General features: G+C 39.5%; 1 protein-coding gene across 1 annotated transcript; it reads left to right on the top strand.

Moving 5' to 3' along the window:
- Positions 1-19,059: 19,059 nt before the first annotated feature.
- On the top strand, positions 19,060-48,006 carry rybpb (RING1 and YY1 binding protein b). The gene is made up of 5 exons (XM_062996717.1): positions 19,060-19,150; positions 19,782-19,907; positions 43,184-43,456; positions 43,551-43,646; positions 46,195-48,006. Exons 1-5 carry the CDS (start codon positions 19,125-19,127, stop codon positions 46,442-46,444), a joined length of 771 nt encoding a protein of 256 aa, XP_062852787.1. The 5' UTR covers positions 19,060-19,124; the 3' UTR covers positions 46,445-48,006.
- Positions 48,007-72,089: the final 24,083 nt, after the last annotated feature.

Genomic DNA, 72,089 nt, shown 5'->3' with positions numbered 1-72,089 from the left:
AATCCTTAGGGCAAGCTGCCAGATGTGTTTTATCTGCAGGGTGAAAGGTCAAGTAGAGCAAATCACACAAAGTCATTACCAATAACAAAACAACTCTCTACAAGTCTCTTCAGCACTGCTGATACAAAGCTGACAGTTTATTTTGGCTTCACTGATGCACGGCCGTACTAAATCGATCATTTCTGATGTGCTGTTTTATTACAGCTTGTTCAGACAGATTAACAGACACGTAGAGACTGAGTTTGTAAAAAAGCGATGAATAAAAATATGGCAGATAGTTCTGCAGTTTGGGATTTATGCTTTACAATAAAAGAGATATCTGATGATAAATTATCTTGTAAAAACAGAATGACTGTTTGAGCCAGAAAAATAACTTACTGTTATTGTTGCAGTGCTTTAAAATCTTTATATACACGCTTGTAACAAAAGAAAAACAGATTTTGGTATAATAAAGCCCCTGTAAATTAGAAAAGAATGAAAATGGGAGCTACGTATATCACATGACCATTAGCTTAAGTTATTCTTTGATTTTAGTTCTACTGTCAGATAAAAAACAATATACAGTGGTACCTTGTAACTCAACGTCCCCTAAACTCAACATTTCCCTTAAACTCAACTTGTGTGCGGCTGCCGCCTTGTTCAGCGCTTAGCATGAGCGGTGAGATAAAACGTCATCAAAGTGTGCATATGAGACGAATCTGCATTTGTGTGGAATAACCATCAAATGCAATCTAAAAGCGTCCACATGTATCTGTGTTTAGCTGGATTGTTCTCCTCTTTCACTTTTAAACTTGTGTTACAGCTCGGGGTTCTGAGAAATTGTAAAAATCAGCATTTCAGAGAGATTCTAAAAGTCTTATTGTTAAAAAAGCTTAATGTAACTTAATTTATTAAAAGAACGACATAGAAACACTGAACCTCTCCTAATTATTACTGCTTTTAATTCTCTCCACTAATTAAGAAGCGTAAGAAAACAATAAAGAGGTAAAGGTAAAGAGCAGGTTTTATTGTATTTTTTAATTGTATTCAGTGTTTTTATATTATATTTGTGTTATTTTCAGTGTATACGTGTCATAAACAACCCCGTTATTTTACATTAGCCTAAAATATATGCAGTTCCACAAGAACATGGAACGCATTAAAAGGTTTCCCATACATCCTTATGGGAAAAATACCTTAAAACTCAATGCCTTTTAAACTCAACGCCACTCCCAGAACCAATTGACGTTGAATTTCAAGGTACCACTGTACTTTCTTTGGTACCACCTTTAATATTTTTTCCTTGACTGATAGTGTTTTTAAAAAAAATGAGTTGATCATACAGGCAGTAGATTATTTAATATTAAGTTTTACAAATTGCTTCACATTTCTGTGACATTTCACAACCATAAGGTGCGTACAATTATCCATTTCCATTTATTATTCTATGGCCTTTCAAATGCATGTCTACACTTTTGTAGGCATTATAATATTAAATGCTCATTCATTCATTCCAAAAACACTGGACACAAGTCCAGGGTGGAAATACACCTTTGATTCATTGCAGGGCAATTTACGAGGGATCTTCAAAAAGTTTCTGCACTTTTATATTTTCACTGGAAACATTGAGGGTGGGAGGAGTAGTAATTGGTTGTGTCTGAAAGACAGAGAGAGAGCTTATAGTCCGGATTTAGCACCATCTGATTTACACCTTTTTGGACCGCTCAAAGAAGCTTTAAGGGGAAGAAGATTTCCATGTGATGATGATGTAAAAGCAGTGGTGCATCAGTGGCTACACGCGCAACCAAAAACATTTTTTGCTGATGGCATTAAAAAGTTGGTATGGTTCTGGTAAAAATGCATCAGAAGGTGACTATGTAGAAAAGTGATGTCATTTGTTTTTGGAATTCTAAATAAATAGAGAAAACGTGCGGAAACTTTTTGAAGAATTCTCGCATATTAGTCTGTCCACCTACTGGCATGTGTAATTAGGTGGGGTCAAAATCTATCCTGTAAAATCTGGCACTGGGTGGGAATATATCCCTGATGGCACCATTCCAATGCAGAACAATTGTACGTTAATCCATCTCCTGTTATGTTTTAGGGTTATTATTGCCAACTGATGATGATTTATACATTCATTTATCAGCAACTAATCACAGTGGGCCAGAACCCATACCAAAAAACATTGGACACAGGATACTACAACAATGCAAGATGTAGAGTAGTCAGTCCACCTGCTGGCCTGCTTTAATGTTTAATGTTTAATTGTCATTTATTTATACATCAGTATATCACTAAACTCTGCTATTCTGGGTCATGTGATCCAAAGCCTATACCAGAACGAATGGGCACTTGGGTGGTATTTATACCAGTTTATCACAGTGCCTTTAAGATGAACCTGTTTACCTACTGAAAAACATTTAAGGGGTAAATATTGTCTCATTTTATGTGTTCATTTATTTATTCATTTTTATGTAATCAAATCAAGCTCATGTTGCTTATCCTGGTAACAGTAAGTACAAGGATACAAAAACAATCCATCTACAGGCAGGTGGAGGAAGAAAAAGGAAGCACTCCAAGTAAACTCACATAGACACAGTGATAAATATGCCAGACAGCACACATATACCAAAGGCCTTGGTGAAACCCATGTCCCCAGAACTCTATAGCTCTGTGACACCAAAACACCCTAAAGAGGATTTAAATAAATTTGTATGTCAAATTAGTGCAAGAGGACAACAGTCAGGTCAACAGATGTTTCTTTTCTTATATTGCTACTGAGCTGGGTACTTTTTTCTTTTTTAATGTATTTCTGGTCAGTGATTAAATTGTTTTGTTTTTGAAAACCTGGTATTGTGGTAATTTAATTAAAAACACGCAGGTTAAGTCTTTTGTGTCATTTAACTTAATTAAGTGGAAAAGCAGTACTCAAGTACAAACTATCACTTTAGGTAATTTAACAATCAGTGTTGATAGTGTTCTTGTTTCTGGCCACAGATTGCTAATTTCTATAGAGATGTGTGACAAATTATAAAAAAGTCTCTGGAACAGTATTTTAAAAGATATTTCTTCAATTATTGTTTTGATAATGTGTCTTTTATGTACCCTGGCATAGGTTCTCCAATTCTGGAGAAGATGGACCTGGGGAGATGGTGCTGGGGAGTTGGAACACCATTCACTCATCGATTTTTCCATTCTCATGAACATTGGTCCACATTAGTGTTTAATTGGGTTGGGATCTATTGTTAGGATCAGTAACCTCTAATACACAGCATATGAGGAAATGACCATGCTAATCAAGATGGAAATGTTCTCTCATAGTGATCAGGTGATCAGAAAGTATAGCCTTGTAATACTTGGCAGTGACTGTTCACTCTGTTTCAAAACAGAATCCATACAATGTGATGGATGAAGGATCTCTTGAAGGATCTTCACTCATTAAATTAGTTATCTGTTAAAATAGTTAGCTATTTAAAATAGTTACATATGTAAGTAAATGCAGACTCCATGGTTTTTTTCCAGCTATTGCAGGATTCTAAGTCTTCCAGGTTATCTAATCAGGTAAAAAGCAAGTGAATTGAAAATACTTTATAATCCTAAAGATTGGGGTATGGGGGTGGGGGGGTCAACAAGAACAGTATTTTGACATACAGTATTTTGACATACAGTATATATTGTATATACATATATATACTGCCATAACATTAACCTCCTTGTTTCTACACACACTGTCCATTTTATCAGCTCCACTTACCATATAAAAGCACTTTGTAGCTCTACAATTACTGAATGTAGTCCATCTGCTTCTCTACATATCTTTTTAGCCTGCTTTCACCCTGATCTTCAATGGTCAGGACCCCCACAGAACCACCACAGAGCAGGTATTATTTAGGTGGTGGATCATTCTCAGCACTGCAGTGACACTGACATGGTGGTGGTGTGTTAGTGTGTGTTGTGCTGGTTTGAGTGGATCAGACACAGCAGCGCTGCTGGAGTTTTAAAATGCTGTGTCCACTCACTGTCCACTCTATTACACACTCCTACCACTTGGTCCACCTTGTAGATGTAAAGTCAGAGACTATCTCTCATCTATTGCTGCTGTTTGAGTTGGTCATCTTCTAGACCTTCATCAGTGGTCACAGGACGCTGCCCATGGGGCGCTGTTGGCTGGATATTTTTAAGGTTGGTGGACTATTCTCAGTCCAGCAGTGACAGTGATGTGTTTAAAAACTTCAGCAACGCTGTTGTGTCTTATCCACTCATACCAGCACAACACACACTAACACACCACCACCACGTCAGTGTCACTGCAGTGCTGAGAATGATCCACCACCCAAATAATACCTACTCTGTAGTGATCCTGGGAGAGTCCTGAACATTGAAGAACAGGGTGCAAGGGGGCTAAAAAAGTATATAGAGAAACAGATGGACTACAATCAGTAATTGTAGAACTACAAAGTGCTTCTATATTGTAAGTGGAGCTGATAAAATGTACAGTGAATGTAGAAACAAGGAGGTGGTTTTAATGTTATGGCTGATCAGTATATATATTTTGTTTTATTGTAATTTTCTTCACACATAACTCCATAACCACAGTAACTGGTGCAATCCAATGCACTTCACTTGACTGCTTTTAATGTTTGTTCTTCATACCACAGTGAAGGGTTTTTTTTTTCATTATTGCTTTTGGTTTCCTTGTATTGGGTGTGGACCAACTTTTCTGTAAAGTTCTTATATTTAAATGTTTATGTTAAATAGAAAATCATTACCCCTATATATATATATATATATACAGTGGGTGAAATAAGTATTTGATCCCCTGCTGATTTCGTAAGTTTACCCCCTTACAAAGACTCGAGCAGTCTATAATTTTTATGGAAGGTTTATTTTAACAGAGAGAGACAGAATAAAAAACATTAAATTAAAGTTATAAATTAATTTGTATTTAATTAAGGGAAATAAGTATTTGATCCCCTACCAACCAGCAAGAATTCTGACCCCCACAGACCGGTTATGTGTCCTGTCCCTGTATTAAAGACTCCTGTCACAGAATCAGTTTCTTCCGTTCAAATCTCTCGGCCACCATGGGCAAGACCAAAGAGCTATCAAAGGACGCCAGGGACAAAATTGTAGACCTGCACAAGGCTGGAATGGGATACAAGACCATCAGCAAGAAGCTTGGTGAGAAAGAGACCACTGTTGGTGCGATAATTCGGAAATGGAAGAAATACAAGATCACAATCACCCTCACTCTGGAGCTCCATGCAAGATCTCACCTGGTGGGGTAAGAATGATTCTGAGAAAGGTGAGGTCAGTCCAGAATTACACGGGAGGAGCTTGTCAATGATCTCAAGGGAGCTGGGAGCACAGTCACCAAGAAAACCATTAGTAACACACTTCGCCGTAATGGATTGAGATCCTGCAGTGCCCGCAAAGTCCCTTTGCTCAAGAAGGCTCATGTACAGGCCCGTCTGAAGTTTGCCAATGAACACCTGAATGATTCAGAGAAAGCTTGGGAGAATGTGATATGGTCAGATGAGACCAAAATTGAGCTCTTTGGCATCAACTCCACTCGCTGTGTTTGGAGGCAAAGAAATGCCCAGTGGGGATGGTGTTCTTGGGGTCATATCCAGCATTTCTCTGCTCCCAGCTCCCTTGAGATCATTGACAAGCTCCTCCCATGTAATTCTGGACTGACCTCACCTTTCTCAGAATCATTCTTACCCCACCAGGTGAGATCTTGCATGGAGCTCCAGAGCGAGGGCGATTGACTGTGATCTTGTATTTCTTCCATTTTCGAATTATCGCACCAACAGTGGTCTCTTTCTCACCAAGCTTCTTGCTGATGGTCTTGTAGCCCATTCCAGCCTTGTGCAGGTCTACAATCTTGTCCCTGACGTCCTTTGATAGCTCTTTGGTCTTGCCCATGGTGGTCGAGAGATTTGAACGGAAGAAACTGATTCTGTAACAGGAGTCTTTTATACAGGGACAGGACTAATTTGTGTGCCTCATGGGCACATAACCGGTCTGTGGGGGTCAGAATTCTTGCTGGTTGGTATGGGATCAAATACTTATTTCCCTTAATTAAATACAAATGAATTTATAACCTTTATTTAATGTTAATTTCTGGATTTTTTGTTGATATTCTGTCTCTCTCTGTTAAAATAAACCTTCCATAAAAATTATAGACTGTTCAAGTCTTTGTAAGGGGGTAAACTTACAAAATTAGCAGGGGATCAAATACTTATTTCCCCCACTGTATATATATATATATATATATATATATATATATATACAGTGTATCACAAAAGTGAGTACACCCCTCACATTTCTGCAAATATTTTATTATATCTTTTCATGGGACAACACTATAGACATGAAACTTGGATATAACTTAGAGTAGTCAGTGTACAGCTTGTATAGCAGTGTAGATTTACTGTCTTCTGAAAATAACTCAACACACAGCCATTAATGTCTAAATAGCTGGCAACATAAGTGAGTACACCCCACAGTGAACATGTCCAAATTGTGCCCAAATGTGTCGTTGTCCCTCCCTGGTGTCATGTGTCAAGGTCCCAGGTGTAAATGGGGAGCAGGGCTGTTAAATTTGGTGTTTTGGGTACAATTCTCTCATACTGGCCACTGGATATTCAACATGGCACCTCATGGCAAAGAACTCTCTGAGGATGTGAGAAATAGAATTGTTGCTCTCCACAAAGATGGCCTGGGCTATAAGAAGATTGCTAACACCCTGAAACTGAGCTACAGCATGGTGGCCAAGGTCATACAGCGGTTTTCCAGGACAGGTTCCACTCGGAACAGGCTTCGCCAGGGTCGACCAAAGAAGTTGAGTCCACGTGTTCGGCGTCATATCCAGAGGTTGGCTTTAAAAAATAGACACATGAGTGCTGCCAGCATTGCTGCAGAGGTTGAAGACGTGGGAGGTCAGCCTGTCAGTGCTCAGACCATACACCGCACACTGCATCAATTCGGTCTGCATGGTCATCATCCCAGAAGGAAGCTGACACACAAGAAAGCCCGCAAACAGTTTGCTGAAAACAAGCAGTCCAAGAACATGGATTACTGGAATGCCCTGTGGTCTGACGAGACCAAGATAAACTTGTTTGGCTCAGATGGTGTCCAGCATGTGTGGCGGCGCCCTGGTGAGAAGTACCAAGACAACTGTATCTTGCCTACAGTCAAGCATGGTGGTGGTAGCATCATGGTCTTGGGCTGCATGAGTGTTGCTGGCACTGGGGAGCTGCAGTTCATTGAGGGAAACATGAATTCCAACATGTACTGTGACATTCTGAAACAGAACATGATCCCCTCCCTTCGAAAACTGGGCCTCATGGCAGTTTTCCAACAGGATAACGACCCCAAACACAACCTCCAAGATGACAACTGCCTTGCTGAGGAAGCTGAAGGTAAAGGTGATGGACTAAACCCAATTGAGCACCTGTGGCGCATCCTCAAGTGGAAGGTGGAGGAGTTTAAGGTGTCTAACATCCACTAGCTCCGTGATGTCATCACGGAGGAGTGGAAGAGGATTCCAGTAGCAACCTGTGCAGCTCTGGTGAATTCCATGCCCAGGAGGGTTAAGGCAGTGCTGGATAATAATGGTGGTCACACAAAATATTGACACTTTGGGCACAATTTGGACATGTTCACTGTGGGGTGTACTCACTTATGTTGCCAGCCATTTAGACATTAATGGCTGTGTGTTGAGTTATTTTCAGAAGACAGTAAATCTACACTGCTATACAAGTTGTACACTGACTACTCTAAGTTATATCCAAGTTTTAGTTCTATAGTGTTGTCCCATGAAAAGATATAATAAAATATTTGCAGAAATGTGAGGGGTGTACTCACTTTCGTGATACACTGTATATATATATATATATACGTATATATATATATATATATATATATATATAGTTTTATTGTATTTTTCTTCACACATAACTCCATAACCCACAGTAACTGGTGCAATCCAATGCATTTCACTTGACTGCTTTTAATGTTTGTTCTTCATACCACAGTGAAGGGTTTTTGTTTTCATTATTGCTTTTGGTTTCCTTGTATTGAGTGTGGACCAACTTTTCTGTAAAGTTTTTATATTTAAATGTTTATGTTAAATAGAAAACCATTACCCCTATCCTCTACAGATCAATAAATGATGTTAACCCCTAATATTTTGATATCCATAAATAACTGGCAGTTTTAAAGCCACTCTGGGTGGAAGAACTGGCATTTCTTGCTTAGGTAGCAGTTTACAACTCTAGCCAACCTTGTGTGTTTGTTGTCTTATGCATACAGAAGGAAGTGATTTGAACTGCCTATTAAGTGTGTTGATTTTCATAATGATATTGCATGGTGCAGTAGTTACAGGTTGCTGGAGTCACTTTTCTCAGAGAATGAACATGTAAGCTCTTTTAAATTGTAGCTGTTTAAAATATTAAATTAGATTAAACTGGATTGAAGAAAGAACATATTTATCTTTAGGAAAGATGCCAAAACCAGCAGATTCTTCATAAAGAAGAATCAAAGGCAGTGTCTTTGTTTTAATGTGGGAAGAAATCTCGATCTTGATTTATCTTTTGTACACTCTCGTTTTCTGATTGCTGGAATCATTTGAGTCACTGCTTCTAATTTTCCCCACGCACATACAGTGTATCACAAAAGTGAGTACACCCCTCACATTTCTGCAGATATTTAAGTATATCTTTTCATGGGACAACACTGACAAAATGACACTTTGACACAATGAAAAGTAGTCTGTGTGCAGCTTATATAACAGTGTAAATTGATTCTTCTCTCAAAAAAACTCAATATACAGCCATTAATGTCTAAACCACCGGCAACAAAAGTGAGTACACCCCTTAGTGAAAGTTCCTGAAGTGTCAATATTTTGTGTGGCCACCATTATTTTCCAGAACTGCCTTAACTCTCCTGGGAATGGAGTTTACCAGAGCTTCACAGGTTGCCACTGGAATGCTTTTCCACTCCTCCATGACGACATCACGGAGCTGGCGGATATTCGAGACTTTGCGCTCCTCCACCTTCCGCTTGAGGATGCCCCAAAGATGTTCTATTGGGTTTAGGTCTGGAGACATGCTTGGCCAGCCCATCACCTTTACCCTCAGCCTCTTCAATAAAGCAGTGGTCGTCTTAGAGGTGTGTTTGGGGTCATTATCATGCTGGAACACTGCCCTGCGACCCAGTTTCCGGAGGGAAGGGATCATGCTCTGCTTCAGTATTTCACAGTACATATTGGAGTTCATGTGTCCCTCAATGAAATGTAACTCCCCAACACCTGCTGCACTCATGCAGCCCCAGACCATGGCATTCCCACCACCATGCTTGACTGTAGGCATGACACACTTATCTTTGTACTCCTCACCTGATTGCCACCACACATGCTTGAGACAATCTGAACCAAACAAATTAATCTTGGTCTCATCAGACCATAGGACATGGTTCCAGTAATCCATGTCCTTTGTTGACATGTCTTCAGCAAACTGTTTGCGGGCTTTCTTGTGTAGAGACTTCAGAAGAGGCTTCCTTCTGGGGTGACAGCCATGCAGACCAATTTGATGTAGTGTGCAGCGTATGGTCTGAGCACTGACAGGCTGACCCCCCACCTTTTCAATCTCTGCAGCAATGCTGACAGCACTCCTGCGCCTATCTTTCAAAGACAGCAGTTGGCTGTGACGCTGAGCACGTGCACTCAGCTTCTTTGGACGACCAACGCGAGGTCTGTTCTGAGTGGACCCTGCTCTTTTAAAACGCTGGATGATCTTGGCCACTGTGCTGCAGCTCAGTTTCAGGGTGTTGGCAATCTTCTTGTAGCCTTGGCCATCTTCATGTAGCACAACAATTCGTCTTTTAAGATCCTCAGAGAGTTCTTTGCCATGAGGTGCCATGTTGGAACTTTCAGTGACCAGTATGAGAGAGTGTGAGAGCTGTACTACTAAATTGAACACACCTGCTCCTTATGCACACCTGAGACCTAGTAACACTAACAAATCACATGACATTTTGGAGGGAAAATGACAAGCAGTGCTCAATTTGGACATTTAGGGGTGTAGTCTCTTAGGGGTGTACTCACTTTTGTTGCCGGTGGTTTAGACATTAATGGCTGTATATTGAGTTATTTTGAGGGAAGAATAAATTTACACTGTTATATAAGCTGCACACAGACTACTTTTCATTGTGTCAAAGTGTCATTTTGTCAGTGTTGTCCCATGAAAAGATATACTTAAATATCTGCAGAAATGTGAGGGGTGTACTCACTTTTGTGATACACTGTATGTATCACAATGTTTAAAAGACTGCATGATGAAGAGATGGTGGCAGCAATCTGAGCGTAGGTACTTTACTGTAATTCAGCTCAATTCATTTTGAGTGATGTTTACTATAATCTCAAAATAATAGCTGCTTTTGATATTGTCAGATGTTCATACTTGCTGCCTACAGGTGATGAACAAACTAAAATTTTCTGAAATCACAGAACAGCACTGTTGGCGTTAATGGTTTGTGGTGGATTAACAAAAAAATTGACCAGTGCTTTACAGGATGGAAAGGGTGGAGATTGACTTTAACAGAGAACCTCTTATAAAGGTTTAATGATGCTTGAATATAGTGATTGTGGAGGCCTGTGCTTGACATCACCTTGGTGTTCACTAATTTATTTATTTATTAGGATTTTAACATCATGTTTTACATTAATGACAGGGTAGGTAGTTTCTGGATCATCCTTTCAAGTTTTAATGTCAAACACTGTCATGGACAATTTTGTATCTCTAATTCTCCTCATCTGCATGTTTTTCGACTGTGGGAGGAAATTGGAGCTCCCGAAGGAAACCCACCCAGACACGAGAACAGGTACACTCTACACAGAAAAGACCCAGACCGCTCCACCTGGGAATCGAACCCAGGACCTTCTTGCTGTGAGGCAACAGTGCCACCTGACTTACTAATTTAACGTGTATTTTTGGGTTATTATAATACTGCAATGAAGGAAATTAATCAGGAAATTTACAGTAGGGTGCACTTTCTTCTTTAAGGCTGCCTTATATTTGTTGGCTGTTTTTGATCATTCAAAGCAGTCATTGGACCAAAGGTTTTCCAGATGTTTGCTCCTTTTATCATTATGGGTCCTCCACTGCACTAAACGTCTGGCAGCCGTCATTGTGGGTTGAAGGCATCCTTTGGCTTCCTTTAGCTTCCTTTACTATAAATCTTTCCAGATTTAGGAAATATGGTAAAAATGACGTTAGATATTGTTAATTTTTAATAGCTGAAAGGTTCTTGTGGCACTATTATGGGTTTTCCCTTATCAGCCATTGATATAAAATTCTAATTAAATATGGTAGCCTTGCCATGAATTCAGAATATTTATTAGGATTTTAACGTCATGTTTTACACACTTTCGGTTACATTCATGACAGGAAAGGTAATCACTGGTTCATCAGTTCAAGTTTTTAATGTCAAACACAGTCAAGGACAATTTTGTATCTCTAGTTCACCTCACTTGCATGTCTTTGGACTGTGGGAGGAAACTGGAGCTCCCGGAGGAAACCCACACGGACACAGGGAGAACATGCAAACTCCACTTAGAAAGGACCCAGACCGCTCCACCTAGGAATCGAACCCAGGACCTTCTTGCTGTGAGGCAACAGTGCTACCCGCCAAGCCGCCTGAATTTAGAATATAAAGTTATTATGTGATGTCTTTTTCTTCCACTTTAGCTCATCCAATTTCTACCCGTCAATCATCCTCTCACTAATGCTGGTCCCTGCTCCTGATTGGGGAGGACGAAGCTGCTCCACGCCCCCTCCAGCACTCTATTACACACTCCTACCACTTGGTCCACCTTGTAGATGTAAAGTCAGAGACGATCTCTCATCTATTGCTGCTGTTTGAGTTGGTCATCTTCTAGACCTTCATCAGTGGTCACAGGATGCTGCCCATGGGGCGCTGTTGGCTAGGTATTTTTAAGGTTGGTGGACTATTCTCAGTCCAGCAGTGACAGTGATGTGTTTAAAAACTTCAGCAATGCTGTTGTGTCTTATCCACTCATACCAGCACAACACACACTAACACACCACCACCACCACGTCAGTGTCACTGCAGTGCTGAGAATGACCCACAACCCAAATAATACCTGCTCTGTAGTGGAGAGTCCTGACCATTGAAGAACAGGGTGAAAGGGGGCTAAAAAAGTATATAGAGAAACAGATGGACTACAATCAGTAATTGTAGAACTACAAAGTGCTTCTATATGGTAAGTGGAGCTGATAAAATGGACAGTGAGTGTAGAAACAAGGAGGTGGTTTTAATGTTATGGCTGATCAGTATATATATATATATATATATATATATATATATATATATATATATATATATATATATATATATATATACAGTGTATCACAAAAGTGAGTACACCCCTCACATTTCTGCAGATATTTAAGTATATCTTTTCATGGGACAACACTGACAAAATGACACTTTGACACAATGAAAAGTAGTCTGTGTGCAGCTTATATAACAGTGTAAATTTATTCTTTCCTCAAAATAACTCAATATACAGCCATTAATGTCTAAACCACCAGCAACAAAAGTGAGTACACCCCTAAGAGACTACACCCCTAAATGTCCAAATTGAGCACTGCTTGTCATTTTCCCTCCAAAATGTCATGTGATTTGTTAGTGTTACTAGGTCTCAGGTGTGCATAGGGAGCAGGTGTGTTCAATTTAGTAATACAGCTCTCACACTCTCTCATACTGGTCACTGAAAGTTCCAACATGGCACCTCATGGCAAAGAACTCTCTGAGGATCTTAAAAGACGAATTGTTGCGCTACATGAAGATGGCCAAGGCTACAAGAAGATTGCCAACACCCTGAAACTGAGCTGCAGCACAGTGGCCAAGATCATCCAGCATTTTAAAAGAGCAGGGTCCACTCAGAACAGTTGGTCGTCCAGAGAAGCTGAGTGCACGTGCTCAGCGTCACATCCAACTGCTGTCTTTGAAAGATAGGCGCAGGAGTGCTGTCAGCATTGCTGCAGAGATTGAAAAGGTGGGGGGTCAGCCTGTCAGTGCTCAGACCATACGCCGCACACTACATCAAATTGGTCTGCATGGCTGTCACCCCAGAAGGAAGCCTCTTCTGAAGTCTCTACACAAGAAAGCCTGCAAACAGTTTGCTGAAGACATGTCAACAAAGGACATGGATTACTGGAACCATGTCCTATGGTCTGATGAGACCAAGATTAATTTGTTTGGTTCAAATGGTCTCAAGCATGTGTGGCGGCAATCAGGTGAGGAGTACAAAGATAAGTGTGTCATGCCTACCGTCAAGCATGGTGGTGGGAATGCCATGGTCTGGGGCTGCATGAGTGCAGCAGGTGTTGGGAAGTTACATTTAATTGAGGGACACATGAACTCCAATATGTACTGTGAAATACTGAAGCAGAGCATGATCCCCTCCCTCCGGAAACTGGGTCGCAGGGCAGTGTTCCAGCATGATAATGACCCCAAACACACCTCTAAGACGACCACTGCTTTATTGAAGAGGCTGAGGGTAAAGGTGATGGACTGGCCAAGCATGTCTCCAGACCTAAACCCAATAGAACATCTTTGGGGCATCCTCAAGCGGAAGGTGGAGGAGCGCAAAGTCTCGAATATCCGCCAGCTCCGTGATGTCGTCATGGAGGAGTGGAAAAGCATTCCAGTGGCAACCTGTGAAGCTCTGGTAAACTCCATGCCCAGGAGAGTTAAGGCAGTTCTGGAAAATAATGGTGGCCACACAAAATATTGACACTTCAGGAACTTTCACTAAGGGGTGTACTCACTTTTGTTGCCGGTGGTTTAGACATTAATGGCTGTATATTGAGTTATCTTGAGGGAAGAATAAATTTACACTGTTATATAAGCTGCACACAGACTACTTTTCATTGTGTCAAAGTGTCATTTTGTCAGTGTTGTCCCATGAAAAGATATACTTAAATATCTGCAGAAATGTGAGGGGTGTACTCACTTTTGTGATACACTGTATATATATTCCTTTTTTATTTTTTTTATTTTTTTTATTTTTTTAAATTGTAATTTTCTTCACACATAACTCCATAACCACAGTAACTGGTGCAATCCAATGCACTTCACTTGACTTCACTTGACTGCTTTTAATGTTTGTTCTTCATACCACAGTGAAGGGTTTTTGTTTTCATTAATGCTTTTGGTTTCCTTGTATTGAGTGTGGACCAACTTTTCTGTAAAGTTCTTATATTTAAATGTTTATGTTAAATAGAAAACCATTACCCCTATCCTCCACAGACCAATAAATGAAGTTAACCCCTAATATTTTGATAGCCATAAATAAATGGCAGTTATAAAGCCACTCTGGGTGGAAGAACTGGCATTTCTCGCTTAGGTAGCAGTCTCAGACCGCTCCACCTAGGAATCGAACCTTCTTGCTGTGAGGCAACAGTGCTACCCACCAAGCCGCCTGAATTCAGAATATAAAGTTATTATGTGATGTCTTTTTCTTCCACTTTAGCTCATTTAATTTCTACCCGTCAATCATCCTCTCACCAATGCTGGTCCCTGCTCCTGATTGGGGAGGACGAAGCTGCTCCACGCCCCCTCCAGCACGTGCACAGCAATCGAACATCTTATCACCTACACTTGACGTGCGGTACAGCGCTGTGCACGGAGGGCCACACCCTGTACTGCACTCCTTCCCCATCTCCGTGCAGGCGCCACCAACCAGCCAGCAAAGGTCGTAATCACACTAGTCTGAGAGAGTGCCCCCATCCGGCTTAGTCCCGCCCCTTATCTGAACAACAGGCCAATCGTTGTTCATGTAGCCACTCAGCCGGCAAGGCAGAGCCGGGATTCGATACGATGTATTCGAGATCTCAGCTCCGGTGAACAGCGTGTGCTTTACTGCTGTGCCACCTGAGTGGCCATTATGTGAAGTTTAAATTGAGAGGGTCATAGGAGTTCTTGTTTAAATGAGTAATTCATTGTGGCAGTAATATTGCACATTTATCAAGTTTGGTGTACCTATAAAGAGAAGTATAAGTCTTTCCCTTTTCTGTTTTTCTTAACACAGACACTTTGTCTGCTGCCTGTTGATTGGCTCTCGCCGATACAAGGGTGCATTTTCATTTAAGACAGCTTGAGCATGAAGCTGGAATAGATGACACGCTTGACGCTACGTGCGTAGCATGGCAGATTCCATTCAACACTTACAGGGTCTGACAGAGACGAGGGGGAATCGGATGACAATAACCCAGCGGTGCATCCGCTTGTCTGAGAGAAAAGGAGGGCACAATTTGAGGCTAGAGCTGTACAGCCAGGCTAATGAAGCTGATGATTCACACTTTACACCCCCCACAGAGTGGCCCTTGTCTCTGCCATCAGGGGGTCTCTCAGGAGCATCGTCGGTGCTTGCCCTGCACACACTCGCTGTAGTGAATCAACATGTGATTGCTGGGCTACTGGAAAAATAACGACATGAGGGTGCTCAACTTCAGCTCTGGACACCCACTGTGCTGCACTCTCTAACACATTTAATTTAATTCAGCAGCTAATTGTTTACTCTCGCCAGCAGATGATCCAGGTGTTAAAGCACTTTATATTTATCAGTATCATTAAGATATGAAGACGTACGCATTTTTATTAACGCATATTTTAATAAACTAGCTATGTGTACAAAGGAAACACCTGACATATTAAGTAAGGAAATACTATACAAAGTAGGTGCAGATGCCATGTAGTGTAGTGCATTTTTTCTGAAATGGATTAAAGCCACTGGTTCCATTACACATCTAATCATCTAATTAATTAGCACCTTTTTATTCTGATGGGAATAGCCTCTTTCAGTGCATCAGTATTCATATCCACTGGACACAAGAGGTTTCTGAATGGCTTAATGAGTATAAAAATACCAATCATGTGAGGTGGATTTTGTATTCAACAGGTCCTGATCCAGTTAAACACTTTTGTAAGATTTTGGATGGTGACACGACTGCACAGCTGATAGAATGGGAACTGCACATCAACATGGGTCTGGGGTAATTTGTTTAATCCTTACTTTCAGTCACATTCTGTGATTTTTATATATTTTTTTTGTGTCTGTATTAGATTCTTCTTTTTTCTTACTACTGTTTTCTACCACCATCCACCATACTACCACCATACTAAACCATGCAATAAATTTCTAGGTGTGCTCCTAGGTGGTGTTCCATGCTCTCAGCAAGGGTTCATTGAAGCTTTAACTTTAACTTTTACTTTTTTTTAATTTAATATGGCTGATGGACACCTGACCATGAGCTTGTTGAACACCCCATTTTCAAACCATGAGCATTAACATGTACTACTTCCTCTCCACTCATTCAAAAAGGCCTAACATAAGATTTTGGAGTTTGTCTGTGAGAACTTGCCCATTCACAATTTATCTATCTATCTACTGTATCTATCTATCTAAATTAATACACTTGAAAAAAAATGTGAAGGCTTTGCTCACATCTGACATTACAATTCATCCTAAAGGTGTTCAATAGGATTGAGGTCAGTGCTCTATTTAACCACTAAAATTCCTTTAAATCAAACTTAAACCATGACCTTATAAACCTTGCTTTGTGCACAGCAAAAAAGTTAGCTGGAACAGATAATGCCTGTTTCGTTGCCAGTAATCATCATTTAATACACTTAATAGAAACATTCTTCTGACCATATAGTGAACTATTAGACAGTGGTTGACTTACTGCCTGCTATGACCCTGTTTAATGTGTGTAGAACTACCAGTAAAACAGGTCAGCTAATTATGTAATTTAACATCACTAAAAGCTTACTGTGTCATCAAGTTTGTTTTTGAGAAGTTATGCTGCTGTAAGTACAACCCAAATGCCACTCCTTACTCTAGTATTTAGATCTTCCTACAGACCTTGAAAAGCTAGATCAGGTACATTTATTGAGAACAGCTTTCTATAGGGGTTGCGTAATGAGCAATTTGATTGTAATGAAATCTACACTGTAATGAATCACATCATGAAAATACCTGAGGATTAGGGAGGATTCCAATATAAAGGAGTGCAGACAGCAAGTATCCTGTCGTCTTATCATACTGTGTCATGTAAAAAAGCTGTGCAGGTCCATTTGATCTCGATTTTGGTTCAAAATGAATGGAGAAACATATTACAGAATCTCAGAATGAGTAGTGATCAACTGAGCGAAATACTTAGCAACAAATACTGCTTAACAGGGTGGTGTTTTAATGGTAACAATGACTAAATGACATTTTCATTTAGATCTGTCAAAAAGTCACCAGTAAATACCATTAAAATAGTAACAAAGCTAAATAAAGCTTGTATACTATGACATTTGGTATGATTTGCATGATGTGCATCATATTGCAAAGAGAGCAAGTAGTAAGGTTGCTGTGCATCCTGATCAGTGTCACAGTCATAGGGTCATGGGTCCTTTCTGTGTGGAGTTTGCATGTTCTCCCCATGTCTGCGTGGGTTTCCTCCGGGAGCTCCGGTTTCCTGGAGATCCAAAAATTGTCCATGACTGTTTGACATTAAACTTGTGAACTGATGAATCTTGTGTAACAAGTAACTACCATTTCTGTCATAAATGTAACCAAAAGTGTGTAAAACATGACGTTAAAATCCTAATAAATAAATCAGAGCATTTAGTTTGTCATGCGTGTTTTATTTCATCCTGCATTTCTCATGACAAGCCTTTACAATACAGAAATGTGTTTGCTGTATAAGCATTCTTGTCTGGTTAAATACTGCTAGACAGTTTATTAGCCACTGGGAAATCTAGTGGTTTGCAGTGACTTCCTCTCCTGTAAGTGATGAGTAATTGTCACTGATGATAAAACTACTTTTCATAATGTTTTTGTGAATAATGAACTGTTTTCAGTGTAAATGTTGTTCCTGCTGATTTCAGGTCGTCTTGCAACTGTTTTTAAGTGACTTGGCTTTTCTCTTACCTTTCTAATTAATAGTTGAGAAGCACATTGTAAACTATTGTTAAGGGACGATAATCTCAGGAAACCAGATGTAGTTCTCACAATAACATTTGTATCATAGCATTATTATGTACAACCTAACCTGCTTTTACTTTTTCACCCATTGTATAGTAATTTCAGCAGAATTGAACTTGATATTGCTACTTCGGTCCCAGCTTAGAGACTCGTGAAGCATGTTTTAGTGAGTTGAAGATGGACTTAGACTAAGTTTATAACTTTTTGTTCAATTTTTAGTCTTGTTTTATATCAACAACATCCAGAATCGCTGCTGACTCATTTAAGGTTGACGCAAAGTGGTCAGTCAGTCGCATGTCCTATGGTCAAAAGAGTCCACTTTTCATAATGTTTTTGTGAATAATGGACATGTTTTAGGTAGGGTTCAGCAGGTGGTTGTTTTCAGTGTAACTGTTGTTCCTGCTGATTTCAGGTTGTCTTGCAACTCATTTTAAGCACCTGGCTTCTCTCTTACCTTCCTAATTAATAGTTGAGAAGCACATTGTAAACTATTGTTGAGGGACGATATTTGGTCCCATTAACATATTTTATTAGGAAACCAGATGTAGTTCGCACAATAACATTTGTATCTTAGCATTATTATGTAGAACCTAATCAGCTTTTACTTTTTCACCCATTGTACTGTAATTTTAGCAGAATTGAACTTGATATTGCTACTTCGGTCCCAGCTTTGAGACTTCTGAAGCATGTTTTAGTGAGTTATTACTTTGGTCCCAGCTTTACGACTTTTAAAGTATCCTTTAGTGAGTTTAAGATGGACTTGGGGTAAGTTTATAAGTTTAGTTCAATCTTTTGTCTGGTTTTAATACATTTACGCTGTTTAATGAAACAGAAGTGTACCGAGTCGGGATCTGTTTGCGATCTCCTACCGAGGCTTTAAAGCCAGCCCGGCGCTGATTGGTCAGAGCGGGGTCACGTGGTACGCACTGGCTAAGCCTCGCGCCCGTCAGTGAAGGCGAGTCCGCTTGTGTGCGCCTGCAGCGCTCCGAGCTCAGGATTCTCCTCAGTCTTTTATCGTTAATTACACAAACCTTTAAGCTCGCTTTTCTTTTTCTCAAGCGTTTTCCCCAACATGGGCGACAAAAAGAGCCCGACCAGGTAAGAAAATGACGACGCGTGAACGTTCGGTTTGTTCGGCTGGCTCTGAGTGCCGTTTCGGGCTCGCTATTCGGATGCTTTTTTCCTTGAGGAGTGTTAGTGCTTTTTCGGTTGGTGTGTTAGAGCGAGTAGAGTGAGTAGCAGCTATGGCGGCTTCTCTTCTCTCCTCTACTCGCTAGTTCCTTCCAGACAAAGAGATTTAACATTACAGCGCGATACACCGGGCCTCGTCGACAAAATGTATTCATTACCTGGTTCACTTCTAATTTCATGTTCAAATTGAATATTTTTGACATTTAGTTGAAGACTTGGTATCGTTGGCTAGCTCGGTCACTGGCTAACGCTAACTAGCTGGCGAGCCTCGGTTACAGTCGGACGGGTTGAATGTTACCGAGTGGTAGCTCACCGACAAACCTGCGCTAGTTAGCAAGCTAGTTAGCGTCTCTATAGTACTATTTTAAACAGTCTTGAGTTCGACATTAGTCGTGTCTGTCACTTTTCATTACTGTCAGACTTGCTTATTTCTGTCATGGTGCATTCGAAAAGCTGGATTGCAGAAATCGCAAGCTTACGTTATTTGTCAAGACACAAATTCACCTTTTAATGTTTTGTCTTTTTTTATCCCCCCAAGGCCGAAAAGACAAGGCAAACCTCTAGCGGACGACGGTTTTTGGGACTGTAGCGTGTGCACGTTCAGGAACAGCGCGGAAGCGTTTAAATGCAGCATCTGCGATGTACGGAAGGGCACATCCACAAGGTAGGGCATTTCAATCACTTGGTATTTCTAATGCAACACTGCTGCTGTTGCGCGTCTGCTCTTGCAACCTGTCATGAAGCTTTGCGTTACGAAATGAAGCATGACTGTTTATGCACCTTGTGGCTTTTTGTCACGGCGTGGTTAGTGTAGTGTGCAAGTGAACTTGTCTGGGAAAAAGATGAACTTCATTAAAGTTGCCCATCAGATACCAAAATTGGCATTAAGTACCCATAATGGGGGAACATATTTCCTTATTGAATAAAACAGCAAAAAAATCATGATCTAATTCAAGCTCACTGAATCATTATTTTATGGCTGACTTTAATCAGATTTTAATGAGCTTATCAATGACAACTTTTACAACTTCTAAATATTCTGCATTGAACTGCTAATAAGTTAATTTGATGTTGCTTGATTAATTCAGTGTGTTTTCTAAAGTTACCATCATTTGACAGCTGTAGTAACAACACACATTAATGGGTGTTGTGGAAATCGAAACATCCTGGGCAAAACAACCTGCTGAAATTTAATAGCATCAAGTTTTGTTGTGACAGGCTGCAGTGCTTCAGTTTTGATGCCCTGTTTTCCTATTGTAGTTTAATTGTCTAAATCCCCTTAATAGTGAGTTGGTTACACAGGAAAATCAAAAAATATTTGCATTGTGTTCAGGCATGCGTTATGTTTTTTGGTTGCTTTTTTGGTCTGGAGCATTTAGTTCGTCATGTGTGTTTCATTTCATTCTGCATTTAGCTTGTTTCTTATAACAAGCCTTTACAGTACAGAGATGTGTTTGCTGTATAAGTATTCTTGTCTAGTTGAATACTGCTAGACAGTTTATTAGCCCTTGGGAAATCTAGTGGTTTGCAGTGACTTCCTCTCCTGTAAGTGATGAGTAATTGTCACTGATGATAAAACTACTTTTCTAGGGAACCCCTGTGTGAGATTTGACTGTGTTTGTTGTAAATGACATGGATAATTGATCAGATATTTTCTAGTATTTGCAGTAAAAAAATTCTTATTAACATAGGTCGACCACACACTTTGTAGTTTTAATTAACTTGGGTTGGTTTCGTTTTATGTTTAGTTATGAAGACGGAAAAGTAATTGCTCTTAGTCGTAGTTGTTTCACACTATGTGGTTGTTTTTCATGAAAGTCATTTAAACTTGTTATTCTTATAAACCGATCATTCAGTATCTGTAAGCCGTGTTTATGAACCGTGTATGTAAAGCCACCAACATTTCTCATCAGCTGACTGATGTGGTGTCTACTGCTATGAGTAATGTGTGACCTAGCTCAGGAATCCCCGTGGTCTAACCTTTTCATCGGTGGTTTTACTCTCTGTGCAGTACTGACATTTGAGGAAAGAGTTTGTTTGTGTGTGTCTCTCTTGAGGGGGGAAAAAGATGTCCAACAACGCAAGTGTCTGCCGATGATTTATTTCTTCTGGTGTTGATGAAATATAACGAAACAGTGGTTTGCAGAAAGCAAATGAGTGGGATTTATTGTAACGACAGAAAGAAATGCTACATCATTACATGTGTCAGAATTTCAGAACTTTAACAACATCCTACCAACCTTTTATTTTCTGACAGCTGCTGAACCCCTGTCAATTTGGCAAATAAATATGCTGTTTCACAGAGAAAAGCCTGGCAAAGCTCTGTTTTTATTTTAGCCGTTAACCTTTGATAGATGCAATTGTTTGCCGATGTAAGAAGTCTAGCTTGCCTTTTAATGAGCACTAATTAGCCACCTTGTGCTTGTTTTGATTATTCCAGTAGCGCATCGTGGAGAGAGGCTTGCTTTCAGTGAAATGACATGCACTTACATGTGTTAGTGGTTTATCTTCTCCTCTTCTCACCTTTTATCTAGGTTTTCCCTACTGAATAGGCTTTTGTGTTCAGATAACACATTTCATTTGCCAATTATTTCACCTTTTGATGATGTTTTGAGTTCAAAGAGCGCAGCTAACCTTTCCAGAAAGAGAATGCATTATTTGGTGCATCTCTTGGTGATGGCGATTATAGGTCTGAATCTTTAATTGTAGCACAAATGCTTTGATGTTTTTTTACTGTACATTTATTTCATTGAGTTTGATTAAAAAAAAATTTTAAGTATTGCCAGAGTATTGTCTAAAGTTGATTATAGGAATCTTAAGAAACTGTCCTCAATTAACTTTTCTTTTTTTATAGAAAAAATATTATTAACATCTCTTAAATGTATGAATTTCACTTTGACTAAAGGCTCTGTAAAGTCAGTGGGATTTTTCACATGGTGATAATGTACCATGTCAGTGGGAACAGACTAAAAACTTTGCCTGAGGTGTTGTCTACAGTGTCCTCTGCCTTTCAAAGACTGCTGTGCTGGGTAGACTGTCGCCTTGTGTAAATGTTATCCAAGGTTATTCAGGGTCACACAGGTCAGACATCCTGCTGCATCTCTGTGGACAAAAGCAAAACACACTGACATCTTCTGAAATAGCATTAAGGCATTTAATGTTATGCTGTGAACGTTGTGCGTCGTGTAATTCAAATCTGTATGTGCAAATCTGTCTGAAACAGTAGAGCTTATTAAGCATTAAGAGAGGAGACCTTCGGCATTGGGCAACCTACAAACAAAATTCAAACTTTAATTTGAATGTTTTGCGGATGCTGACACCCTCTGCACTATATTCAGCGGAGCCCAAAATTCTTCTTCTAGTATTGCTGTGGATCATCTGTAAAAAGTGCTGCAGAATGTGACACCTTGTTTTTGTATTAGCTTTCATGCTGAATGTTTCTCAACGTGTGTATCAGCCTCTTGCAGATTTCAGGAAGTGTCCATTAAGACTTTGTTCGGTTGATTGATTTGTGGGAATGGAGGGGAAGTGCTGGGCAGGCTTTTTGTTACCTTGATCTTCAGTGTGAGTGTACAATACTTCTCCTTCCCCAGCAGTTTTCTGCTGACTGGCTTGCTCCGGTCTGCTCGTTTTTATTTTTTACGTTTATTTTATTCTCAGCTGTGTTTTTTGAAGTATCAAAGTATTGTACCAAAAGCCAGCATACTTCTTCTCTAATGCATTATGGTAAAATTTAAGAGAAATTTTACAGTTGTACAATTTATCTTAAAGCTGTTAAAGTAGAGCTGTAAAAGTTTAGACTTGTAAAGATAAATAATCATTTTAAGTGCAAAGTAATTAGTTAGATTTTTGAAGGTTTTTTGTATTTAGGTCTTTTCTTTTGCAACTCTCAGTGTGCTTTTAAACCTGTTAGTTTGTCTAGTTCAGTTTATTTATTTATTTGTCCAAAGAGTAGCGCTTGGATTTCATATAGCTCTAAAAATACCTGCTGCAATTTTAAATTGAATGGCCTTTTGGTTTACTCTGCATCTGTGTTGAATCAGGGTTGAATAGCCTTTTTAATGCAGTTTGTGTTGTGTTTCTACTTGTCAGCTTTGGTTTGATTAAAACAAACTCTTGTGTGTAAGTGTGAACACTTCCTTTCGAACTCTTGTGCACGCAGAGTAAGCAGACGGAGACAGCTTGACCTGGGCCACTTAGTCCATTTCTAAATGAATTCTGGTGCGATTTATTTTACTTATGAACACAATATGAACCAAAGGCATATAAAAGCAGAGGAATTTCTGGTGCTGTTTTGACACTTTTATCCATTTTACTTACTCTTGCTGTGTTTCCAGTTGGTTAAATTACCACCGGGTATACACAACTCTGATATGGGGGTTGTTCTAAGAACTGGCGTGCATGTAGCATTTTTTCACATAATTCTTTTTTATCCGTTATTTTAATTTGATTGTAAATTTGTGAGTATGAATGCTAAGCAAACCAGGACTAAATTACAAGTATAAGCACAACTACAATTCAGCAAGTTTGGATAGTAAACAGACCACCTTTACAATTGGTTGTTTTTTGTTTGTATTTGATCGATATTCCTGCTTTCAAAAAACAGATTTTAGAGATGGGGGGTAAGTGCACCAGTGTTTAATTCAAATGAAGTAAAATCCACACATTATGAATGTGGCAAAATGCAGTAACTGTTTAAACCAGCTGGCTTTCTTTTAGCCTCCTTCTCAAGCTGTTATGCACATTTTCCAAGTGGGTCATTTGAATACTATCAGGCTTTTAAGAGTGAGATGTGGCATTCATCAGTGTGCAGTCAAACATAAGTCAGATATTGCAGTTTGTAGGGGACTTGTCTGCTCAGAGGCTCAGAGAAGCAAGCCAGCCAGATGGAATGTCAAGTGTTTAATAGTGCATACATTTAATTTGGTCTGCTCAGTTGAAGTAAAGGATTTGTTTATATTTTAATGTGAAATTAAAACTTTTAAGTGCTTTATTTATGATAGAGTAGGCTAATGCTGTGTTTAAACACTACCTGCTCATGCAAGCAGTAAGGAATCAGGCACTGATGTGTGTGTGTGTGTGTGTGTGTGTGTGTGTGTGTGTGTGTGTTAAATGATTTTCTAACTGTCGATTGAACGCAAATTGTGAAGGATAATAGAATGAAATAACCTGTTTCCTCTGTGGCACTTGGTTTTTGTTAGCCTTTTTTCTTTATCATTTGGCATGATCTAATCTGGGCTGCTGCGTGTTAATTGGGGATTAAACTTGTTAATGAGATTTAAAGAAGATTTGAGCAAGGCATTACAATAGCTATAGCAGATCTACATAATGAGGAGATTTACGTTTTTTTAAAAACTTAATCTTTAAATGATGTTCTAGTGCAATATGAAAGTTTAATATAGAATTTTAACATCTATGTTTAGAAGCAAATGCTTCTAAATGTTTAAGATTCTTGTTTTTTTTTTTTATGAAAAGCCTCCCACTTGTGCTGTAACAATTGAAAAATAAACTTGCAATAAGAATGACTTATTAGGTGCTTATTGTCAATTTTTTATAATTTCTTTAGCTTTAACTTTATTTTAACATTTATTTTAAAATTAATTTTTATTACAAATGTTACATACATACATGCATATGCCTGGAACAATAAAACAATATCCTCAGTTAGTATAACACTAAACGAGTTCTTAAATTTCTTAGTTTTTTAAGAGTGAATACGCAAATATAAGACAGACCCTGGTGAAATATATAAAACAGTAAATAAATATCACGACAATGTGCGAACAGTATAAGCATTAGCCTCTGCACATACAGTGTATCACAAAAGTAAGTACACCCCTCACATTTCTGCAAATATTTCATTATATCTTTTCATGGGACAACACTATAGACATGAAACTTGGATATAACTTAGAGTAGTCAGTGTACAGCTTGTATAGCAGTGTAGATTTACTGTCTTCTGAAAATAACTCAACACACAGCCATTAATGTATAAATAGCTGGCAACATAAGTAAGTACACCCCACAGTGAACATGTCCAAATTGTGCCCAAATGTGTCGTTGTCCCTCCCTGGTGTCATGTGTCAAGGTCCCAGGTGTAAATGGGGAGCAGGGCTGTTAAATTTGGTGTTTTGGGTACAATTCTCTCATACTGGCCACTGGATATTCAACATGGCACCTCATGGCAAAGAACTCTCTGAGGATGTGAGAAATAGAATTGTTGCTCTCCACAAAGATGGCCTGGGCTATAAGAAGATTGCTAACACCCTGAAACTGAGCTACAGCACGGTGGCCAAGGTCATACAGCGGTTTTCCAGGACAGGTTCCACTCGGAACAGGCTTCGCCAGGGTCGACCAAAGAAGTTGAGTCCACGTGTTCGGCGTCATATCCAGAGGTTGGCTTTAAAAAATAGACACATGAGTGCTGCCAGCATTGCTGCAGAGGTTGAAGACGTGGGAGGTCAGCCTGTCAGTGCTCAGACCATACGCCGCACACTGCATCAACTCAGTCTGCATGGTCGTCATCCCAGAAGGAAGCTGACGCACAAGAAAGCCCGCAAACAGTTTGCTGAAGACAAGCAGTCCAAGAACATGGATTACTGGAATGCCCTGTGGTCTGACGAGACCAAGATAAACTTGTTTGGCTCAGATGGTGTCCAGCTTGTGTGGCGGCGCCCTGGTGAGAAGTACCAAGACAACTGTATCTTGCCTACAGTCAAGCATGGTGGTGGTAGCATCATGGTCTTGGGCTGCATGAGTGTTGCTGGCACTGGGGAGCTGCAGTTCATTGAGGGAAACATGAATTCCAACATGTACTGTGACATTCTGAAACAGAGCATGATCCCCTCCCTTCGAAAACTGGGCCTCATGGCAGTTTTCCAACAGGATAACGACCCCAAACACAACCTCCAAGATGACAACTGCCTTGCTGAGGAAGCTGAAGGTAAAGGTGATGGACTAAACCCAATTGAGCACCTGTGGCGCATCCTCAAGTGGAAGGTGGAGGAGTTCAAGGTGTCTAACATCCACCAGCTCCGTGATGTCATCATGGAGGAGTGGAAGAGGATTCCAGTAGCAACCTGTGCAGCTCTGGTGAACTCCATGCCCAGGAGGGTTAAGGCAGTGCTGGATAATAATGGTGGTCACACAAAATATTGACACTTTGGGCACAATTTGGACATGTTCACTGTGGGGTGTACTCACTTATGTAGCCAGCCATTTAGACATTAATGGCTGTGTGTTGAGTTATTTTCAGAAGACAGTAAATCTACACTGCTATACAAGTTGTACACTGACTACTCTAAGTTATATCCAAGTTTTATTTCTATAGTGTTGTCCCATGAAAAGAGATAATGAAATATTTGCAGAAATGTGAGGGGTGTACTCACTTTTGTGATACACTGTACGTATGTACATGACAAATATTGAATGCCAGCATCAGCCTAAAACTAGTAGTGTGGAATTGAAATTTAATAGAAATTGAATATTCCTAAGAAGTTGAGTTTAGTCTTGGGTCTTTAGTTTGGGTCATTCAAGCAATTTGGAGCACAGTAACTGTGCCAGTCAGTACAGGTGGAAGTTGTGAGTGGGTTGTTAATCAGCTGAACTCGAGAGCAGCGAAGGGAGTAATTGTTAAGGGTGGGGGAAGGGTTAGGAACCACAGCAAACAAGTTAGCGCCACAACGCACTCTGTAGCCCATCTTGTGAATCGGAGCACTGAGAGTGAACCACATGACAAGGCACTAGGGAGAAGGAAAGAGAAGGAAAGAGTAGAGGGACAGGGAGAAACAGTGAGAAGGAGCGGAGCGAATGAGTGAGTCGGACCATGCTGTGAGAATGGAGGGAGCAGCAGTTTGATGGACGGCGGTGCAGGGATGTGCTCACTCAGCCGAGAGGCTCCCAGAGGGAAGGCAGAATGGAGCACATCATTACACAGCGTAGGGAAGTGCTGGGCTTGCCCCCCTTCTTGCCCCGCCCCCTCTCTTACACTCTCTCTCTCTCTCTGTTGCTCACTCACTTCTACGCCCCCTCGCACCACTGCCGCAGCACTTCAGTCATTCTGTAGAACAGGGGTGAGAGGGTGTTTATCTGAGCTGTGCGCCGATAAAACCACAACAGGCACCAACATGCTGTGATCAAGGTTAAATCATGTAAGTAATACTGCACACAAACAATAGTTGTTCCTGTCAAAGAGACTATAAAAGTTGCCTTGAAGGCAAAATAATTATAATTTATGTGTAGTACAGTGGTGAGGTCCCAGTTTTTTACAATAGACTCTTTTACAAAGTTTTTTTTTTTAGAATTGCTTGTTTTGTTTACAGATCAGAAAACAAACCTGTTGGTGTTGAATTTGTCTTTAATTTCTATAGACAGTAACCTGATGAAACACTTATCAAGAGCTGTCCAAGATACTGTTTTACAAAGCCCAGAATTTTTCCTGATGCTTGCAACTAAAGCCATGTACACACTACACAACTTTTACAGTGGTCAGATCGCTATACTGTACACTACACAACTTGCTGTCTACTAACTAAGAATCTTTAAGTTGTTGTGGTTTGCACACTACATGACTGATTAGCGATAGGGGGTCACACATTAAACGATCTTTCACCAAAAAATCACTGACTAGTCTGTCTGGTTTCCAAACTACGTTTTGTCACGAAGACACTAGAGAAGTGACAAGGGGAATGACATGATACCATGTATGAGACAGGGTTTTTTCCTTTCAGTTAAAATATATGATCAAAAACAGAGCAATCTAAGTTGCTTACATTTACATTTGTGGCATTTAGCAGACACTTTTATCCAAAACAAATACAAATTAAGCAATTGATGGTTAAGGACCTTGCTCAGGGGCCCAACAGTGGCAACTCGGCGATTGTGGGACTTGAACCGGCAACCTTAAGATTACTGGTCCAGTACTTTAAACTCTTAGCTACCGCTGCCCTTGCTTACGCAATAAAAATTTCGATATAATGATTTGGCATGGACGATAGGGCTACAAATACTATAATGCTTGTGTGTACACCAGTGTATTCTTCCAGTCATAACCTGGTTGCAACACTTTTTACACTTCAGGATTTGCACTCACCAAAAGGCCCAGATATTTAGCATGCTAGATATTTTTCGGGTTTGAACATTGCCTTTGAGAAGCGCATTTTACAATAGACATAGTCGCACAGGGGTTTTTGGTTCTGGGATCTGCAAAGTTGCTTTGAGACAATGTCTATTGTAAAAACTCTACATATAAATTTGACATCTTAGACCAGAAATATGTTTTTCAGAGCTGAAATGGGATGAAAAACCTACAAATTACATTTTTCTTATTTAAGTACACTTGGTCACAGACAGTGTACATGCATTCTAATCTGGTTAAGATAAGGTTCTGGCAGTGATCTGATTTGTTGACAGCATTCTTATGATTATCTTACTCTGATTGAGGTCATAATTGGATATATGGGTAATCTGAATACGATGACCTGATTTCTGACCAGTAATAAATGTGGGTGGCTCATGTGTTATATAGTATTCTGATGTATTTTTTTTTATAGTCAGTCTGTGAGAAAACGCCTTCGGCCAGGCTGCATTCCGAGGAAGTTCTTGGGTTCCTAGAAAGTGTGTATTAAAAAGTAAACAAAGTAATAATAATAATGTTCATCAGTTCATTTTAGCTATTGTTAGTTAAATGGTTTAAATATACTGTATAATAAAATCTAAGTGGTTAATTTAAAAGTAATAGTTATCACATTTCTATTAAAATGTGTAATAGATCAACAGTTTCAGTATGTGCACAATTTGTGACTAAATACAGGAGCACCCGAAAGCATGAAAAAACACCATACTCATACAAATAGCCATTAATACCCATAAATCAGTAAGAATGCAAATCAAAACCACATGTTGGTTGTTTTTGTAAATTAACTGGACAGAGCTAGATTTTCACTTGACTGTTAAGTATACAGCTTCACTACAGGTCTTAATGCTAAGAAATCAAATTACTGACCATCTCATTTAACCTCAGAGGTTTCATATAACTACATAACTAAAGTGCATGTAAATCCAGAAATTGTATTATTGTCATAACCTTATTTCATAAAGTAATTTGATTGTGTCCACTAGTGCATAATTTGCAGGCACACAAATGTAAAGAGATAGTACAGTTGTGTTAAGATGCAAATATGTCAGCAGATAAATGTAGCTACTAAGGATATGTTTTTGCTAGAGATAACTGCACTAAAAAGCAGAAGTTAGATATAAGATTGTTAAAGTCAATTTTAGATACACGTATTGCATGTTGTTTTATGAATCACTGCTCGTTGTAAGCTATACCTATTTTTGGTGGAAATTTGTTCTTCGTGAAATTACATCATTCATACATTCACACCTCAGTGTTGTAAGTTCTAAATAATGTTGTCTGGAAGTTTTCTTTTATCAATCAGTTTATTTTAATGTTTCATTTATAAAATCAAAATACAGAAAAATAGTGGGTAGTACAAACGACGGACATTTAATAAGGTTAATACAGCATTCCCTTCCCAAACACCTTCCTGGTTAAGTGCAGTATTTGAAAAATTTCACAACTGGTGTACTTGTGCTAAGCTTTTAATCCATGTGTCACCAGTAAGAGGATTAGCACTGTTGTCTTATTACATGCTGACATCTATTTGTTTTTCCTGATAATACTCTTAAAAGCTGAGGCTATTCATTCATTCTTAAAATTCAGACACTTAGGAAATAATCACTGTAAACTATTAGCCCAAAACAGTTTAATATTAAAGTCTTTGTTGTTAATACAGCTGAAGTGGTTGTGCCTTTCATAGAGATTTCAGTGCATGTTAGTACACTGATTCACAACATATGAATCACTAAAGCACGTTTTAGTGACCGCATGATTTTTTTTGTCCCAGACAAGTTAAGCTGCTATGTAGTTTTATCATTACTTTTGCTGTAAAAGAACTGGGATCTCCAAAGAGTACTGTAGACAGGAGTGCAAAGAAATGCAATGTAAGTGACGGCAGCCATAAAGAGAAAGAAGAGTGAAAGGCAGTTGGCCCAGATGACATAGCGGTGGAGGCTTGGAAATGGCAGTGGAGTTTTTAACTAGATTGTTTGAGAAAATCTTGGAATGTGAGAGGATGCCTGAGGAGTAAGGATGAACATAATGGTTCTGATTTTTAATAATTAGGGTGATGTGCAAAGCTGCAGAAACTGCAGAGGCATAAATTAATCAGCCACAGCATGTCGATCTGGGAAAGAGTAGTGGAATCAAGGTAAAAAAAAAAAAAAGGTGAGAATTTGTGAGCAGCAGGGTGGTTTCATGACAGCAAGTGCACGACAGATGAGATATTTGCTTTGAGAATGCTGAAGGAGAAGTACAGGAAAGGTGGAGTTGGGTTATGTGTTTGTAGATCTAGAGAAAGCTTATAATGGGGTGCAGAGAGAGGGGCTGTAGATAGCTCAGCGGTGAAGTTACTAAACTAACAATCAGAAGGTTGCCTGTTCAAGCCTTACCACTACCAAGTTGCCACTGTTGGGACTCTGAGCAAGACCTTTAACCCTAAATTGCTTGAATTGTGACAGATATAATTGTAAGTCACTTTGGATAAAGGTGTCTGCTAAAGTATGCAAATGTAAATATGTATGAGGGCAGTGAGGTGTGCAGTCAGAATGATGTATGGGTTTCAAGTGGAAGTGGGACTGCATCAAGGATCAGCTTTGAGTCCATTTTTGTCCATGGACAGCCTAACAGACGAGGTTAGGCAGGAGTGTCCATGAAATATAATGTTCGTGGATGACACAGTGATTTGTAGCCAGAGTAGAGAGCAGGTTGGTGAGAGCTTGGAGAGATGGAGGTATGCATTAGGTAAAAAGTTAGCAGGAGTCAAATGAAGTACATATGCATGAGTGAAATAGGGGGCACCGGAAAGGTTAAGTTGCAAGAAGTTGAGATGATCAAAGTGGATGATTTTAAATACCTGGGGTCGAGTGTATAAAGTAATGAAGAGTGTGTTAAAGGTAAAAACGACTATGCAGGCTGGATGGTGCAGAGTGACTGGAGTAATTTTGTGATAGAAGGCTATCTGCTAGAGTGAAAGGAAAAAGTTTGCAAGACAGTAGTGAGGCTGCCGATGATGTATGGCTTGGAAGTGGTGGCACTGATAAAAAGATATGAGAGGGAGCTGGATGTCGTGAAGATGAAGATGCTGTGATTTTCGTTGGGAGTAATGAGCTTGGACAGTATTACCAACAAGTTAATTAGAGGTACAGTGCAGGTCAAATGTTATGGAGACAGAGTTAGAGAGGGGAGATTAAGATGGTTTTGGCATGTGCAGAGGAGGGATGAGAGGTATATTGGAAAAATGAGGGTGGTGCCACCAGGCACTAGGAGGAAAGTAAGGCCAAAGAGGAGGTTTATGGATGTGGTGAGGGAGGACATGCATGTGGATGGGGTGACGGAGTAGAATGCTCAGGGCAGGGCAAGATGGAGACGAGTGATTTACTGTGGTGATTCCTAACAGGAGCTGCTAAAAAGAAGACTTTGCAGACCTGGTCTAGACATAAAATATCTTGTGAAATGTTTTGTTGTGTTGCCCAGAGCATGCTAGAATGAATTTTAAACAGGTTCTGTTTTCACTAAATGAAAAAGAGGAAACAAGGGTGCAAGATGCAGATCTGTATGTTTACTGCAGAAAAGAAGAGGAGAATTTGTAGAGAAGTAAAGCATGAGGCATGCCAAAAATGTGACAGCCCTATGCTGATGGACAAGCTAAAAACTGTTTAGCACTGCCACTGCACCTAGCTGTCAGTCCCAAGGAAGGCGTGCAGTGTGTGGCTAAAAGGTCAGCTGGGGAAAAAAAAGCCCTGTCACATGGAGAGATGAAAGTCGGCTTTGTGCCTTGTGAGCCAAAACGCTCACTGTCAACAACGCACAACGTGCTTCATCATGGTTTTTACTCTCTCTGAACTTCTGGCCATCTACAAATATTTTAGTATCCAACTCTAACTTTGAAAACACATTCTTTTCATTAAGAGTTTTGATTTATTTTTGTGATTTGTTAAGCTTACCCATAACCAGCCAGATCTGTCATACCACTGATCATTTCTACATGGAGAACAGATCTTAGAAGGGAGGAAAAGATGTTTAATGTCCTCGTTCCAGTCGAGAGCGGCAGTATTCTGGAACCCAGGTGCTCTCTGTGGGTTTGCACACGCTTTCTCTGCTGTGGTGAACAGCAGCCACTAATCGTTTAGTAGAATGGCTTATGGGAGCTAAATCCCAGAGCTTGTTCTACACACACTAAAAACCAGCAGCTCCATCATCCTCCTCCACTGAGGACTTTATATGCCCATACAAAAGGATTAGGCCTCTGTGCTGAATGTTATGCTGAGGACCATTCATGAATAGTTGTTGCAATGTCAGGAATGTACGTCTTTTGAAGAAAACGTTTTAGCCTTCTAAGCCAAATTGTTATATCTGGGTTTTATTGGTACGTAAACAGAACAATGGTGTGAAAAATCTTTAGCTGCAATGTTGGGAAAGTGAAAAGCACGGTCGGGATTTTTTTCTCTCCTTTAAACATGAAATCCTTATGGTGCAAAGAATAAGTCTGGTCTATAGGACAAGCTACTATTGAGTTCAGATGTTAAGATGGTCAGATGTTATGTATTTTATAAAATCTTGGAAAAATTATTTGAATGATTTTACTACTGTGCTTTGCAAATTTGTGAGCTTATAAAGGATTGCTATAAACGATAAAATATAATTAACTTAAAAAAATTAAGCAGTAGCATTGATCATTGAAATCCCAGGACCGGCATGAAATACATGTTAATTAAAAGCTTATGTAAACTTTTGTAATTCTTATAATGATTGGTAATAGTAATCCTCCTAACATTTTTTTAGATAAGAATCCAAACACCAGGGTCATACTGAAAGAATCAATGAATCCATAGCGGATCATACGTTCGCATATTTGATTTGGCACAGTTTTTACACTGAATTACTTTCCTTATGCAACTGTTACATTTATTTGGACTTTGGACCAGCACTTAGGGTGCACTGATGTGTGTCATGGCTAGGTTTTAACCCCCTGAAGCTTAAGCACTGCTGTTACAGTGTGGCTCTTAGCATTACACCACATAAGCTCACGTCCGACGACACTAATATTGCACATTTCTTAAAGCAGCAGATAATGCAAAAAATCACTTCATGCAAGTGAACACGCTTCTATAATAGGAAGCACTGTAATGAATTTAGGAGCATTACGTTTTGTTACTTTTAGAATGTCACATGGACAGGCGCCCAGGTGGCACAGCGAGATTCTTAAGTCCGCGGTTCGAAACTTGGCATTACCACCGGTCGGCTGGGCACCATCTGGCGGGCATAATTGGCAGTGCATGCAGCAGATACTAATTGGCCACCATATCTGCCAGGGAGGGACGACCGGACTATGTCAGTCAACTTTATTTATATAGCACTTTTTACAATAGACATTGTCTCAAAGCAACTTTACAAAATCCAGGACCAACAGATACAAAAACTATGTGTGGGTGGGATCTTTATACGCTGTGTAAGGACCCTGATTGGCGGAAGAGACACCTGTGCAGAATGCAGGGAGAAGAGGAGGACTGTGCACTTGTGGGAAAGAGGCGTGGGCAGCACTGTGCTCTCCTCAGATGCAATCGGGTAAATCGGGAGGAAAATGGGAAGAAAATGCATTAAAAAGGAATGTCACATGTACTACACTTTGTCCTGATAGTTTGTCATATAAGTAAGTTAGATGGCTTATTAGGAATAGTTGTTTTTTTTATGACAAAAGCCAGTGTAATTCTAAAAATAAATTGCACTATTTTTTCCTCAAAACCATTTAAGACAAATAAATATGGAAGTTACAGCTAGGAAGAGCATGTTTTCTTAGTGCATATGCAGTCTTGTAAATAAATATGTTTAAAGAAAAACCAAACGCAGCCCTTTTTGCTGTGAATCTGACTAAACAATACTGTCTCCTGCACTCAAGCTCTTTGTTCAGCACTACAAACTTTTCGACAGGCATCGTGCAGAACTAAACGTTCACCGCAGTCATTGGAAGCAACAAAGTTAGAATATGTCATATAAATCCTCATTCTTTACTAACGGAGAACTTTTTCCTGCACATTTCCCTACATCTGTTTGTACTTTTAGATTTGTTTACTGTGGAAACTTTACGCATGTTGGCACATTTAGCTTAACTCCAAGCACAAAATGCTTCTGTGTTTTGGCCTGGTAGGCTGTTTATTTACAAGGCACGTGTGTGCTTGGATATTATGTAAAACTTGGAATGGATTTTCCTGAACTGCTTTTTGCGGTTCAGGCAAAAGGTTTTGAGTAACTGCTTTGGAAAATAACCAACTTTATAACCACAGGATTTATCATTTGTTTGTTGCCTTCAGCATTAAGAGATGGTAATTGGTTCAATAATTTGCTTTATAGTGCAGTTATCTATGTTTATTTAGAATGTCAGTTATCACTGTGTGTCAAATTCTACTGGGTGTATTGAGCACTCCTCAGGCAGTAGAATTGTTACACTGCATTAAATGAAACATGCAGTAGATAGAAAGCTATTTGGAATTAGATATAACTAGGGGTGGGTTTATAAAATCGATTTTTCGATTCTAATCGATCTTTATTTGAATGATCCGATATCGATTCATATAAACGCGAGATCGATCTTTTAAATACACCCCTTTTTACGGTGTACACGGAAATCTGTTACCTTCTTTAATCTCGTGTGACCAGCCGCTGTTTTTTCGTGCAGCGAGTTCTGACCTGCACATCAGTTCAGCATGGCAGAAGCTCCAGTAATGCCTGGTTCACACTACATGATTTCTGCCCTGATTTTCTGCGACTGGTCTGCGCTACATTTGCCGGCTCGGGAGCAACTCGGTTCTTAATCAATGTGAAACAGCGAGGGGAAACAGCGAGGGGAAACACACGGGAGAGGTTGTAAACAAGTGGAGCAGGGGCGTAATATAGTTATCGTTCTCTACAAAACAAAATATTTATTAACCTCCAACTTCAGAACAATCCCTGTTGGTCGTGTTGCCAAATCCACTCAGATTCCTTTATTTTTTTCTCTTTGATATTACGCTGCTCATCAGCGCACGAACTTTGATCTCTCGCTACTTGTTGGAGTGTATTTTAGGACGTGGTATCATTAAACCCCTCGTCACTTCTCACGTGTGTTTTTGTGACAAAACGTAGTTTGGGAGACCAGACAGACTCATCTGAGATTCCTCCTGGTGATAGATGGTGTATATCCCCCCCCCTACCCCCCCTTCCCCCCCCCCCCCCCCCCCCCATCACCCATCAGTCGTGCAGTGTGAACTGCACAGCGACCCGGCAAATCAGAAAGTTGTGTAGTGTGAACTTGGCATAAGCTGTGCAACAGCCAGGTGTATGTTTACATTACACATACAATGTTGTAGTGTGTCAGACATATAAAATAATAATAATAATAATAAAAAAATTTAATGTTACTGTTTTTTGTTGTGGATTACTTATTTATGTAAAAACAAATATTTTTAATAATGAGTGTTCTTTGTACAATTATCACATTCGTTCTCTGTACATCTGTACATATTTAAACAAAACCTGTTAATGTAACTCAAATATGCCTAAATGTGTTGAATCGAAATTGAATCGAAAATCGAATCGAAGATCGAATCGAATCGGGACCTTGTGAATCGGAATCGAATCGATCCAGGAAATTAGTGGTGATACCCAGCCCTAGATATAACTTGGGTAAAACTTGCATGTGGATACATTAAAATGGCTTATGAAAAAGTGGGTTACAATTAAAATGGGTTAAAAGTAAAAGTTTAAAATATGAAGATTATCCGAACTGCTATACTCAATACTAGAATCAGCTTGGATATTAATGTATATTTAGTAATTTTAAACTGTTACTAAACTGTCACTAAGTGTATAAGCAAGCATTACAAATAGTGAAACAATATAGTGTGGTAAACAATGCAAACATCACAAACAAAACGCAGAAAGAATTATATAATGCTTCAAAGGTTAGGTCTTCAGACTTATATTGCGCAGATATTGACAGATTGACAGATATTGGGCTGTTCTCACTACTGGGGTGAAGCTTATTTCATAACCGAGGAACTAGAACACTAAAACAGCAAGCACTCCAGGGCAAGAGTTTAACACTTGATTCTGGCTGTGACAGGAAGCCAGTGTAGTAAATGTTAAGTAAATGAGTGGCATGAGAGTACTTTGGTAAGTTGTATATCAGATGAACAGCAGCATTGCTCTGTAATGAAAATACAAAACATAAAAGAAGAACAGCAAGTAAAATGATACAGTATGCAGTGCCTGGATATGACAAAAGCATGTATAGTAATCTGAGCAGTTTCTGTGGTTGTATTCTTCTGCAATTGTGAAGAAGAAATCTGCAGAATCTGATAGTTGATGAAGTGTGGTCAGAAAAGTTAAGGTTGTTGTCCAGAAGGACACCACAACTCTTTACTGTGCTCAGCAGAGTTTAGATTTGTCTAGATTTGGATGTAGGTGGTGTGTTGACAAAAAGTTTAAGTTTCTATTGAGCTTATAATAAACTGAAGGAATTTAAAAAAATGTCATCTACATAGCATTGCTACAAAGTGCCATGGGATCTCTCAGGAACCTCTGCAGTGAGATTGCACAGGGATGAAACATAACCCCTCTATGATATCTTGTATGTGTCACAAAAACCAGACAAATCTATGCTTCCTCAACTCAAAGTCAAAATGATAATCCTGATGACTGGTCCACCCTAAGCATATCTACTGGTATATGGGCCAGGCCCTGTTTTACAAGTTGTCTAGGCCTTGTATAACTGTTAAGGCTGTGGTTATTTATATCCTTGAAATGACAGTAATTTTTAGTACATCGCAATTCAAAACGCTGGCGCAGTCTTGAGCTTCTTAACTACACTTGAATTGAATAGCAGTTTTAATTGAGGACTTTTCTATAGCCACTCTTCACTCAAGCACCTCTCATTCAGGCACCACACTATAGGTGATCTTTTTGAATTTATTTCTGTCTGTATTGAATCACTTTATTTGCAACCTTATCCCATTGTACATGTGCCCCCAGAAGTATGTATACTTGTATATGTAAGTATACTTAAATATACTCTTACGATTATTTTGTCCTATTTAATCATGTTTACAGCATTTCCAAGCATGGTTGTGCATTTTATTCATATATCCCAAGGATATAAAAATATATAAACCTTTATGAAATTCTATCCACAGCTTTACTATTAGTGCAGTTCTACCACCATTCACCTTATTTCCTTATTTATTTATTTATTTAATCAAATGGATCTGTTAGAAACACTGCTATGTATTCTTTGTACAGCAATCACATAGATTGAGTTTTGTGTAACCACATTTTCCCTTGTAGCCTATCTGCCTGGATTTTGATTTGAGTGTGTTGGTGATCATTTTATTGCAGACTGCAGCAGCCTACTTCATTGGTCCTCTTGGAGAAAATTGACAGGGGAGGGGGGTGTTGGATGTCAATCACTGTCTAGTAAGACTGTGAAAAGCAGGTGGTTTTCAGTCTGTAAAGGTTAGAGCATTTAGAGATGACACGTTAGTAAACCAGTCGTGTTATTGTCCTGGGCTACTGAACAGAGGCTGTTATGTCACTATTTTCAGTTTAACAAATTTGGCTATTCACACACACACACACACACACACACACACACACACACACACAGGATTCAAAACTGATATTTGAGTAAGCATTCATTGTATTTTGATAGATCAGAATGTTTAGGCAATGCATGGTTGCTGTGCTTGCGTATATGGACAAGTGTGTTAGCAGCAAAGCGAAGGGTCAAAAGGTCAGCGTCATAACTGTTTATTGGTAACCCTTAAGTGACAAATTTAGAGACCCATTAAAATATAAAAAAACATTCTAGAGTTTTGTGTCAGATGTTATTAAATGGAAATACGATTAACATAACTGTCATGCAGAATGCCAATGACAATTTATTCTCGCTAAACATGCAAGATGCAATCAGTGGCACAAAGCCACTTAACAGCATTGGTTAAGATAACAAGTTTGGTATAGTCCTACAACATATCTAAATCATGTTTGTTAAGAATACATTCCCACACTTCCACATGTGCAAAGTTTTCCTAAGGGGTTAGGGACCTAACAGCAGATTTTGGTGGATGTTAAAACCCCTTAGTTGTGCCAATTTCTGTGATATCTGCAACACTGGTCTCAAATTATCAAAAATACCACCTGCCATCTGTTGGAAATAAATTTAAATGAATTTAACGTTAAGCCACTGTAATAAATCAGTTTGTCAGTTTGTGATTAATTAACTTTGCTAATGCATACTTTTATGATTGGGTGTCTAGATGTCTCAAGTGACAAAGCAGAGAGGCTTATTTTTAGGAAAACCCTTCCCTTTTGTAACAAATAGTTTTTGGCTTTGTGTGTTGTTATTTTTTATTTCACTTGAAAATGCTAACTAAGTGGACGTAGTGCAAATGGATCGGCATGAGAAATAATGGACATCCGCATCGGTGTAGAATTCCTATTATGGGGTGCACAGGTGGCACAGCGGTAAAACACACCAGCCCACCAGAGCTGACACACAGACTTGCAAGTTTCACTTTTAGCTCTGCTACTGGCAGGCTGGGCGCCTATATTGATAATGACTGGCTCATCCGACGGTGGGAATGCCGGAAGGGATTCCTTATAACTACTGCAATTATGACCTCTGATGGCTGATTGATGGCACCTGCACAATGAGACAAGGGGGCGTAAATGACTCTCCATGTGTAATACGGACCTTCATATGCAGGTGATAGGAAGCAGTTGGTGATTGGGTAATAGGAAACGGACTAGACTGGAAAAACATGGGAAATATGAATCAAAAAGAATTCCAATTATTATTTAATTTCTAGTTAAAATAGCTTGTAATATTTACCACTAAGCTAATTGCTCGTTAAGTAAACCTCAAATACTAACCAAATGTTTGTTTTTCTCGACTTACTTGCGTTTGCTAATCTGAGCAGCCCTATGAAGAGTGTCTTGGTTAATACATCATCCAGCTAACAGAGGGTTGTTCTGTTCAGTTGGTCATGCGCTGGCCAGTAAATAATGCATTGTGTGGTTTCTGCTCTCCTGTGGCAGCTTTGACAGTGGTCCTGACATGCAAGCGAGCATTCGTTGCTGAATTACAGCTGGCACTGAATCATGGCTTTAACCGCCTGGCCTGTTTCTGCCCTCTGATCTACGTCTGATACAAATCTCACCACTTGGCAGGAAAACCAGAAACAGGGTTTAAGCAAATCAATCACTGCCTTGTCAGACTACAGCATGGTGCTTCCAGCCTCACCTCGGGTTAGAAGTGATCCGGATGTCTATTGCATATGGGTTCATTTAAAACTGTGTTAAGAAAAGCCTCAGTGCACACTACTTAGAAATCCTCCAGGCTGGATCAGAGCAACAGGCTAAAATACCTTTAAGCTTGCTTATAGTAAGCCTAAAGGCAGGATGCCACCTGCATTTTAACTTTCTTTAGTCTTTTTGCTTTTGTATCGCATTTACTTAGTTTTGCTTATTTGTTGTGTGTAAATAAGACTTGATAAAAGGGTCAAAAGATGTGAAAAGGTTTCTTTGATTTCTTGATGGGCATGGATGATTTTTAGTTGGTTTTAGCATTCCACCTACCCCCAGCTGACATTAATCCCAGAAGCTGGGGGGTCATTTCTGCAGCGCCTTTGTCCAATGGCTCAGACTCATCTGGATTCCTCACATAGGTTTTATTGATTTGTAATGTTGTGCTGGCCCCAACATGATTCCCTATTATGAGGCCATTGATTGTCTTTTGATTGGCCAGCTCCTCTGGGAGAGGTGCCTGTAACCTATTTGTCATATACTCTAGAATTGAGGCGGTTTTATTCTGTAGTGTTATCTGTCCATAGATTCAAATGAAAAAAAAAATATTTTTACCTTAACAAATTATTAAACAAAATAAGTAATTAGTCAGCTAAGTGTGCAGAAAGCATATATGTGTATTGCCCTGTCAAAATGTTTAAACAGTGTTAACGTTGCCATTGAGCCTTCTGGAACTTGTTAACTGATTTCCACTACGTTGAGTCAAGATATGTCGCCCCCAGCTGCTGCCAGATGTCCGCTTTCATTCTTGTGGAACATGAGCTGGCTCGAGCTGTGTACAGTTCTACCTCAGATCTCAACCACAGCCCCTCAGCTTTTAATTAACTCAACACTGCACTGGGATGTGAGAAAGCCTGCAGCGCTCTGCTGCTGCTGCCTGTATACTCTTAGCTGGAGAGAAAGAGGATAAGTAAAAGGCATTTCTGTTAAAAAGGAGAGTAGCCATAAGGCATTTTACCTTGATGTGACAATGAACTGTCCTGCCATGGTGGCATTTGAGCAGGCAAGCTTGTTACACACTCTTTTCAGTCTTGCTTTTGCCAAATGAGACCAGCCCCACAGGCCATAATTAGATTAATACCCATCACTGTCTTGGTTTGTATGTCCCACACCAGTGATCCCTCATACTTGTTTGTTCAGTGGAGTAATAAGATTACACTTCCAGTACACATGCAGCTGGAGCATAAAGTGGGCATGGAGCCTACCAGCAGGCAGACTGCAAATTAACCCCATGTTGATTTTAGATCATAGACCGTAGTAGGGCACTCTCATCTTAATTACCTGGTAAACTGTTTTATTTTCTTAATTTCTTTTTTTTATGTTTTTAAAGTTTTTCTTTATTTTTTTCCTTTGGGGAAGGATTTGTTTGTTTTATGATAAAAGTAATACATTTTTTTTATTCTTTTACATGGTGCATAAAAACTTAATGTGCTTTAGCTGTAAATTACTCTGATCCACTACTGCTGGAATCCAGGGTTTAAATGCCCAGCTAAGCTATCAGCTGGTTGGGTGTCTACATATAGACATGATTGGCAATGTCTAATGGCCGAGGACAAGTTGTGCACACTGTATTTATGTTCATTTTATTGTTCTTTATTACTGTATCGGATGGCAAAAGGGCGCAGCAGATAGCCCTCGCCTCACCACAAGAAGGTCCTGGGTTTAATTCTCAGGTGGAGTGGTCCTGGTCCTTTTTGTGTGGAGTTTGCATGCTCTCCACGTGTCTGTGTGGGTTTTCTCTGGAAGCTTTGGTTTTTAGGTGAATTGGAAATACAAAATTGCTTGTGACAGTGTTTGACATTGAACTTGAACTGATGAATCATGTGTAACCTGTAACTCATTGTCCGTTATATATTTACCAGAGTACACACAATTTGTTGCTTGTTGCCGTGAGTGACGTGCAGTTTCTGTGTGCACAGCAAACCATCCAATCATTCTTGATCATTAAGAGTTAAAGCTGCCCCTCCCCTGCTAGTCATTCTCACAATCTGGAAACAAGCGATTTGGTTTTGAAAAGAAAATTAATGTCAGATGTATCTAATTGTTTTGACTACAGAAAGGATGATGTTAACCAAAAACTGGTCATTTGTCACCAGTGCCTTGCAGTTGTTGCCACAACACAAGGCAACACAACTAATTTGTTAGACCATTTAAATTGACGCCACCAGATCTGGATGCTATGCAAAGCATAAAACTCTTGTGTGCCTTTGCCAGTGCTTTACCATATGATAAAGGTTCCAAACCACAGAGATAAATCACTGATACAATAACAATTAACATAGTTACCAAGGAGGGTTTTATAAACATGATTGGGTTACTTAGTAAGTCGTATATACCATCATGCACGTATTTTCCTGAAGTTGCTATTGTTATTTATTATACATTTAATGTAGCTTATTTTATACGTTTTATTTAGCTATTTTAGCTTTTTTTTTTTTTTAGCAAATTAAGTATTTCTGTTTACAACTCAGGGGGCTGGTGTATGTTTAGTGCTATAAAGAGACTTTAACTGTAAAACTGAGCTAACTGAGCTGAGCTAACTCTGGTGTCCATGTTACTTCACCTCTCTTAATTCTTAATATCAAGTGCATTGTCTGTTATATATTTTAAATTCTTGCTCTTTTTGATTAAATTGTTCTTGGTAAATTCGTTTTCTTTTGCGATCGCACCTTTCTGTCCTCTCTGTACCTTGCACTGGCTGACAGGATATATTTTCCTTCCACTTGGTGTCGCTCTGAAGCACGTTTCAGCCAAGTGACGTTGCTAATACGTTGCTAAGTGAAAAAAATAATAAAAAGCGAAGGGTAAAGAGTTGCGCAACGACCCGGCAAAATAGGTGCATGTGAGAAAACCTCGCGGGCCGCACTAACAATGAACTTTGACGTTATGTCGGGGGCCACAAAATATCGGCCTGAGTTTGAGACCCCTGAATTAGGTGAACTGGTGTTGTCTTTTACCCCTTGAGATTAAAGATTTTTAAAAGCAGTTAAAATAAGGAGCTACTGTGTTCCAAATGTTAGATGAGCACCTCACCAATGGTGGTTGTTAGTGTTTTCAACTTTAACAGTGTGCAGTTCGAGACATGGCTCTCACAATCAGCAGTGATGTAACTACCTCATGCTTCATAAATTATTACATGTGACTTGATATTTACTTTCTAGTTTACTTTTGCTGTTATTGTATGTCTCATTCATGGACTGTATTTGTAAAATAAACTGTTTCATGTGCGTTCACAATAAATATCCTCTTGGCATATTATTTCATTAATACATTAATACAGATTTTTAAAGCCTTTTAAACCAGTCTTTAATTTCGATTAGTTTTCCATTTGTGTAATCCATAAGTTTTAAGTAAAGAAGTACAGAATTATGCCGTGGTGTTCCTTTAACGTATTCCTGAAATGCACACCTTTCACAGTAAAGGCTAGGTTTGATGCATTTAAGATCTTTAACCTGCACTCTGTAAATTGTGTAATCCCTTAGGAAGCCCAGGATAAACTCCCAGCTGGTGGCCCAGCAGGTGGCCCAGCAGTTTGCCACCCCTCCCCCTGCAAAGAAAGAGAAAAGGGAGAAGCCTGAGAGACCTGAAAAAGAGAAAGTGGAGGCTGAGCGACCGGAGCGAAACTTGCCCGAAGTTGAACAACCTGTCAAAGAACGGACGGAGCTTGAGACGGAGCATCCTGAGAAGGAAAAGAAGGACGGAGAAAAAGAAATCACACCCACCCTCCCAAAGAAACCCAGCTGCAAAAAGACCAGGTACTGTACTTGTGCAGCATAGTTAAAAAGCATTTTGGTGAAAGTTATTTGTATTGCATAACCACAGCTCTGTATTTTTTTTGTCTCTTCACAGGCCTAAGGTAGACATTCATCACAGCCCGCCGAGCGAAAGAAATAGTATACAGTCTGGGAAATCGACCACCAAGACTAAGAACTCTCACATCTCAAGGTGCCCCCTTTTCCATCTGAACTGTTGTGTCTCGTCTTCTATTATATTAGAACGTTTAATGTAATTCCTTCAAACGAACAGAGCCCAAGCTATATTAATAACTACAGCCGAAGGTGCCTTGCTTCAGATTGAATAGCTAGTGTAAGTAATTCTGTCTGTAACAAAGCTGGCAGAGGGCCGCAGTGCATCTCTATGCAAGAGCCGCTCTGATTCAGAAATGCAGCCCTTCCCCCTCCTGCTCTAGTCTTTTCTTTCTCCTTTCTCTTCTCTCTCTGAATGAGTGAATGATTTAGTCCTGGGCCAAGCTGAAATGAGCAGTGCAGGGTTTCACTCCCACACACACTCTACTGGCTGCTTTCCCACTCTTCTGTCTGTGCCACACAATGCCAGCAAGGCTGAGTGGCACGTCTGAGAGATTTGGCCGACTAATTAAATGAAGTGTACTTGAAGAATGAGCCATAAATATATTTCACAAAGTTTTGACACAAAATTTAACAGTATGTTTGGACCAATTCAGCACAATTCAATAAACCAATATAGCTGGTAGTAGGTCTTTAAAAACTGTAATTTTCATATACCAGGATTGCTTCCACTGCCATATTTTGTGACACGGTTATATTGTCATCTTTATTTGTACGCATTAGTGACTTGTTCATGGAATAACTGAAATTCTGATTTCTTTATTCGTAGTACATGCAAACAGTTGCATGTTTTGGTCAAACTATAAATGTTAAACAAAAGTACATTGTAATAACATTACAGTAATCCGTTTGTTTTTTGACACACCCATATGAGAAAATATGCATGGCTCAATTAAGTTAGACAGCCCTGAATACTTTGGCACTCACAATTTGTTACATTTTTAAGCACACATTTCAATTTATTATTTTTTTTTAATGGGAACAAGCATATATAAGCAAATATTTAACTTCACTCACAACATCACAAAAGAAGCCCCAAATTTCATACTAAAATATGCTTTATTACTGACAAAACCCTCCTCCAAAAAGTAGTTCCACAATATACACTGATCAGCCATAACATTAAAACCACCTCCTTGTTTCTACACATACTGTTCATGTTATCAGCTCCACTTACCATATAGAAGCACTTTGTAGTTCTACAATTACTGACTGTAGTCCATCTATTTCTCTACATGCTTTGTTAGCCCCCTTTCATGCTGTTCTTCAATGGTCAGGACTCTCCCAGGACCACTACAGAGCAGGTATTATTTGGGTGGTGGGTCATTTTCAGCACTGCAGTGACGCTGACATGGTGGTGGTATGTTAGTGTGTTGTGCTAGTATGAGTGGATCAGACACAGCAGTGCTGATGGAGTTTTTAAACACCTCACTGTCACTCACTGCTGGACTGAGAATAGTCCACCAACCAAAAATATATCCAGCCAACAGCACCCCGTGGGCAGCATCCTGTGACCACTCATGAAGGTCTAGAAGATGACCAACTCAAACGGCAGCAATAGATGAGCGATCGTCTCTGACTTTACATCTACAAGGTGGACCAACTAGGTAGGAATGTCTAATAGAGTGGACAGTGAGTGGACACAGAATTTAAAAACTCCAGCAGCACTGCTGTGTCTGATCCACTCATACCAGCACAACACACACTAACACACCACCACCATGTCATTGTCACTGCAGTGCTGAGAATGATCCACCACCTAAATAATACCTGCTCTGTGGTGGTCCTGAAGGGGTCCTGACCATTAAAGAACAGGGTGAAAGCAGGCTAAAAAAGTATGTAAAGAAATATATGACTGCAGTCAGTAATTGTAGAACTACAAAGTGCTTCTATATGGTAAGTGGAACTGATAAAATGGACAGTGTGTGTAGAAACAAGGAGGTGGTTTTAATGTTATGGCTGATCGGTGTAATTGAGCTGTTACTATGCAACGCTAACAATTCCCTAGCTTGCCTTAACACAGTAGGTAAAAGGCGTAAGGTTTAAAACTTCAAAGTAGTTTAATTAATGACAAATAGAATTTAGTTATTATTTGTGTATGTTTATTTTACTTACAAAAAAAAACAAAAAAAAACAGGTTGCTTTGTAGGATGCATTGGCATCAGACAGTCCTCGTGGCCTCTGGTCTTTGTCGACTGGGTCATGTTTTGCGCTGAGGAGTGGACCCTTTTTTTTCAGCTATTGTGGGTCTCCAATAGCGGGTTGCAATTCAAGTGTCATCTTAAAGTCATGCATTTGATCAATTTCTCGTTTTGTATAAATGCAAATACAAACAGTTAAGGTTTGTCTGCATAAAGCTTGTTACTTGGCAACACATCAGTGGAGTGATACAATTTTGGTGAGAAATAGCTGTGCTGTTATTACGAATATCGGCATGGTAAGATTGCTTTTCAGTTAATCAGACTGTAAGGTCAAAAGTAACCGTTGTATTATGCTTATCATGCCATTAGTTTTGTTTATGTACCATCTATTCATTCCCCCTCCCGCTTCCCTCCATTATCACATCTACATCTTTTTAACATCCTGTAGCTGGTAAATAAACATTTTCATCTGATTCTGCCTTACAGACCCAAACTAAAGAATGTGGACCGGAGCACAGCCCAGCAGCTAGCTATCACAGTTGGAAATGTGACAGTTATCATAACGGACTTTAAAGAGAAAATTCGCTCATCCTCCACATCGTCTTCGACAGTAACATCCAGCGCCGGCTCAGAGCAGCAGCACCCGAGCTCAGGCTCCGAGAGCATGGACAAGAGCTCGTCACGCGCCTCGACACCCAAACGAGAGCTCTCGCTCGGCCACGACGAGTCGTTCTGAGCCTCCAAACTACTCTTGGACACTGGAGATGCTGGCTGTTTTCTCATTCTCCAATGCCCTGACCTCATTCCACCCCATATGCTTTCCTTTATCAAAAAAAAAATGGGGCAAACGCTCACACCTGCTCACACCTGAATACTGATGCGTGCACACGCAGATACATCCGATACATCTTCTGATTGTTGGAGATAATGTTTCTCTGGACCCTTAGTGGATTGGAGAATTCTTGGCATCAAAACTCAGTAGCACTGGGGTGACAGCAGGGCCCCTGGGAATGCGTCTCTGCTCTTGTATGTATTGTTTTATAATTGTGAGTAAGCATCAGGCTGAATCAACCTTTTTTATTTTATTTTAGTTAAAAGTCTGCTGTGCACAATAACCACATACATTTTAACTATTCCCTAAACCTCTATGACACTTATTTATTATCTGTTTTATCCTAATACTTTTAGAGATTCGTTCCATTGAAGCTTTGCTAAGTAGCTCGGCCGATGGTTTCTTTTTACACGTCAATTTTTTTTCAAGATTGAATTGTTTTCCCAAACCCTCCTGAGAAACTCTCCCACATTGGTGCTAGCTACACTGTGAATTTTTTTTTTTTTATCTCTTCAGACACGGCAAGGTCCTCAAGTCTTAAGTCTCTTTCACTTAGTCTTACAAACCACCTGGTCAGCAGTTATATTTATTTTCTTTTTCATTCTGAGGGATCTGCTCTTCATGGTGGCATTTTCAGCCTCATGTTGCCAGGCAGTCTGACCAATTTCAAGCTTTTAAACAGTCCATTCTCTGTCCCTAGTTCACTAGGATGCTGTCGACATCTCTAAATGAAATCTGGTCTGTTGCTCCTGTATTTGCTGCTGATTCTGTCCCTGCAGAAAGGCAGAAAGATCGGGGACAGCTGAAGCTAATAAAGAGGCATCTGTGGTAGGGTGCATAATATACTAGTTGAAATAGAAATCTGTATTCTCTAAGGTTCAGTGGTTGGGATTTGTTTGACAAATCTTAATCCTGAATTATTTATGGCGTGTGGTGATAACACTAAAACGATTCTTCAATATAAAGCGACTTTCAGTTCAGGATCAAGCCTAGCTAGTCTGTGGTTTTAAATGAAGCCATAGCCATGTGGCATGTAATCTGCTTAGACGGTGTGTCTCAGCATGCTTGAGTGACACTTGGCACACATTCGTTTAGTGGAGCAAAAAGAAAAAGGCTGATCCCCAGAATGTCACCGAAGGAAAACAAAGGACACAAGTAGGCTGTCTTATTTGTATGTTGTCACTTTGTTCAGATGTTCAGAGCATTTTATTCAGTAATGAACAAAACAGGTCTTACATCCCCGAGAAAAGCCAAAATTAGGTACTGATGCAAATAAAAAGATTCACCCAACATCCTCTTGGCCTGTATTAAACCTTGTATAAAGTATGTGTATATGATATGAGTTTTATTTATTGAAGGACCAAAGGAATTTGATATTAATGACATGCTAGATAAATAACAATTCACAATGTAATTATCATATGTGTGCTATATAATACATTTGAAATAAAGTCTAATATAACCCATATGTCATTTTATGGTCTAATTCTTGTATTTAAGTGCAGCATAAGTCATCATTTGCTTTGGAATTAAGCCCACCAAGAGTTCATTCTTGTACATTACTGCGTTGATTCTTGCAAGATACGATCGGGTGGGAGGGTCACATCTGCTAGAACAGTACTGCAATATTTAAACGTTTCTACTTGCTTAAGACTTTGTAGTATCTGGTAAATTGAATGAAAAGTGTGGAGCGCTGTGTGTATCACTTGTTACTAAATTGAATACTTGATTGTGTGCCTCCAATGATGCAACGAAGTTGAATTTTCAGCATTTCTTCATTTCTTCCAGTGTTGCCGAACCTTTTGCATATGTTCTAATGAGTTTGCAGTAGTGCATAGTCCTCTGGTGTTGCGTACAAATGAAGACTTTACTCGGTCAGTTCCGGAGCCAGTAACAATGTCTTGTTTTGTGTGTTTGTGATATTAAGCTGCGATTTTTGGATTCTGAGGTGTCGAGTTGTAACCATCATTGGCTACAGTCATCGCCTGGTCTGTGCATAATTAAACGAACGTCACAGATGAAAAACTATCCCAAATTTGTACAAACCCCATTTTCTGACAAGTTGGGGCATTTTGTAAAATGAATTATGAAGAAGAATATGTGATTTGTTAGTTCTCTTGAATCTTTATTTAACTAATAAAAGTCAAAAGAAAAGATTTCCAATGTTTTCACTGATCAGCTTCATTGTAGTTTGTAACTAGAAACCAATGTAGAATTTGATGCCTGCGATACACTTAAAACAGTTTGGAACAGAGGCATTTTTACCCTAGTGTTCCATCATTAATAAGTCTTTTTAATGGTTTGGAAACTGATGACACAAATAGTTGCCATTTTGCAAGTGGATTTTTTTCACCATTCTTCCTTGATACCAGTCCGCAGCTGCTAAACAGTCTGAGGTCGCTGCTGTCTGATTCTGCTCGTCATGGATCGTCATGCATTTTCAATAGGAGACTGATCTGGACTGCAGACAGGCCAGTCAAGCACACACACTCTGTGTCTATGAAGCCACACTGAACGTATACGGTGTTTTAGCATTTTTTTGTTTAAATTAACATGGACCTTCTGGGAAAAGACATCACCTACACTGTCTTTTTGAGTAGAGCTCAAGCCCAGAGTACTCAGCAGTGTTTTTGTACAAAACTCTAATAAGCTTTTTGATGCAGTGGTAGACTGTGATACATGAGAACAGTTTTCTGAAGTACTCCTAAACCCATGTGGCTATATTTATTACAGTAGCATGACGGTTTCTCATGCAGTGCCGTTGGAAGGCTTGAAAGTCATGCACATTCAGCAATGTTTCCGTTTGTGACCTACGCAAGTTTCTTTTGATTCACTGAATCTTCTTACAATATTATGTACAGTAGATGGTAAAAGACCTGAATTATTTGCAATGTTGTGTTGATAAATGTTCTTTTTGAACTGACTGACAATTCTCTCATGAAGTTTGTTACAAAGTGGTGAGCCATTATTAATGCACAGACTGAGCCTTTGGTGGATCCTCATTCTATACCCAATCAGGATTCCCTCCTGCTTATTGTGCAATGTTTTAAAACATTGTAATCTGAATATTATATTAACTTTTTTTAATCTGTCCCAACTTTTTTTTAGTGTCAAATTATAAATGTGTTTCTATTTACAAACTACAATGAGGTTTATCAGGAAAACACTGGAAATCATTTCTTTCTACTTGTCAGTTAAATAAAGATTCAAGAGAATGAACAACTCACATTTATTTTACTGTGTTATACAAAATGTCCCAACTATTCTGGAAATGGGGTTTTGCAAAAAATGTGTACTTCACAGAAATGAAGAAACTTGTGTTGGATTTGCCCACATTCCAGCCCACCTGTAGTCTTTAAAACTTTGAGCACTGTATAGCCTACTTTACACTTGTAATATTCTTGATATAGCCATCTTTTCACTTGCCTTACACGCTATCATGAGCAGTTAGCTAATTTTTGTAAACAGATTGTACCTTAATTTATTGGCTCAATTTAAACAATTAAATTAACATAACATTTTTAATTAACATAACGATTAACATAACGATTAACATAATAGGCTACAACTGGCAATGGAGCTGAATATTTTTTCGTTTTCTGGTTTAATTTAGTTTTTTTTACGCGCAAGCAGTTCTGTTCTTGTGTGCGACCAGTAACCTTAATTTACTGTGTAAAGATGGTTACATTTTTTTTAGCTTCCTTTGTCAGAAACCCAGTTATTAGAATGCTTATTTAGTTGTAATATACAGTAGCATTAACTGTGTGGAATTTCAATGTAAATGTACAGAACACCCGAGTGTTTACTTTGATCATAATCTGACATTGTTGTGGAAGCGTTTTTACAGTTTGTTTTGTAATATCGTATGATCTGTTAGTGTACCTAACCTTTTCATTTAAACTGTTGTGTTTTACATTTCTTGCTACTTGCCAAGTGTTATTGATAATTTTGTGTAAAGCCGTTTTTCTTGTGTAAATGTATTGAGGGATTTAAAAAATACTATTATTATTGATCATTGCTCCTTGTCTATAGCTTACTACACTGTTCAGATACTACAGTTTCCGGCATGTGCACGACTTTGCTCTTTAGAGGCTACCTTATGATTTTCTTCGCTTCAAATAGAAATGTCTATTTATGCATTTTTGGCTTGTAGTTTTTCACAAATAAAATGTCCAATTTATCTAAAATTCTGTTGTCTAGCCTTTTATTGCTTCTATGAAATTTTTGATTGTTTGATTGCTTTAGAATGTAGCTATCTGAGTCAAAATACCAATATTTAAAAAGTTTTAAAACAAGCTGCAATAAGCCTGCTTGAAAGAGAATGCATGTATAATTCAGAGATGGGCACTTGCGAGATGCACTTAAGTCACATAAAAATGATTCCTGACTCGACTCAAGACTAAGTTGTAAACAATAAGCCTCTTAATTTTCCACCAGGCAGGATGTGGAGAGAAAATGCATTTTTTTCTGTGTGTGACGAATCTAAACATCCAGCTGGCGTGACCGTAATAAAGCAGTGTAGATACACTGATTAGGCATAACATTATGACTGCCTTCCTAATATTGTGTTGGTCCCCCTTTTGCTGCCAAAACAACCCTGCAACTGTGATGCACTGTGTATTCTGACACCTTTCTATCAGAACCAGCATTAACTTCTTCAGCAATTTGAGCTACAGTAGCTCCCCGCGTGCAACAATGAGCTTTGGCCGCCCATGACCCTGTCGCCGGTTTACCACTGTTAGATACTGACTGCTGCATACCGGGAACACCCCACGAGAGCTGCAGTTTTGGAGATGCTCTGACCCAGTCGTCTAGCCATCACAATTTGGCCCTTGTCAAACACGCTCAAATCCTTACACTTTTCCCATTTTTCCTGCTTCTAACACATCAACTTTGAGAATAAAATGGTCACTTGCTGCCTAATATATCCCACCCACTAACAGGTGCCGTGATGAAGAGATAATCAGTGTTATTCACTTCACCTGTCAGTGATCATAATGTTATGCCTGGTCAGTGTAGAAAGGCTTTGGAAGGAGCACTGTACGTAGTAGTCTTTGTCTACAAGGAATAAAAAATTCTGGCATGTAACAGAAGAGGGGCAACGTGCAAACTATGTGGTAAACAAATTTAAAACACTGGATCGACCACATTAAACTCCATGTGGCATTTGAAACACGCCCGAGAAGATTTGTTTAGTTTACGCTAGCCGCTTAGTCATCATTTCAGCTATATGAAGTACATTTATTTCTGCTTGACATAGTTGTTATACTCTGACATGTTTATCTGCAGGTTCAAAGAAAATCTAGAGTGGCCAGTCAGTCAGAACAAACATGTACATTTTTTAGCCAGTTATCCCAGACAGAAAGCCTCTACATAGTTTCCTGCAACCTTCCCTTGTCCCTAGTAGAGAATTCCAGTTTTAGGCATATTATGTCTGTTGTGGAAAACATGTACACGTTCTGCCTAGTGAGTTGGAGCGCAGTGACGAGGCATATTAGTGATCTGGTGTTAAAAGGAAAGGCATCATCACACCAGTCCAAGTCCACAACACATCTGGACTGACAAAAACATGCATGGTTTTTCAGGTATGATTGTCTGTTCTATGGAGTTGGAAAACCGCAGGCTTCAGTCTGTTCTGTTAAGCTGTGGTTGGTTTACTGGGTCCCACACTGGAGAAAGAAGTATAACAGATCTGTTATAACTTTGACATAAAGTATACATTTGATTACATTATCTGTGGTAATGCTTCTAACATGGAGAAGGCCTGCACAGTATATTTCCCCTCAGTAGCTGAGAGTGAGGAAGAGTAACTATAAAACACCAACATGTGAAACGCAGTGAATGATGATCACCAAACACTTGTGGCATTGATTCAGAGCAACTGCAGAAAACAGCATCTTCAGTGTTCAGAATGGGCTAGAAGAAACCAGCATACTAAACAGTCCACTGGAAAAAGTAACAAAATCCTGTCTTGGATTAAAAAGCATTTCAGGCAGGAGTATGGTGCTGACCGCAGTCTCCCCTTAGCAACATCTGTCAGTTGGAATTCATCATTACAGCTTGTCCAGGCAGCTACAGATTTGGATAACCAAAGTCTCAGTGTCCTTGAAGCTCAATGACATAAAGAGCTATGAGCCCAGTCAATACAGCCAGCTGAAAGAGCTTGTGGTTATGTTGGAGCAATTTCATCAAGCGTCTGACCTGACACAGGGAGAACGTTCTAACTCTTAGCACAGCTCTTCCCCGTGTTCTCTCACTCAACAATCATCTCACCAGAATGCTAAGCACTGTCCGCCAGCTTACTGGATTGGTCAAAGTAACATCGGCATCACTATAGCACTGTTTCCAGGAGATTCTTGTAAATGTAAGAAAGGACGATTCAGGCGGACATCTAGAGGACTGCCTTTTGGAGACACAGTCTACGCACTGTCTGTACCTCTGTCTGGAAAATAATGTCTTGTCACTGGATTACATCAAGGATACAATGAAAGAGAAAATACTCAATAGGGACAACATGGCAAAAATCAATAAACTACAGTATTAATGACAAACTGTAACACAATGCACAAAACGCACAAATATTCAAATACGTATATACAGTATATATATTTGTGTGTGGATTTGTGTGTTTTCACAGTTATGTTTAAATATACCATATTGCTTTATAGAAAACTAAAAAGTGTTTATCTCTTATTTTAGTCCCTGTAACAGCAAGGATGCTACAGCAAAGATGGAGGAGAGCGGCTGGAGTGGATGAAAGAAGCAGTAGAGAGAATAAGCAGGAGCCAATAGCTAAGTCTTTCTTAAGCTACAAGGATAAAATTGGAGAAACCAAAATAATGGGCTGGCAGTCCCAAAACCTCCAGCTAGCTTAAGCATGATAACAAAGCAGCATAGGGTGCTCAGGTAGCGCAGCGGTAAAATACGCTAGCACACGAGCTGACATTTCAAACTCGTCGGTTTGAAACCCACCTCTGCCATCCGGCAGGCTGGGTTCCTACACAAATAGCGATTGGCTGTTGTTCTAGGGGGTGCCGGACGGCACCTCATAACTGATGCAATTATGACCTCTGTTGGCTGATTGATGGCGCCTGCACAGAGATGGGGATAATGCATTGATCAGAGTGTGGCTCTCCATACATAAAGCTGATCCGCATATGAACTCGCCCCGTGCAGGTGAAAAGATGCAGTCGGCTACTGCACACGTGTCTGAGGAGGTGTATGTCACTCGGCTCTCCTCAACCAGGGTGGAGATCAACATCAATAGAGAGGAGGCATAATGCGATCATGCATAATGCAAAAAAAGCAGCATAGGTTGGAATGGCTTTGGCAGGAGCGCCATACATGGCAGCCTTTGGCTACAGGGAATTCAAAATCCTGGTATATAACTGAAGAGTGGCGATGTGCAAATAATGTTGTAAACTAATTTAACACACTAGATCAGCCACATCAAATCTGAAAACACACCCTGGAAGGTTTGTTTAGTTTACACTAGACGCTTAGCTGTCATTTCAGCTATATGAAATACAATTTTGTTCCATATCTTTACACTAAGCTTAACATGGCATGATATGCTATACTCTAACATGTTTATCTGCTGGTTTACAGAAATCTGAGGAAAGTCTAGAGTAGCCAGTCGTGACAGCAGCTCAGGCAGTCAGAGCAGCGTGTTACTTTATCTTGTACATTCATATAGACAGATTCATCCCAGACAGAAAACCATTACAGAGGTGATCATAAAGGATCTCATAATTTTCTTGCAACCTTCCTTTGTCCCTGGTAGAGAATTCCAATTTTAGGCATTTTATGTCTGCCAGTGAGTCTGAGCACAGTGACGAGGCATAATAGCGATCTGGTGTGTGTGTGTGTGTATGTGTTTGCACGCATTTTCACAGCTCTATCAGGTGGCCACAAAAGTGCTGGCAATTCTTGCAACCACTGCACTAGTTGATAGAGTGTTTAATCATTAGGCAATATTGTGCACCCTCATTGGACCAGACTCTCATTTGAGACACTCTCAAATTTGATCTTCTTAAAGTTTAATAGCAGTGCTATTAACACACCTTCTGACATTGTAAGTTGTTTTCAGGTTAGAAATAAAAAATGACACTGCAAACTAAGATTGTCGTTGTTTTTTTTCTATGAATGGTAGGGAAATGTAACTTTCAGCCCTGTTTTTGTGCATCTCCATCTAAATGACCTGAGGTTTTAAGGCTTATTTATTCAGAGTTCATTAGACATGATGGAATTTACAGCTTAAAGTTAGAAATAAACTTTATATATCAGAAGATAAAACAGCTAAAGGCCATGATTCTATTTTACCATGCTCCAATGGTTATTAAAAACTCAATTTTTTTAATCCAAAGTAGGGGTGCAGGTCTGGAATGCAATTACCAACATTTCACTTTTGCTACATTTTTGGCTTCTATTTGGCCTTTATTGTTTCTTATTTCTTTTTATTATTTATTATTACTATTTCCAAAAGACCTTCTTTGGCGGTATCCAAACCTTTCCGACAGAAATGTAACATTTCTTGTATTTTATAACATTTGTAACATGTGTTCATGTATAACATTTGTATTAGGTAGAATGATAAATTGTACTATGCAAAAAATCCACCACACCCACATCTTTCCACAGCATAGTGTCAAATAGTCAGAGTGATTCAGAGCACAAACAAGTCACCAACAACTCTGTTCAAGTGAATTATTCCCTGGAATCGAATCAAGGAGCGGTAGAATTATCTTTGGCAACGTTTCATTCATTTAACTGTCAGAATCAGGACTAAATTGTGTGTAAATTGGTTTCATATAATCAAATGGAAAAATTATGTTATGTAAAAGACACTAGCAAACATACAATTGGCTCTAAGGATTGAAAGATGGCTTTATAAAGCTTCTGAATTCAGTTGTGGCACAACTTGAGTTGTTTTATCAAACCAAATACCAGAAATGATTATTTATTTATCAAATATACAACATGGCAATGGAATGTTTAGCCTGCTGTACAGACTTGATTGATGGCTTTTTAAATGAATTTGAGTTTTAGCTTTCAACCGGGAAAGGTTTTGACATTTTTTGTTACAGACACAGTACAAAAAAAACTGGAGAAAGAAGATTTGATATCTTTGTTTATTTTATAATGGATTATATTTCTAATGGATCCAGACACGGATAGAAATTCTGAATCATTTGGAAGAACAGAAGCTAAGGTAAGCAGTGGTTATGGGTCTGGGTCACGGTGCAGCACGATTTTACTGCATGCTTTAATTTTACAAATACTAAACTTTTTCATGTATTTGAAGCAAATTAGCCAGTATAAATGTGATTGTGAGGTAGTGCTGATTTGTTTGATATAAAAATTGTCAATACTGATACAAATATATTACAAATTATAAACACTTTACATTTGCAGCATTTAGCAGACGCCTTTATCCAAAGCGACTTACATTACAGTTACAGTATACAGTCTGAGCAACTGAAGGTTAAGGGCCTTGCTCAGGGGCCCAACAGCAGCAACCCAGCAGTGGTGGCTTGAACCAGCAGCCTTCGGATTACTAGTCCTGTGCCTTAACCACTAGGCTACAGCTTGCCTTTAATTTATCAGAAGGTACTTATTTGTTAGGTAATACAGTTGTATTGTGCATACAAATTTAAGACTCTAGCCTAAAAACTCATGACTTGGACTTCAGCCTAAAGACTCATGACTTGACTTGGACTTTAGCCTAAAGACTCATGACTTGACATGAACTTCAGCCTAAAGACTCATAACTTGACTTGGACTTCAGCCTAAAGACTCGTGACCTAACTTAGACTCTAGCCTAAAGACCTGTGACTGGACTTGTATTTTGTGTATATTGGTGTTACAAATATTTAGACACTGGTCGGCCAATAGCACTGCTGAGATTCAAACCTAGGTCTCAGTGGTTCTGAACTAGCATAATATACCGCTGCTCCACCTGAGTGTAAAGCTGGAGATTTTAAATAAAAATCGATATGTTTACTGACAGAGAACCAAGAAATATTTTATTTATTTATACATTTATTGTTCTTAGATTCCTTGCTCTGGATACTCATGAATTATTATAGAGGAAAACTATGCTGTTATGTTGGCAGCTGGAGGTTGCACAAAGTACTGGGTGCAGTCACAATTATTTGTTGAGGTGGTTTGTTGTTTTGTTTTTGATAAAAGTTTTATTTCTATTTTTTTTATTTTATTGTCCTTTGATTACATTTAAGCAGGATTTATTCTGTCTAGATATTTATTCTCTCTCGTCTCTGTATATACATTTGGTCATGTATGCAGGACTGTGTTCTTTTTCTCTATGACTGCATGATTAAATTCTACTGTCTAAAATAACACTGCCAAACATAAGTTTATCGTGGGCTGTGTGCTAAATTATAAGTATACACACACATTGGATACGAAAACGCATCACTGTTACAATGCCAGGTTTTTGTGATATTAAGAAAGACACCAAGATGAATAATTTCAGAACGTTTTCCACCTTTAATGTGTCCTATAATCTGTACAATTCAACTAAAAAACAAACTGTTCCTACATTAATGTGGTTGCATAAATATGCACCTTAGTTTAAGCACCTGTTGATTTTATGACAGCATTTAGTCTTTTTAGTCCCCAAAGCATAATGCAGTCACCACCATGCTTCACAATGTGTACGGTGTTCTTTTGGTAGTACAGAGTATTATTTTTGCACCAAACACACCCTTTGTAATTATGGCCAAAAAGTTCAACCATGGTCTCATCGGACCGGACCATGTGAAAAACCTAGTGAGGTGCCTTACTGCCTACTGCCTACCTAGGCAGCTGCCTAAGTAAAGAGGATTCTAATAAGATATCAAACTCATAAGGCAGGTTATTCAAACACACTACTTATACAGCGATTATGGTGATTACGTCACCACAGTTTTTGCTTACTAAGCTGACACAGTTAGCCTCAGGCCATTCAAACCAATGGGCTGAGGTGGCATGCCAGCTAACATCTCCCTCCGTGTACTGAAAATGGTTAAACTCTCACTGACAAGCTCGAATTTGCAAATAAATGACACTTGTACACATTTATACAAATTAAAAATCAATGAGAATTTATTTACATTTGAAAACTTCATTCGTTGCTCAGAATTCCTTTGCCATATTTGTATTTTTTTGGGAGAAAAGTTGTGCTGCACTGAATGCTGGGATTGCTTCGAAATAAGGCACCTTAGTAGGCAGCATTTTAAGGTATCTAAGAATTCAGACAAACTTCTTCTCAGGTGCGTGTGTAGGATAACATAAAATGCTGTCTATGTAGAGAGCTCAGTAGGTTTTTGGACAGACCCCATAACACATTTTTCGTGTGCATTTGGCAGACTTGTAGATTTTTGCTAAATGTTCCTGGGCTTGGATTCTTTGTAAAAGGCTCCCTTCTTGTTACCCTACCCAACAGACCTGGCACATTAAGAATATTGGAGATTGTTGTTACATGTAGTACATAACCAGAAATTCTTGCAGCTCCTTTAATGTTGCTGTAAGCCTCCTGAACCAGGATTTTCCAGTTCTTAGAAGTGTCACTGTTGTCATATTTTAATCACCTGTTTAATCACCCTTTCCCTGACTAATACGTTTCGACAAAGAGATCTGTTTAATGCTTTGTAATGCTTTTGTTGTAAGATGCAATAAAGTAAATGTAAGGAAAATCCTACTAGAACAGCTGAGCAGCTGAATCAGAGCAATTTTAATTGATGCCACGTACTGACTACTATTTAACAAGAGTTTAAGTGTGATTGGTTCATTATGAACACAGCCACGTCTCCAATTATAGGAGTGTGTGTACACTTATGCAACCACATTATTTTTATTATTAGTTTTTTCCAATAATTTGTACAGATTAAAGGTCACATTAAAGGTGAAAAATCTGAAATGATTTTAGCCCCAAATGTAGGACTAATTTGAGTCTACTCATTAGACTGAGCAACAATGGGAAAATGGGACTGAGCTTTACCATGACAAAGCTTTAAAGCTTTGTACAGAAAACAGATCATAGCAAGATGACTTCTAAGATCATTTCTAAGCATTTTAGGTATCAATATTAAACAAGCACCCTATGCTGAAAGCATATGTGTTTGTATAGTCTGATGTAATTCATACACTAAAAACAACTATCCAAACAAAAGTTCCTCCATTAATTACATTTACATTTTTTGGCATTTAGCAGACACCTTTATCCAAAGCGACTTACAGTAGTGTGGCAGTATACTGTCTGAGCAATTGAGGGTTAGGGGCCTTGCTCAAGGGCCAAACAGCAGCAACCTGGCAGTGGTGGGGCATGAACCAGAGGATTTCTGATTACTAATCCAGTACCCTAACCACTAGGCTACAGCTTATTAAATCACAATGTACTGACTCACACTTTAAGAGCAATGAAAATCTTACATTTTTACCTTCTCTGAGTACAGATGTGTTAGGTTCTGTAAGTCCAGTGGTGAAGTTTAGCTTTTGCCCTCTAGGCCTGCTGGGAGCTGCCTCAGCTGGGATTGAGATGTCAGAGCATATCAGCCACCAGCAGTGTAAATCACTGACTTTAGACTTAAATACTATCTCTGAACTGCTCTCTCTGCTTTCCCTACTGAGAACGTATCATTATCATCTCCACGTCTTGCTCGTGTGGGTTCCTGGTGTTTAAGCGCCCGTAAGCCTCTGATGGATTTGTATTGGATCTCTGCTTATGCACATATCCCCCCTGCCCCCAATTTTAATATGTATATTTTATGTAATATACTTTAAGTAGATATACTTGTTTTGGTGAGGGGGGGTCATTAAATAAAAAAATGTATCACCATTAGTACTTTATTGTGAAGCGCATGGCTGGCGCAGCACAGATCTGGTTTAAGTATCAGCGGTGCTATTAGCCCGCTGAGAGTTTACAAAGACATGATTGGCTATGTCTGAGGGTGTAAAGCTGAAGCCCTGCAATAGATTGCCACCCTGTCCAGGTTATTCTTGTGCACACTGTCTCCCTGTGCGCCCGGACCCACTGAGACAAAATGACAAGAAAAAACAACTTTGTTGAGCTGCTGTCAGCAATTACAGCATTGAGACATTTTTGGGCCCATTCTACTCATCAACTACTTTTTCCAAGGTTAAGTTCCAAGGTTAAGTTCCAACATTAGCTATACGTTTAATCTTCTAAAATGCTTAAAATGTTTTAACAGTTGTTCCAGCTGTTTTTCGTTCATACTGCAAATCCTTTTAAGTGACTACTGGGTTTTTAGTACTTGTTATCATTAGTCTAAGACCATGTTGTAAAATGTACTAGAAACTATACTTGTGGTTCCACTTGTGGACTGTCAAACTAGTTGTACTGATAGCATTTAATTCTCACTCACTCACTTTCTTAACCGCTTATCCATTCAGGGGTGTGTGTGTGTGTGTGTGTGTGGGGGGGGGGGGGGGGGGGGGGGGTTAGGGTTGGTTGCATGAGCCTATCCCAGCTTTTCAATGGGCGCAAGGCACACAGTAACACCCTGGACAGGGCGCCAGTCCATCGCAGGGCAGACACACATACAAACACACACACTCATACACCTATAGGGCAATTCAGCATCTCCAATTAACCTGACTGCATGTTTTTGTACTGTGGGAGGAAACTGGAGCTCCCAGAGGAAACCCACGCAGACACGGGGAGAACATGCAAACCCCGCACAGAAAGGTCTCTGACCGCCCCACCTGGGGATCGAACCCAGGACCTTCTTGCTGTGAGGCGACAGTGCTACCCACTTAGCCACCGTGCCGCCCCTACCATTTGTTATTGAATAAATATTGTTTCTAATCCTTTTTTGTTTATATTTCAGTACAAAATCAGAAAATATCAGGGGGTTGTGCACGCAACTGCATAAATGTTTGGTTTGCGATTAAATTTAGCAAAATACATCAACAAACAAGCTTTTCTACAGCTGTAATTGCTCATGTGTTCCGTCATCACTTACTGGATTTGAAAGTAATTGATGGATGTAGTTGCAGACAGGCTAATCAATGCTAAAACAAACGACAACAAAACTTCTTAGAAACATAAATCAGATAATAAGACAAGTCCAGAGCTTGCCAAAAAAAACACTGAGCGCATTTATCCACACTGTCTACTCCCTGTCCCGGGTATTTCTGCCTTGCGTCCAGTGTTTCCCAGTTAAACCAGCGCCACTGGGACCCAGACCAGGATAAAGTGGTTGATAGAAATAAAATGGAAAAAAGAAGAAGAAATGAAATGATCTCAGATATCCCTAATGATCCCTCAGAGTGCTTTTCTATTTTGCTTGGTCAACGTTCCACATCCTCTCCATTCTATAGTGCATAGCATGGAATCCTATAAGCCGAGGAAATGAAAAACATCTGTACAGGAGAAGTACAAGGGGAAAAAAAGCAGAGACCTGCTGGTGTAAGTAGATCCATTGATGCCTGTTTGGTTTGGGAACGTTTAACAATATCCTGTATTTCCGGATTTATTAAATGTGATCTACACTTTGTCAAAATCAATGTTTAGTCTTATTCACAAATGCCAGTGTTTACATACCTTCCATGTGTGATTTACTCCTGGTCGTTTGTGCCAGGTTAAGCTTTTAATGTTTTGCTTGTGTAAAAAACCTACAGCCACACCGGTCATTTGTTTAAAAGCTTGAGTACACTTGTTCTAAGACATTATTACAGATACTTAAACACAAACAATTCTAAAACATTAATGAATCAGTTGCATTTTAGGCTGGAAATATGAGTATATAAAGCTCTGGGGCAAGAACAACAGTGTTTCATGTTTTATTTAATAAATTAAGGAGCCAGACAAAGTGTGCTCTCCTTAAGTGCACCTCCCCTCCAAGTTTGGCCACCAAACCAACCACCCATGGTGTTTATGTAGATGCCAGACAGGCTGATAGCACTGCTGAGATTTGAGCCTCTGATCTCTGCAGTAGTGGGCTACTGTATTTTACTGCTGTGATATGCAAATACAGTAGACCCTTAATTTTCGAACCATTTACCATACAAACATTTTGGGTTATGAACGATCTTTTTCAACTTAACGTACAAACAAATTTCAGAGTACGAACCGAAATTCGCGTATCGAAACCGAAACGTGACGTCATGAACAAGTTCACTCCGACCGTCTCTCTCTCTCTCTCTCTCTCTCTCTCTCTCTCTCTCTCGCTTTCTCTCTCTATATATATACAGTGAGCGAACATTCGGACAGCGGACAGTGTTTTTCCTGTGTTTTCTTTATATTTTGTAAAATTCAATATTAAAATGGCCTCAAAGAAGGTGCAAAGAAAGCGTAGTGGTGATGGTGAGACAATGAAAAAATTCATTACTATTTGTTGTTGTGTAATTACACTTGCCAGTAGCTGTCACTGTGTATCAGACAGAGGGGACAGTGAGTGAGAGAGAAGAAGGAAATTGCTGAGTAAAGTATTCTTTCTTTCGTGCAATGACACCTACAAAATACAACACTATTGAAATAAAGAAGGAGATAATAGAGAAATATGAGAATTATTGTTGTTTCTGGTAGATACAGTTTATAAAAAAAGAAGGAAATATGTTATGGTGTATGGTACAGCACACATACTGTACTGAAATGTGATGTGTGTTTTATGTACAATACTACTGTGTATTGTTGTTTATTATAGGAATGTCTATTCTAAAATTTAAGATTTTATGATTTAAGGGAAATATACTTGTATTTATAACAAAAAAGACCATTTAAGACATTAGAAAGGTTAGGTAAGGGGGGTGGTTTGGGAGGTCTGGCATGGATTAATTCTATTTACATTATTTCTTATGGGAAAAATAAATTTAACAAATGAACATTTTGACTCAAGAACAGCCCTTCAGAACCAATTAAATTCGTAAGTCAAGGGTCTACTGTATATAGATCTAAAGGGGTGGCATGGTGGCTCAGTGGGTAGCACTGTTGCCTCACAGCAAGAAGGTCCTTGGTTTAAGTCCTTTCTGTGTGGTTTGCATGTTCTCCCCAGGTCTGTGTGGGTTTCCTCCCACAGTCCAAAGACATGCAAGTGAGGTAAATTGGAGATACAAAATTGTCCATGACTTGTGTTTGACATTAAACTTGTGAACTGATGAATCTTGTGTAACTGGTAACTAACTACCAGTTCTGTCCTAAATGTAACCAAAGTGTGTAAAACATGACATTAAAATCCTAATAAATAAATAAATAAATATAAATATAAAAGATCCCATACCTTCATGAGAAAGCTAACGCCTGCAAAGCCTAAAACATCTCATGAGCCGGTTGAGGAACACTCGTGACTGCTAAGCATTTAAAGCTTCCAGATGTGCAAATCTGATCCTCAGGCATTTCTCCTTTTGTACTAATCACTCAACCAAAGGACTAAACAAACTAATAAAGTTCCAGGTCTGCACATCAGGATTATGCTTTACAAATGACATGTTGGCAATACTAAACAATCTCAAATTCAGTATAATGATTTCCATATTTCCATATATTTCAATGTGTTTATTCCTCCTCTGTAAAACTTGATTCTCATCTACTGTAACTGCTCTCAAATGCGAGTGTAGGATGACTTTGAGAATGAATTGACTGTGTCCAGTGTTTCTGTGATTTCTGATCCTGAGACATTTAACGTGACATTATTTCTAGTTTTCAATAGTTGTACTTAATGAATGAACAGCAAATAGAGCATTTATCATATTTTAATGTAATATGCTCATATACACAAACCTGAACACATTTCAATTGATTTTTCTTTCTGCTTCTCCTGTATTTAGGGGTTACGACAGAAGGGGACCTGATTTGTCACAGTTTCACACCAGATGCCCTTCCTGATGCAACCATCCTTATTCTTATCCCGAATTGGGACCGGCACTGAGAGCATACCGACAAGTTCACCTCCCAATAGCTAGGTTGTTTGGTGCCATCTGTCTATCTCTCACACAGCCAGTAATGTCTTTGTAGATGCCAGACGGGCCAATAGCACCTGAGATTCGAACCTCAAATTTTAGCAGTAGTGGGCTGGCGTATTTGACCTCTGTGCTGCCTGAGAGCCCATTCATTCTTTGTCTATTTTACCACTGCTTTATCTTATTTAGGGTCGTGGTGGGTACAATTCACCAGACAAAAGGTAGGAAACACCACATGTTGCCAGTCCATCACAGGGTAAACACACACACACCTAGAACAATCTTAGTATCTCCAGTTAACCTGACTGTATGTCTTTGGACTGTTGGTGGAAACCCAAGCACCTGGAGGAAACCCATGTAGACATGGGGAGAACATGCAAACTCCATACAGAAAGGACCAGGACCGTTCCACCTGGGAATCAGACCCAGGACCTTCTTGCTGTGAGGCGACAGTGCTACCCACCGTGCTGCCTGCCTGGTTTGGCAAAATGTTTGTATGACTACCTAATTTGATTAGACCGGTGTGCCACCTGAACAGCCCTAAGTTCATGTACTTCAAAAGTGTTCACAAACTTTTTGAAATCGTGAAATGAATAAAGATGTATTTATTCATACATCTCTCTCTCTCTCTCTCTCTCTCTCTCTCTCTCTCTCTCTCTCTCTCACTGAGTGTTTGTCAGTGTGTTTAATTTATGGGTAGATTGCTATGTGATTCTCAGATTCTCAGGCCTGCAATTGGTGTATTTATGCCTTGTGCTGGACCCACCACATTTAAGCAAGATAAAAAAGGTCAGTAAAAATCTTTACATTATTTACAAGTTTTACCATTGCATTGGGGTCACGGTGGGTCCGTTTTCCCCAAATCACACTGCATCCTCTTCCAGACATAGTCAATCATGCCTGTATGTAGGCACCCAACCGGCCGATAGCACCGCTGGGGATTTGAACCCTGGATCCAAGCATTAATGGGCTAGCATAATTTACCAATGTGCCACCCAAGCATCTGTCAGCAAAACTGCATTATCAAATTATTCAGTTTCTCAGGCTGAATGATAGCTGTCTACATAGCCAAAGAACATCCAAATTCTCAGCTGTGAACATCCCTGCAGATAAATCCTCAGATGAAACCAGGAGCTGGATGACATCATTTCTAAGCTTAGTGTTACACACTGTTCTAGCCTCATAATCTTTAAAGACATAAAACATATTTGGAATCTAGCTTTCGCACATATTGCCAGCAGAGTCAGCAAAGTTCTGTAAGATGTTGAGCATATGAGGACGTAATAAAGAAACTTTGGAGATATAAAACATTATAGAAACTCTCTGCGGGGCTATTGCAGCAGTATGTGTGAAATTTAGATGTCATGTATAGCACTTTCTCTTGGGTAAGCATGATGCATAGGGAATAGTAGAGGGTAATATCTGGCTGGCACAGCAGGTTGTGTGGCGCAGCAATCTATTTTGCTGATGTCCACACAGAAATGATTGGCTATGTCTGAGGGGGATGGAGATAATCGAAGACCTGCAATGGAATGGTGCCCTGTCCAGGGTATTCTTGCTTTCTTCCCACTGTTTCCGGGTGGAACCGGACTTGTTGCGACACTGACTCTGCATTACACTCTACAGAAAGTGTCCAAACTTGAGGATTGCCCCTCGGGCCTCAAGTCAAGTCAAATTTATTTGAATAGCGCATTTTACAATAGACATTGTCTCAAAGCTCAAAGCTTTACAGAATCCAGGACCCACAGACCAAAAACCCCTTCAAATTATAGGAAGAAACCTTGAGAGGAACCAGACTCAGCTGAGACCCCCATCCTCCTTGGGTGGCCTGGAGTATAATTTGAATACATACGATTTACACAAATCATACATACACACAATTAAATTAAACTAAAAGTCATAACTAGCAAAAAAATTATAATAATAATTTAAACAATTGGAGTTTTTTATTATTCTGTCCAGTCTGTTATAAAGTCCATAGTGAGCTCTTGACACTTTTGGTGCAAACACATCAGGTTTCACCTGTAGTCTTCAACCTTGGGTAGGTAGACAGGTTTCCATCAGAACCACCTTGTTGTATTTTGCTGTGCAGAACCCTCTCTACCACCTGATAAAGAAACCAAACATTAACAATTTTGCTCATACCCAAAAGGTGATTGGCTAACCCCCAACCCCCGATGAGACCAGGTTTGATTCTCTGGGGTGCTATCGGCCAGCTGTCTTCTACACAGACATAATTGGCTGTGTCTAAATGTAACCCCCGCGAAACCCCGTTGAAGCCCCGCAATGGATTAATGCAGTCGGGGGTGATCATGCCTTGTAGCCAGTGATGCCGGATGGACCCATGACCTGCAGCCCTGACCAGGAAAAAACGGTTGAGAAAATGAAATGAAATCTTAAGTACAGCATTTACCAGCCGATAAAGTAAAAAAGACAACTGCAAGGTGTCTTTTTTTTGGGTCTGTAACTAAATATAATAATAAGAAGATAAATAAATCAATAGATAAATAAATAGTTAAAATTACCAATTTTTCGGTGCAGTGTTTGCTAAGAACATGGTCAAAATATTAATTCATTTTTGTTTTATTGATGCATATAAAATAGGTGTACATCAGCTACCATTGTTCCTACTGCTAATGTTTTTTAAAGACATGACTTTATTAATAAGTCAAAATAACATAACACAGTAATCAATCACAAGGTTTACACTGATCAGCCATAACATTAAGACCATTTCCTTGTTTCTACACTCACTGAGAATGACCCACCACCCAAATATTACCTACTCTGTGGTAGTCCTGGGTTCTGACCATTGAAGAACAGCATGAAAGGGGGCTAACAAAGCATATAGAGAAACAGATGGACTAGAGTCAGTAATTGTAGAACTACAAAGTGCTTCTATATGTTAAGTGGAGCTGATAAAATGGACAGTGTGTGTAGAAACAAGGAGGTGGTTTTAATGTTATGACAGATCGGTGTAGTACAATGTTGTTGCTGCAAGTCTTCAAACCAACATAGAACAAGTACATCTGATTTCACCTATTTAATCCATTAGTCTTAAACCTGCTGCCACACCGCCCTTTATAGATTAGATCTCTGAAATCTCTTAGTAGGTTGGTTAGAGCATGGAATTCACCAATCTCTGGACTTTGGTCCCTCTGTACTAGCTGAATGGGTAGTTCAGGTTGAGAGAGGGAAAATCCTCCCCAGGGTTTTGTTCCAGCTTTTTCACTTTGCTAATTAGCTCAAGTCAGCTGGGATGAATTAGGAAGCAGAATCAGCTGTCTCCAGAAACTCATGTATAGTTCTTTACTGTTTTAGAAGCTTTCTTTATCTAGAGAAAAGCAACATGTCCATGTTAGTTCATATTTGTTCTACAGCAGCTCTTTTGGGTGTGTTTTGGAGTACTACACATAATATCAGCAAAGCAGTTCTCAACCAGTTCTTCTACGGTAAGTCATATGAGTTGGAGTGGAGTGTGAATGAATTAAGAATGGGGAATATGAAACAAATAAAATGTGTAAGAATCATTAAATGTACATGATAACATATCAGCATGATTTGTTTGTTTATTAGGATTTTAATGTCATGTTTTACACTTTGGTTACATTCATGACAGGAACGGTAGTTACTCATTACACAAGATTCATCAGTTCACACAAGGTTATATCGAACACAGTCATGGACAATTTTAGTGTCTCCAATTTACCTCACTTGCATGTCTTTGGACTGTGGGAGGAAACCCACGCAGACACGGGGCGAACATGCAAACTCCACACAGAAAGGACCCGGATCGCCCCACCTGGGAATCGAACCCTGGGCCTTCTTGCTGTGAGGCGACAGTGCTACCCACTTAGCCACCGTGCAGTGTTGCCAACTCCTCAGTAAGGAAAGTAGCTATTGGCTGTCCTAAAAGTCGCTAGAAGTCGCTAAATGACGTCATTGCCTAATTTGCATATGATCCATTTGCATGTAGTTGACGCTGTAGAAGAGGAATAACATCGTGGGAAAGACAAAAAGTGGGTAAAAAAAACACCCTAAATATGTTTAGAACTACAAATGAACATTCTTCTGTTAATTCGTGGTTTGTTTTTGTTTTTTAAGAAAATACTGAGCTACTCTGGGCAGGGTTGCCAGATTGCGACAGTAATTTTAGCCAAAATGCATGAAAAAACGCCCAAAACACAGGATAAGCAGATGGTGTTTAGCATTTCAGAAATAATAAACCAGTTAAACCATCATGACCTACAAATTAATATCTTAAAATGTACAGATCAGTAATTATACATTATAAAGGACAAATTTTTTTTGCTTGCATGTCTTTAAAGTAGCCTGCCAAGTTTGTAAAATGCATTATTTGTTAGGACACAACCCTTTGCATGTAAATAAAAATAAACTTGCAAGCAATGAAAGTTCAACCTCTCGTACATATGAGACTTGCTTACCTTCATATTCAACTCAAATCACTTGTCTAACATATGAATCACTGTATTGATGGGCGTGGCAACAGTGTGTTGGACTGGAAAGAATAACCTGTCAATCAAACTTTTGACAACGGGTTGGATGTGGTGGGAGAAGGTAGGGAGAAGGGAGACCTATTTATATTCCACCTGCTTTAGCAATAGCTTTTTTTATTTATATTTTAAGCTGCCAAAATAATTACAAACCAGCCCAAATTTTGTCCACCTGCCAAAGTGTGTTTTTCCCTGCCAATTTCCAACAAAATCCGCTCATTTAAGTGGAAACCCGCCCAATCTGGCAACACTGACTGATACTGACCGCCCGTGCTTGAGGACAGTAACTGCAGAACAATGTGTGTTTTCACGTTCGAGTCTCCAAAAGTCTCCAATAACACCAGAAAAAGTCGCTAGATTTGTCGCTAGTCGCTTTTTTGAAAAAAAGTCGCTAGAGGGGTCAGAAAAGTCGCTAAATATAGCGACAAAGTCGCTAAGTTGGCAACACTGCCACCGTGCCGCCCATATCAGCATGAAATAGTGTACTAAATTAGATTAAGACCAATGACGAGGATATGAATTCTAGCACATTGTGTGCATCAAGTGCATGTTTGATCAACTGAACATCTAACACTGATCTCACCACTAAAAAGTTAACATATTTATCACGGGTCACGCTGCAAATCTGTGAAACTGCATTAGTGGCTGAATATTGCAAACCTCCTTAATTACCATTTTTATGACCCTGCCAAGGATGAAAGTGGTAAGTAACAATTACTGAATGATAATTTGCATATTATTATAATAATCGTTTGCCGGTTTCTTCACTTTTGGGCCCCTTTGGTATCCCTTGGGTCAAATTGACCCAGAACATTTTGGTGTTTTAAAAACAATTTTGAAATAAAATTTTAATTTATAATCCATTAACATATGTCATCCTTATCTCATTTTCAAACAGTAGAGATAACATATGTTTAATGATTGCAGTCATTACTCTCTATTAGAACACAATTAACAATGGAAGTGTTGATTCTTTTTTTTTGTCTTAAAATTATAATTAATGTTAATTTATGAACTTTTTCACTTTTATCTTATGGAATGCAAATGAACAACTGAGGCATAGTCCTTGCAACAGGGGGTGGTGCTTGGGGGCAAAAAGACAGTACTGTAATGTGGAGGTATTTTTCTCTTTTGTCCCACATCCTTGAGGTGCAGGTGTTCGGCATATAGTGTGAGAAAATCTTTGATGTGGTTTGCAGGTGGACACATGACAGAGGGTAAAGAGTGTGGGAAAAGTGCGAGTAAGCAGCTTCTCTGTGCATAGATTATAATAAAATGCAACATTGTCGCCTCACAGCAAGAAGGTCTTGTGTTCGAGCCCCAGGTGGGGCAATCCAAGTACTTTCTGTGTAGTTTGCATGTTCTCCCCGAGTCTGCATGGGTTTCCTCCGGGTGCTCCGGTTTCCTCCCACAGTCCAAAGACATGCAAGTGAGGTGAATTGGAGATACAAAATTGTCCATGACTGTTTGATAAAACCCTGTGAACTGATTAATCTTGTGTAACGAGTAACTACCGTTTCTGTCATGAATGTAACCAAAGTGTAAAACAATCCTAATAAACAAACAAACCGTGTCTGTGGGCATGTTTCTGTCTGTCTCTCTGTGTATGTGGGTCAAATTGACCTGAAGACCATATGAAGGATGTAAATGTGTGGGGTACAGTAGCATGTGTGCTAAATTATTATTATTTTTTAAAATAAGTTAAGGCCATTGAGTTTCAGGTAGAAAGAATGTATACTTGTATCATTTTTCTTTTCTTTTTCTTCTTCTAAAAATTTGAAACGGGTCAATTTGACCCGAATACCGTACAAGGGTTAACGTGATTATAGTATATTGAAACCGTGTTTAGGGTGTCCCTGCCTTGTGCCCTGTGTGACCTGCCACAACTGTTACCAGGATACAGTGGTTGCTAAAAAAAAAAAAAATTAAAACCATATGAGTTAGTCAGCAAATCAGAAAGCTAAAGAATAGGTAGAACTTTGGTCATTGTAGGATACCACACCTGCTAATATTATGCATGTCTGCTAATATTATTATAATACATTTTTTTGGATTTTTTTCCCCGTTAATTTTCTCCCCGTATCTAGTCATTTCCATTTCCCGTTTGTAAATCTGCTGATGCTTACACAACCCCCGATCTGAACCAACACAGCCAGATCACTCAACCCCCCCCCCCCTCTGACACGCGTCCAGTCTTTTGGCTGCTTATCATCACCTGCCACTGTTGGGTTATCACACAGATCCGTATCATGTACGTAAGGCAACACTAGGCTTCATGTGACCCGGAGTATGCCAGATGTATATGGCCAGATATACAGGGGTTGGACAAAATAACTGAAACACCTGTCATTTTAGTGTGGGAGGTTTCATGGCTAAATTGGACCAGTCTGGTGGCCAATCTTCATTAATTGCACATTGCACCAGTAAGAGCAGAGAGTGAAGGTTCAATTAGCAGGGTAAGAGCACAGTTTTGCTCAAAATATTGCAATGCACACAACATTATGGGTGACATACCAGAGTTCAAAAGAGGACAAATTGTTGATGCACGTCTTGCTGGCGCATCTGTGACCAAGACAGCAAGTCTTTGTGATGTATCAAGAGCCACGGTATCCAGGGTAATGTCAGCATACCACCAAGAAGGACAAACCACATCCAACAGGATTAACTGTGGACGCAAGAGGAAGCTGTCTGAAAGGGATGTTCGGGTGCTAACCCGTATTGTATCCAAAAAACATAAAACCACGGCTGCCCAAATCACGGCAGAATTAAATGTGCACCTCAACTCTCCTGTTTCCACCAGAACTGTCCGTCGGGAGCTCCACAGGGTCAATATACACGGCCAGGCTGCTATAGCCAAACCTTTGGTCACTCGTGCCAATGCCAAACGTCGGTTTCAATGGTGCAAGGAGCGCAAATCTTGGGCTGTGGACAATGTGAAACATGTATTGTTCTCTGATGAGTCCACCTTTACTGTTTTCCCCACATCCGGGAGAGTTACGGTGTGGAGAAGCCCCAAAGAAGCGTACCACCCAGACTGTTGCATGCCCAGAGTGAAGCATGGGGGTGGATCAGTGATGGTTTGGGCTGCCATATCATGGCATTCCCTTGGCCCAATACTTGTGCTAGATGGGCGCATCACTGCCAAGGACTACCGAACCATTCTGGAGGACCATGTGCATCCAATGGCGGTGCCGTGTATCAGGATGACGATGCACCAATACACACAGCAAGACTGGTGAAAGATTGGTTTGATGAACATGAAAGTGAAGTTGAACATCTCCCATGGCCTGCACAGTCACCAGATCTAAATATTATTGAGCCACTTTGGGGTGTTTTGGAGAAGCGAGTCAGGAAACGTTTTCCTCCACCAGCATCACGTAGTGACCTGGCCACTATCCTGCAAGAAGAATGGCTTAAAATCCCTCTGACCACTGTGCAGGACTTGTATATGTCATTTCCAAGACGAATTGACGCTGTATTGGCCGCAAAAGGAGGCCCTACACCATACTAATAAATTATTGTGGTCTAAAACCAGGTGTTTCAGTTATTTTGTCCAACCCCTGTATTTGTCAGGCGAGGTCAGTGGCTTTTCTGAGATTCAAACTTGCAAGATCAAACACCTTGCAGTGGTGAGCTAAAGCATTAGACCATTGTGCCACCCAAGCACCTAATAATAAATTTTTACCTTTTCAGCATTTAGCTGTTATAAAGCAACTTACAGTTGGTGGTGATGGTGGTGGTGCTTGAACCAGTGATGTTTCAGAACAGTCCAGTACCTAAACTGCTGAGCTAACAGTTCAGTTTTAGAACTTACATTGAATTACTTTTAAGCTTAAAAAACATACATAACTTTGTGGAGTGAGGAGAAGGAGGTCTGGTTGGGTTGTTAAATTTTTAAGCCCCTAAAATCTAGTCACTGGCCAAAAAATTAAGTCTCTGCCTTAGTCAAAAGAAGCGGTAATGATAACTGGCAAAAATCCAGAAATGATGCTTCTTGATTTAAGCATGTATATGTAGTGCATAAGCTTATTTTGGGATTATTTTTCCCTGCTTAGTTTCATGGAAGGTAGTTAGGCTGATGATGCATGACCCCACAACCCTGATTTTATATCCTT

This window comes from Trichomycterus rosablanca, chromosome 6 (assembly GCF_030014385.1).
Source record: "Trichomycterus rosablanca isolate fTriRos1 chromosome 6, fTriRos1.hap1, whole genome shotgun sequence".
Taxonomy (NCBI): domain Eukaryota; kingdom Metazoa; phylum Chordata; class Actinopteri; order Siluriformes; family Trichomycteridae; genus Trichomycterus; species Trichomycterus rosablanca.
The sequence above is the reverse complement of the archived record's forward strand: the minus strand, read 5'-3'. Positions and strand labels throughout refer to the sequence as shown.

Coding starts and splice junctions, on each gene's coding strand:
- rybpb (XM_062996717.1), top strand. CDS start 19,125: ATGGGCGACAAAAAGAGCCCGACCAG. Junction 19,908..43,183: donor CGGAAGGGCACATCCACAAG/GTAGGGCATTTC, acceptor GTAATCCCTTAG/GAAGCCCAGGATAAACTCCC. Junction 43,647..46,194: donor AAGAACTCTCACATCTCAAG/GTGCCCCCTTTT, acceptor TCTGCCTTACAG/ACCCAAACTAAAGAATGTGG.